Source organism: Ranitomeya imitator, chromosome 2 (assembly GCF_032444005.1).
Source record: "Ranitomeya imitator isolate aRanImi1 chromosome 2, aRanImi1.pri, whole genome shotgun sequence".
NCBI classification, from domain to species: domain Eukaryota; kingdom Metazoa; phylum Chordata; class Amphibia; order Anura; family Dendrobatidae; genus Ranitomeya; species Ranitomeya imitator.
In genome coordinates, this window is record NC_091283.1 from 299,221,658 (window position 1) to 299,293,746 (window position 72,089).

The 72,089-nt window shown below is 44.4% G+C and overlaps 2 protein-coding genes across 3 annotated transcripts; both read right to left on the reverse strand.

Moving 5' to 3' along the window:
- Positions 1-5,602: 5,602 nt before the first annotated feature.
- LOC138663336 (oocyte zinc finger protein XlCOF22-like) lies at positions 5,603-32,996 on the reverse strand. Of its 2 annotated transcripts, none has more exons than XM_069749511.1 (7): positions 32,847-32,994; positions 29,244-29,393; positions 28,935-29,114; positions 28,728-28,851; positions 28,553-28,644; positions 26,511-26,601; positions 5,603-14,453 (listed from the first exon to the last, which is right to left on the reverse strand). In XM_069749511.1, exons 2-7 carry the CDS (start codon positions 29,319-29,321, stop codon positions 13,099-13,101), a joined length of 1,920 nt encoding a protein of 639 aa, XP_069605612.1. In that variant the 5' UTR covers positions 29,322-29,393; positions 32,847-32,994; the 3' UTR covers positions 5,603-13,098. The 2 variants fall into 2 exon arrangements, with proteins under 2 accessions (XP_069605612.1, XP_069605611.1); XM_069749510.1 differs by having other exon boundaries at positions 12,678-14,453; positions 32,782-32,996.
- A 19,183-nt stretch (positions 32,997-52,179) lies between these two features.
- On the reverse strand, positions 52,180-53,658 carry LOC138667865 (zinc finger protein 84-like; the record flags this gene model as incomplete). Its single annotated transcript, XM_069755947.1, has 1 exon — positions 52,180-53,658. A coding segment is annotated over one exon (1,479 nt), but the record flags the coding sequence as incomplete, so codon positions are not given.
- Between the last annotated feature and the right edge of the window lie 18,431 nt (positions 53,659-72,089).

Here is a 72,089-nt window from a genome sequence, read left to right on the forward strand (position 1 = left end):
AGTTGTTTCAGACTTGCTTAATTATTATATAGTAATAACATTTCCATATGTAATTAAATATTATTAAATATTTTTTTAAACATTTTACTTTTTTCATTCAGAAGCATAAAAACCTCTTATACTAAAGAAATACCGACATGTCTAATTTGTCATTTAGGCCTATTGGCCCTTGCGCGTTAGTGTTCAGAATCCACCGGGCTTCTTTCTGCAATAGTAGTCTATTTTGATCTCCTCCCTGCGAGGGATATTTCACTATACCAGCAAAAAGCAATAAATTAGGATTAGCATTGTGCTTTTCTCTCATGTGTTGAATCAATCTCTGACAGCCTTTTCCTGTAGCAATTGAGTTATAGTGTTCAGTGAACCTTTTTATCAGCGGTCTTATAGTTTTCCCGATGTAGAAATACCGGCACGGGCAGAAGAGAACATACACGACAAATTTGCTCTTACAGGATATAAAATCCTGAATTTTATGTGTAATAGAGCCAATTTGAATGGGATTGTGTGTAACATGGAGATGACAAAACCTGCAGTTTCCGCATTTATGATTACCTACTGGCGCATTATTAGTTAACCAATTTTGTTTAGTGGCTAAGATTTTATTGTGTACTAATAAATCAGATAAATTATGTGCTCGTTTATATACAAATTTTGGAGCATGACTATTAATAGACATCAGATCTTTATCTGTTTGTAAAACATGCCAATTTTTACGTATAGAGGCATGAATAGCTTGGTCCAAATTGGTATGTTTAAAACAAAAAGAAAAAGGAAAAGATGGGGGGAATTTTTCAGCACCAATTATTCCTTTTGATAAAGAATGTTTTACTCCACTCCTTTTACTCAGAAAATCTTTTTGGGAGAATTCTTTAATGCGTTTTTCTGCTTCTATTAATGTTTGTTTCGGATAACCTCTATCAATGAAACGAGATTTTAATTCATCAATCTGCTCCTCAAATATTTTGTTATTACTATTAATTTTACGCAATCTAACCATTTGGCTGTATGGCAATCCTCTTTTTGTATGGGCTGGATGATCACTATCAAAATGGAGCATATTATTTGTTGCGGTTTCTTTTCTGAACACTTTAGTTACTATTTCGCTGTCCACAATCTCTATTTTTACATCCAAGTATTCTAAACTGTCTGCTCCAAAACAAGAGGTAAACATCATATTTTCTGAATTAGAAACGTTAAGATATTTTACAAAATCATTAAATATTGTTTTATCCCCGTCCCAAATTATCATATCATCCACAAATCTGACATAGAAGCGGATATGCTTCAGAAAAGGGTTATTGATATTATTGATATAAGTATCTTCGAAGGCAGCCAAAAATAGATTTGCATAAGTGCATGAAGTGGGCATACCCATGGCAGTCCCCATCAATTGTTTATACCATTTATCCATGAACTTAAACGAATTATGGGACAAAATGAAATCCAGGCTTTCCAGAATAAAAGAAATTATATTAGAATTTAAATTTCTATTTTGTAAGATTTTTTGAATCGCCTGTATACCTTTTTCTTTTGGGATACGGGTATAGAGATTTACTACATCAATAGATGTCAATGAAAAAGTAGGTTGCCAATCTATTTCCCTTAGGGCCAGCACTAGATCTCCTGAGTCTTTTATATATGAAGGAATGGATTGAAGTAATGGTTTTAACAACCAATCAATATATTGTGATAGGGGTTCTGTAACAGAATTTATCCCTGAAATTATAGGGCGGCCTGGAGGTTCTTTCATGCACTTATGAACCTTCGGTATACTATACCAATAGGGAAATTGCGGGTATTCAAGGAGGAGACTTTCAGCTCGCTTCTTTGGTAATATTCCCTTTTCCACATATTTTCTTAGTAAAGATCTCAACTTAGTTTTATAGTTTTGGGTGGGATTTTGTGACAACACACAATAAGTGTTTTCGTCATGTAATTGTGAGAGGGCTTCAGATATATAGTATTGCTTATCCATTATTACTATATTGCCACCTTTATCCGCTCTCCTGATAACGATATCATCCCACTTTTGCAATTCTTTTAAAGCAAGAAGTTCTTTATTACTTAGATTTTTACTGGGAGCTTGATATAGAATAGCTTCTACATCTTTAATTACTAGTTCTTGAAAGAGATCGATAAAGTTACCAGGAGACACGGGAGGGACAAACCGTGACTGATTACCACCCTTAAAGGGTTTTGTCTGAGGACTGATGGTATTTTTTATATTAGTAGATGGCAATAAAGAAGGATCATTTATACTCAGCAGCAAAATAGAATCGTCCATTTTAGCAGTGTTCTGAGATGATGGCACCATAAATCCCAGAGAGCCTATATCTTCATCCGACACCAAAGAGATGTCCTGCTGTAGCTTTAAATCAGAGCTATTAACTGTTTGTTGTTTGTCTTTATGAAAACATTTTTGTAGATGGAGTTTTCTCACATTTTTGAACAAGTCAATTTTAAAGCTTGTTAAATCAAAGTTTTCAGGGAGGCAAAAGTTCAATCCTTTAGATAGAAGAGAAATGTGGTCATCACTCAGAGTTCTTTTAGACAGATTTAATACTTGCAACTCGTCTTTTTCTTTTTCAACTATCTTTTCCATGAAACCTGTTTGCGTTTTTTCCTGATAGTTGCGCTTTCTTCTCCCTCGTCTGATTTTGCTTCTAAAGGGATTGCTGGAACTTTCTTTGCAGGAGTTACCAAACTCGTTTCACCTGCCTCTTCAGCTGCACTTGATTCGGAATCGGTCACCCAACCATCTTGTTTCTTTTTCTTATAACTCTTGTTACTTTTATAACTGCGGTTCCTATTAAAAAATGTAGGTTGCTTGTTCTTGTTTTTGTTCCACGTAAACACCTGTCCCATATCAAAGTCGTTTTTATCTCTAAGGAATTTTTCTTTCTTTAGCTGTTTAATTTCCATTTGTAATAGAGTTAGTTTTCTTTCTAATTTGTTAGTAAAGTTCTTATACTGATTTTCCGTTAATCTTAGTGACAATTCAGACTTAGCTTTTTCCAATTCCTGGCATAGTTGTGCATATTCCTTTTCATTCTGAGCAGTTACTAAGTGCAATAGGCTGCGAGAACATTGCAGATGTATTTTTTCCCATTCTTCCTGGAAAGAAGAGTCATGCTGGAATTGTGAGATTTCTTTAAAAACACGTAAGCCTCTAGGGACTCTATCACACTCTATGTATGATTTTAAAGACTTAATTGTCCAAAATAAACGCATCTCCTTTTCGGCAAGCGTGTAGATTTTAGTTTCCAAGGTTTTAGTGCTAATGATTTGAAGCTCGTCTTTTAGGTTGCAATCTGCAAAAAACTCCACCGCACCCTCACGACCTGCTAAAACACCATGTGATTCCAATCCTGCATTTTCGGCAGAGTCCATATTTTCGTCCATTATATCTGATAAAGTCTTTAGTATAGAAACTTTTGTATACTTTATCTCCTTGTGCTATTGTATACTCTGTGCTCTGTCCCGAAACGTAGAAGAGTACAACCAACACACAGAATGAGCAATGGACGGCACTAGAGAAGCACAAATCAATATGGACATACACTCCTTAAAGAACATCCGAGAAATACGCAGGTGGCACGAATGTTCTGGGTATATGGTGCTCAGCACTGATAGGCAATCCAGAGTAAATACGATGAAACAAGAAAACAGTGCGGCACTCACCCTTATTATATGAAGCTGTGAAATCGTGCTCTTTATTGGAGAAAAATGTATAAAACATCCATTAGGACATCAGGTCAGCGAGAGGGTGCGGAGGTGGAGTGTGGACGACGTCCATTTCGCACGGTATGTGCTTCAACGGGTCCAGTTCACTGATTACTATACGTCATTTCCTTATAAAGGGTTTCCGACGTGTGAATACAATGACAACAGTGCATATTCACCTACACATGAACTAAGTGAAATTGTGCAAATAATATACATAAATAAACAGTAATCAAATTGCAATATTGCAACACTAAAAGTTGTTTCAGACTTGCTTAATTATTATATAGTAATAACATTTCCATATTTAATTAAATATTATTAAATATTTTTTAAACATTTTACTTTTTTCATTCAGAAGCATAAAAACCTCTTATACTAAATAAATGCGGAAACTGCAGGTTTTGTCATCTCCATGTTACACACAATCCCATTCAAATTGGCTCTATTACACATAAAATTCAGGATTTTATATCCTGTAAGAGCAAATTTGTCGTGTATGTTCTCTTCTGCCCGTGCCGGTATTTCTACATCGGGAAAACTATAAGACCGCTGATAAAAAGGTTCACTGAACACTATAACTCAATTGCTACAGGGAAAGGCTGTCAGAGATTGATTCAACACATGAGAGAAAAGCACAACGCTAATCCTAATTTATTGCTTTTTGCTGGTATAGTGAAATATCCCTCGCAGGGAGGAGATCAAAATAGACTACTATTGCAGAAAGAAGCCCGGTGGATTCTGAACACTAACGCGCAAGGGCCAATAGGCTTAAATGACAAATTAGACATGTCGGTATTTCTTTAGTATAAGAGGTTTTTATGCTTCTGAATGAAAAAAGTAAAATGTTTAAAAAAATATTTAATAATATTTAATTACATATGGAAATGTTATTACTATATAATAATTAAGCAAGTCTGAAACAACTTTTAGTGTTGCAATATTGCAATTTGATTACTGTTTATTTATGTATATTATTTGCACAATTTCACTTAGTTCATGTGTAGGTGAATATGCACTGTTGTCATTGTATTCACACGTCGGAAACCCTTTATAAGGAAATGACGTATAGTAATCAGTGAACTGGACCCGTTGAAGCACATACCGTGCGAAACGGACGTCGTCCACACTCCACCTCCGCACCCTCTCGCTGACCTGATGTCCTAATGGATGTTTTATACATTTTTCTCCAATAAAGAGCACGATTTCACATCTTCATTTAATAAGGGTGAGTGCCGCACTGTTTTCTTTTCTTGTTTCATCGTAAATACTACACTCTTGCCTCCTCCAGCAGCGACCCAGGGACCCTGCTCCACGGCGGCCGGTAAGGTGCGTCCGCATTATAAAACACACCCCCATTTCCCCCAGAAATTTTTGGGGAAAAAAGTATGTATTATAATCTGAAAAATACAGTAGTTATGTCATATGAATCCTGCGTCCAATTAGCACAGGCGTCACTGTTCTCACCTTTGGACAAATTGAACAACGAGACATAATCAAAGGGAAGTCGCAGCCCAGGCTTCCTGTTGATGTTCCAACACGTCCGAAGGTGGAGAAAGTAAAGCCGGAGCTGATTGGGAGCAGGGCTTGTGTAATGCAACAACCTCATGAGCCCCGGGAATGCGAGTGCAGACACTGCTGGAACAGCATCAGCACGGAAGGCAAGTATGAATTTTTTTTATTTTAACAAAGCCAGACATGATGAATGACAAAGGATTGCCATAGTAGCGCACAATCCCTTTAAGAAAATACAATCTTCAGTTAAAACATTTCCAACATTCTGAACATGTGTTGTCGCAGGTCTCGACCTACTCTCTGATGAGTCCACCGTAGAGATGACGTCACGGCACCGGAGAGATAAGACACAATGCACCAGGGCTGTATCTGAAATATCTCTAATTTTAATAAGCTTACACACACTTTTTATGCATTCTTGTGTTGGAAGCGGATTCTCCATATTATGGGCTAAGCGTCGGAGTGTATTACTCCCTTGCCTCCCTATGGTTTCGCAAACATATTTTTACACAGTACATTATTCGTTATTTTACCAAGGACATTCCCTGCTACAATCTGCAATAACAGCTAAAATGAAGAATAGTGAATAACGTGTTTATCTGACCTTTAATAACACTTACACAAAATGGAGGCAAGCAGGATAAAATGGATCCTGCTATAACAAATTCCCCCATTTTATTCACTATTCTTAATAAACTGTACTGGCCGTAGGATTTGTTAGTATATATCATCATCAGCTGTGTGAGTGCAGAATTTCCCAGTACATACAGAGATACACTTAAAAACTATTTTGAACACTATATATGCAATAAGCACAATCGCAGCAATATGCAATAAGCTTTGTAAAATGCCAACTACCCAGCCCCTGATCCCCTTAAACCAATTGGCTAGGTTGAGGAAAGAGAAAGTATCGGACCACCAGCTGTCCTTAGTGCAATCATTATTTTTGTCATATTGGTCTCCGAGTCTTTGAACACCTTCTAACTTTAGCTTCATCTTTATAGTACTATTTGGATCTATATAATGACAACAAGCGGGTCCAATAATCTGACACATACCACCTTGTGCTGCTGTTAGTGTAATACTATAGTATGCTGGTTGGTTACTATAATGAGTTGATTTTGGACAGCAATGGTGGTATTCAGTATATCCAATATATCCCAAATTTGGTCATCTAGTCTGTGGCCCTAACCAATTTATCCATTTGTGTAATCATAGGGTAAATAAAAATAGAACTGACAATTTTATTGGCTATACCCATTTGCACTATGTGTGGTCTTCCTGAAGGGCCGGATGAGTTATCTGCAGCTTTTATATAACGTATGTTTAGGTATTGCCTGTGTATCTAATTGCTTGTTTGGAATTACAAAGGTGGCCGGAGTCAACAAAACCCAGAGTGCAGGTGCCCGTTACCCCTACTGGTAGCCATTTATATGCATTGTTTCCACATACCCAGAACATACCATCAGGCAAATCCCATAGGGCTGAATGTTGCAGCACCAATTTATGAACTAAGTCTATAAATGCAGACACATTCTGAAACATGCACCAAGGTGGAGACTGTCCTAGAGGACTACAATAACCTACATCAGGATTCCCACAAGTGGGGGTTCCTGGCACATATCCCGAGGACTCATTACAAGGTATATTACCTGGAACACTAGCGCAGATATCTTTAGAACCTTGTAAAAACAGACTAGAAAATTTCCATGACGTATTATGTATCATTCTTTCTAACAGTATTGGTTTGAAAGCATCAGTAGAGTATGAAGTCACATCAAAACTAATTTGCAAACCATATGTTGGAACTTGCCCTAAATCAGTTAGTCCAGTCTTATTCCTAGGTACCCAGGCCCCACCCTTATAGGCCAAATATTGTAGATGTGTACTACTTCCTGAGAGATTACCTTGCCACCAAGGGTATCCTACCCATCCTACAATCGGTATACCGACGGTAGTGCTCCATAACTTAACATTGTTTGTGGCGTTGTTGGCAAGTGTGTCAGAACAAACAGTCCAGGCAAACAGTTCCTCAGGTGACACAAGGATAGCTAGGAAGGGAATACTTGTGGCTGATGTCGGTGAATGCGTACAGATCCAACAGTCTGATAAGGGCTGGGAATTTCTCAACAAGTCATCTGTCAGTTTTCTGTGATGTTGCACAAACTTATTGTTCAAGGATGTTGGAGAATTCAGACTGTCCCATGCGATTACGCATGATATCATGGAAATCGAAACCAGCCAAAACATTGTCTCTTTTATCGGCTATTGGGTTCTTTAACTCGCTTGCAGTGTGATGCGTGGATCCAACTAGGTTTTCCTTCGAGCTTGACAGCTGTGGCTGTGGTCAGGAGCAATTGGTATGGTCCGTCAAATCTTGGTTCCAGGCTCTTCCGGACGTGCCGCTTTATCACTACCCAGTCTCCTGGCTCCAAGGGATGGTATCCAGGAACCTTGTCTGGGTCTGGAAGAGAACTGAAGACAGTTAAATGCACTTTAGCAAGGTGTCCATGTAAGGCCTGCAAATAGCTAGTCAAGTCCTGGTACTTGAGCTGCAACTGTTGTGGAAAGAAACATCCAAGATTGGGGCCCCTGCCAAACAGAATCTCATACGGTGACAGTCCTGTCTTCCTGTTTGGGGTATATCTTTCTGAAAACAAAGCCAGAGGAAGGCATTCTGTCCATGGTTTATCAGTCTCTGCCATTGCCTTCTGGATTTTAAGCTTAAGAGTTCCATTTAGTCTCTCCACTTTTCCACTGCCCTGTGGATGGTATGGAGTATGCAATGCTTGACTTACCCCCAGTGCTGCCATTACCTCTAACATGATCTCTCCAGTAAAATGGGAACCCCGATCGCTTTCAATGACTTCAGGAACTCCATACCTGCATATGATCTCAGCCATCAGTTTCTTTGCCGTTGTCTTAGCCGTAGCTTTGGCAACTGGGTAGGCTTCTGGCCAACCTGAAAATAAATCAATGCAGACCAACACATACTCATACGTCCCTACCCTAGTCAACTAAATATAATCAATCTGCAGTCTCTGGAATGGGTAAAGGGGCCGGAGAGTGTGTTTGGAGTTTTCACTGTCCTACCCTGATTATGTGTGGCACATATCATGCAGCTCTGTACCTGCCTTTCTGCGCAGGTGGAAAACCCGGGGGCAATCCATTGTTTCTGTAGGGTGTCACACATGGCCGTCTTCGAGTGGTGCACATTCCCGTGTGCCATCATTGGGTACAGTGCCTGTGGTAGGCAGACCTTTTCACCACTTCCCCATAGTCCAGTGACTTTATCAGAGCAGGCTCCTATCTTTTGCCACCTATCCTTCTCCTCCTTACTTGCCTGTTCTTGTAACCGGGCTAAGATGTCTTTTGACACAAGTGGAGATGGTGGGGTGTCCAGGTGACGTACTTTAGAGGCTACAGGAGTGCTTGCTGCTTTCTTGGCAGCCTGGTCTGCCAGTGCGTTACCCTTCGTCTGTCCATCAGTGCCTTTGGTATGTGCCTTTACCTTTATGATGCCTGCTTGGGTGGGAAGCTGTAGTGTATTCATGCCTCAGCATGTTTAATAGGATGGCCATTTGCTGTCAGGAAAGCTATGGCTCTCCAGATAGGCCCATAATCGTGCGCAATGCCAAAGGCATACCTGGAATCAGTGTAGATATTTACAGTCTTACCTTCTGCTAGTTTGCATGCTTCTGTAAGCGCCTTGAGCTCTGCTTCTTGTGCAGACATATGAGCTGGCATTGACTCTGCCTTGATTACCTCATGTTCTGAGACCACAGCATATCCGGTACAGAAGCGTCATTGGTCATCTTGGTGACGGGATCCATCGACAAAAAGCTCAAAATCAGCATTAGGTATGGGCACACTAGAGACAGTAGGGAGACCAGCTGTTTCCTGAGACATCAATTCTAGACAATCATGTGGTTTGGAAACCTGATCTTGTTCCTCTGGATCCATTCTAGAAAGAAAAAGAGTGTCCTTTTCCATGTCACCTACCCCTCCCCCATTTGGATCCATAGGAACTGGGAGAAGAGTAGTGGGGTTTAGGACAGTGCACCTTTTCAAAGTCACATTAGTAGGCATGAGAATAGCACACTGAAGTCGCAGCTGTCTGGCCATGGACAGGTGGCTAGGTTGTACTTGGTTAAGGATACTATGTATATCATGTGGGGTATGGACCGTCAGTGGGTGATCCAAAACAATCTCTGAAGACTTGTGTAGCAACAGCTGGACAGACAACACAGCCCGAACACAAGAGGGACTTCCTCTTGCCACTGTATCCTGGCGGCTGCTGTAATAAGCAGCAGGTCTCTGTTTGTCTCAATGAAGCTGAGTCAGCACACCCGTAGCATGTCCTGCATTTTCATGAAGATAGAGGTTAAAGGGAAAGGCATAATTGGGGATGCCCAAAGCTGGAGAGGAAACAATGCATAATTTCAGAGAGTACAAACAGTCAAGTGCCTCTGGTGTAAGGCAGAAGGGGACAGGTTGCATACAGTCATATAGAGGCTGCATTAAGATGGAGGCAGAACGAATCCATGGACGACAGTAGGAAGTTAGTCCTAGAAACACACGGGTCCCTACAAATTCCGTGGTGGCTGCATGTCCATGATAGCCTGTTTTCGCTCAGGGGTGAAGTGCTTTTTCCCTGGAGAGAGACAATGTCCTAAAAACACAACAGTACTTAAGCAAAACTGTAATTTTTGTTTCGATACTTTGCACTCCTGTTCATAAAGAAAAAAGAGTAAAGAGATCGTGGCCATCTTACAAAGAGAACGAGAAGGAGCACACAGCAATAGGTCATCAACATACTGAATGAAAACTGCTCCTTTAACATGCCAGCCTTGTAGGACTTGTGCGATGCACTGTGAGAAAATAGTAGAATTCTGGGCTCCTTGTGGTAGGACAGTCCAAGTATACTGCTTGTTGCGGAAGGTAAAAGCAAAAAGATACTGACAATCTGGGTGCAATGGAACACTGAAAAAGGCATTTGCTAAGTCAATCACTGAAAAACAAATACTATTAACAGGTATGTGTGCCAACAAGGTGTGTGGGTCAGGAACCAAGGGAGCAAGCAGTTCTGTGGCGGCATTGACTGCTCTGAGGTCATGGACCATTCTATAATTCACCGGCTCCCCAGGCCTAACCTTCTTCTTTACTGGATACAGGGGAGTGTTGCAAACGGACTGTGTAGGCACAACAGTCCCGGATTCCAGCAATTTTGGTAACTGTGCGTCTATTGCAGCCTCCTGAGCAGCACTCAGAGGGTACTGACGCAATAGGGGCAGTGCTGCCCCTGATTTCAATTTGACTATTATGGGAGGAACTGAGTTTTCCCACATCAGTTTTGTCTTTTGCCCACAGATCAGTGGGGAGTTGATCCAGGGCAGGTGCAGTGGGCGGATCACTTTCTGCAGTACTTGCAGCTGCATCCAGGGCCATGATCTTGTAGAGGGTACTGGGTTTAAGTTGAGGGCTCATAGTCACTGTTCCGTCATCATGGTAAGTAATAACCGCCTGTAGTTTCCATAAAACGTCAACACCTTGCAAATTACATTCTCCCCTGGGGGCTACCATTAACTGAGTCAGAATGGTCTTCCCACAAATGGAGAGTGGAATGGGTTCTGTCAGTCCCAAGGTCTGGGTTGGTGCATTGAAAGGTGTGGCCATGACAAAGTCGGTGGTGTCACGGAAGGGTAATGGACAGTTTGAAAGCGTGATAACTGAGTTGTCAGCTCCCGTGTCAACCTGAAAGTCAGCTGTAGTTCCTCCTGGCAGGCTCACCTGTACTGTACAGTCGGGGGTGGGAGATAGAGTGACTAGAGGACACAGTTGCAGGCTGCCAATTACCTATTCGTCGGTCTGGGGGGTACCAGGGGTGGGAACCTTATCTGGCTATGGGTTTGTGCGACAATCTTTCCTAAAATGTCCTGGTTTCTTACATCCGTAACACAATATAGGACCCGTAGTGGGTCCTTCACTTCTCTGTGAGGGTCCACTCCTCTGAAAGTGAACCTTAATCTTTTGCTTCTGCGAGTCCAAACTGACTGCATGTGCAATCTTAGCAAGATCGCCTGGGGGGGCAGGATCTCCAATCTGGTCTACTTGCCATCACCTTCTCTCTCACATACTTATCAATCCCTTGCATATATGCATGACTTAACAAACGTGTCGCAGTTCTATCATCTTCACCATAACCCATATCAGACCATCGTTGTTGCAACCTGTAGAAATAATCAATGGGGAGCTCCTTCGGGTCCTGTACACAGACTTCCAAATGCACCGATACTTCCTCCTGTCTCATCTTACAGGCTTTTTCTAGTGCCTCAAAGTCAGACCCTGACCTGGCATTGTTAGGTTCTCCGCCTTGGGGACCATTTCCCCCTGGGTACATTTTAAATGTCTCAGCTGTCAGTCGGGTAGAAGGTGCTTCCCCCAGGGCTGAACGCACTAACTGTTGCATGTCCTGTCTGGTTGCCTGGTAAGTGTGCTGTATCACCCCACACTGTCTGGCAAAAGTCATAGGTCGTTGGTTAATGTCTGGCAGCTGTGCAGTCAAAGACATTTGTTCTGTGGGAGACCATGGCTGATACCTACTAGCAACATGGTAAGTCGGAGTTCCACTATCAGCTGCGCCGTCCTCTACTTTAGATCGTGTACCACTTGAGACTGGTTTTCATGAAGTCATGCCATTTACCTGAATCTAATTCCCCTGAGGGGTGGAAGCCTCCTGCCTTCAAGAGCACACTAACCTGTTTCTGGGATTACTTTCCCTGGACTAATTATCTAGCACTATGGAACCCTGTACTTGGTTCCCAATTCTATTGCTAGTATACGTGCAGGCTGAAAACTTATCAGACGGACCTTTCCTTCGCACCTAGAGTAGGCTATGTCATCCTGCGTTAGTCCTATACATGCAGGCTGAAAACTATCAGACGGACCTTTCCTCCTCACCTAGAGCAGGCTATGTCCTCCTGCCTTAGTCCTAAACTATAGGTTTACTGTGCTCACAGGTTAATGTATTAGCTTGCTTCCAAGATTGATAACACAGGTATATGAACAAACAATAAACACTCCACAAGCACACCACACAAAGATCATGGGGTCAATCATTTTAGTCTAACAGTGGAGTCATCAGTAACCACACAATGAGGGTCAATATCTGGGTTCAAGGGTACCTGAGTCGGGCAAGCCCGTGATTTCACCTGATCCTGGTCGATTAGAAGGGGAAAACCCGTCCACAAGTGGAATGACGTAGGCAGAATATAATCAGTATTCTCACCCCAGCGCTGATGCCACTAGTCCCGGAAAGTCCCCTGGTCCATTACTGGAGTCGGCCGGGTCTCAGATGAAGCACTCAGGTCCCTGTTCGGGCACCAGAATTGTTGTCGCAGGTCTCGGCCTACTCTCTGATGAGTCCACCGTAGAGATGACGTCACGGCACCGGAGAGATAAGACACAATGCACCAGGGCTGTATCTGAAATATCTCTAATTTTAATAAGCTTACACACACTTTTTATGCATTCTTGTGTTGGAAGCGGATTCTCCATATTATGGGCTAAGCGTCGGAGTGTATTACTCCCTTGCCTCCCTATGGTTTCGCAAACATATTTTTACACAGTACATTATTCGTTATTTTACCAAGGGCATTCCCTGCTACAATCTGCAATAACAGCTAAAATGAAGAATAGTGAATAACAATGTGTTTATCTGACCTTTAATAACACTTACACAAAATGGAGGCAAGCAGGATAAAATGGATCCTGCTATAACAACATGAAAAAGGCTTCTCCCCTGCTCGACTTCTCTGATGTTTTTTTAAGAGTTGAATTCCATTTAAAACATTTCCCACATTAAGGACCTGAAAAAGCCTTCTCTGGGTGAGTTCTCTGGTGGTGATCAAGATGCGCTTTTCGAGTAAAACATTTCCCACATTCTGAACAGGAAAAAGGCTTCTCTCCTGTGTGACTTCTCTGGTGCTTAACCAAATCTGATTTCTGGTTAAAATATTTCCCACATTCTGAACATGAAAAAGGCTTCTCCCCTGTGTGTGTTCTCTGGTGCTTAACCAAATCTGATTTCTGGTTAAAATATTTCCCACATTCTGAACATGAAAAAGGCTTCTCCCCTGTGTGAGTTCTCTGGTGCTTAACCAAATCTGATTTCTGGTTAAAACATTTCCCACATTCTGAACAGGAAAAAGGCTTTTCTCCTGTGTGGCTTCTCTGGTGCTTAACCAAATCTGATTTCTGGTTGAAACATTTCCCACATTCTGAACAGGAAAAAGGCTTCTCCCCTGTGTGAGTTCTCTGGTGCTTAACCAAATATGATTTCTGGATAAAATATTTCCCACATTCTAAACAGGAAAAAGGTTTCTCCCCTGTGTGGGTTCTCTGGTGCCTAACCAAATCTGATTTCTGGATAAAACATTTTCCACATTCTGAACAGGAAAACGGCTTCTCCCCTGTGTGGGTTCTCTGGTGCGTAACCAAACTTAATTTACAATTAAAACATTTCCCACATTCTGAACAGGAAAATGGCTTCTCTCCTGTGTGAGTTCTTTGGTGTGTAACAAGATTCTCTTTTTGGTTAAAACATTTCCCACATTCGGAACAGGAAAAAGGCTTCTCCCCTGTGTGCGTTCTCTGGTGACAAACAAGTTTTGATTTCTGTGTAAAATATTTCCCACATTCTGAACATGAAAATGGCTTCTCCCCTGTGTGAGTTCTCTGGTGCCTAACCAAATCTGATTTCTGGTTGAAACATTTCCCACATTCTGAACAGGAAAAAGGCTTCTCCCCTGTGTGAGTTCTCTGGTGCTTAACAAAAACTGATATCCAGTTAAAACATTTCCCACACTTGGAACAAGAAAATCTATTCTCTGCTGTGTGAATTTTTTTATGTTTAAGAAAAGTCTTTTCGAGAGGAAAACTATTTCCGTATTCTGAACATGATAATGGATTCTTTGAATTATAAGTCATTTGTTTTTTAATGTTTATTTTGTGACTATGATTTGCTTTAGTAGTTGGTAATGAATCAGAAGACAAAACCTGTTTCAAAGGATCAGACGACAGATCTTTGCTGTGAAGGGATGATGGTATATCTGGAAGAATGGCATTCACTCTAATTGTATCCTGTTGGATCTCAAGATCATCTGATTTAAAAATTGAAGATGTCAGCTGTCCTTCTGATTTCTTGGTACAGTCATCTACCAAGAAAAAAACAATTATTATTTTAGAATAAAATATCCTCAAATTTTATATTTTTTAACATTTCTACTTAAACTGTCAGGAAAAATGGCAAGTTCTGTAAAAAATTTTGAATTATTCACCAAGACAATGACAGTTCACAGTCTAATAGAAAACAGCATGAACAAAAGAAGCATGGTGTTCAACTGTTTGTTTATTCTGACTCACAAATACGGAATACACAATAAACGAAGAAAATAATGGATGGCACGCACCAATGCGATTATTTCTTGCTTTATTAGACACTGTGTGGCTCAGGCACGGGAGACATGTGCAAGGTACGGACTAGAGCGCAAAACAGCTGTAGTCCGTACCTTGCACATGTCTCCCGTGCCTCAGCCGCCCAGAATCTAATAAAGCAAGAAATCATGGGGTGCATTAAAAACAGGATCATGGGGTGCATTAAAAGAGGTCTGGATACACATGATGAGAGCATTATACTGCCTCTGTACAAATCCCTAGTTAGACCGCACATGGAGTACTGTGTCCAGTTTTGGGCACCGGTGCTCAGGAAGGATATAATGGAACTAGAGAGAGTACAAAGGAGGGCAACAAAATTAATAAAGGGGATGGGAGAACTACAATACCCAGATAGATTAGCGAAATTAGGATTATTTAGTCTAGAAAAAAGACGACTGAGGGGCGATCTAATAACCATGTATAAGTATATAAGGGGACAATACAAATATCTCGCTGAGGATCTGTTTGTACCAAGGAAGGTGACGGGCACAAGGGGGCATTCTTTGCGTCTGGAGGAGAGAAGGTTTTTCCACCAACATAGAAGAGGATTCTTTACTGTTAGGGCAGTGAGAATCTGGAATTGCTTGCCTGAGGAGGTGGTGATGGCGAACTCAGTCGAGGGGTTCAAGAGAGGCCTGGATGTCTTCCTGGAGCAGAACAATATTGTATCGTACAATTATTAGGTTCTGTAGAAGGACGTAAATCTGGGGATTTATTATGATGGAATATAAGCTGAACTGGATGGACAAATGTCTTTTTTCGGCCTTACTATATCACTATGTTACTATGAAATAACCGCATTGGTGAGTGCCATCCATTATTTTCTTTGCTTATTGTGGATTCCCTGCATGCTTTTTTTTTCCATATGGATTGAGCACCTACAGCGATGTTTTTGGAGGCTATCTGGCGTTCATGATTTAGTGTAACCTCATTTCATCTCTTTGAGGTAAATGTGACGCAGTGGTGCCAAACTCTTTCCTGCTGTTGACAAATATGGAATAAAAAGCCACCAAAATGTTATGTAGGTGAAAAAAGTACCAAAAATAAGTTCCACTCATCTTACAAAAAACAAGTCCCCACTCAGGTCCATCACTTATCAATGGAAAATAGAGGTTTCCACATTATTTAGTGGCTCAACGGCTCTTGATAAGCAACATTGCTTCCATAAACCAATCCAGCAATATCCACTCTCCCAAAGTCAGATTTACCCCTCACTTCTGAGCCTTGCAGTGGACACAAACCATATTTAGCATCTATGTATTTGGCATTGCTGCAGTGACAAGAACCCACTTAATTTACGGTGTGTGTCCTGAAGCACAATCTGGGCACTACGTGCTGAGTAATAAAATTGCATATTTGCAATTTTTACTCTCTAACATCCATTGAGTGCTAATCACCTGGAATTGCCTGTGGACTCAAAATAGTTACTACTCCTATAGACCAATTAATTGAGGGTTACACTGTCCAAAATGCAGTCACTTTTGGAGGATTTTTACTACTCTGGCTTTCTGACATTTTGTCATTTTAGAGCTAATGGTGTGTCCTATCTCCTCTGGAACCTGCTATTAAGATGTCTGTTTCTGTCAACAGGCGCTGCCTTATTCATTCTGCCGGCGGCGCTGGTAATGGAGGAGATATCAGAACCAGAAGCTATGGGCGGCACCGGTTCTGTCCAGCCACTAAGGATCTCTCTGCTTCCGAAAAGCATCAAATAGTGCAATGCCTTGGACAAGGTATGAAAACATTAGATATTTCACAAAAACTTAAGAGTGATCATCATACTGTGAAGAGATTTGTGACTGAAACAGAGCATACAGTTCATGCAGATAAAGGTATAATGAGGAAGGTTTCTGCCAGACAAATTTATTGGATTAAGAGAGCAGCTGCCAAAATACCATTACAAAGCAGCAAACAGATATTTGAAGCTGCTGGTGCCTCTGGAGTCCCTCAAACCTCAAGGTGTAGGATCCTTCAAACGGTTGCTGTGGTGCATAAATCTACGATTCGGCCACCCCTAAAGAGTGTTCACAAGCAGAAACGGTTGCAGTGGGCCCAGACATACATGAAGACTAATTTTCAAACAGTCTTGTTTACTGATGAGTGTCGAGCAATCCTGGATGGTCCAGATGGATGGAGTAGTGGATGGTTGGTGGATGGCTACCATGTCCCAACAAGGCTGTGACGTCAGCAAAGAAGTGGAGGAGTCATGTTTTGGGCCGGAATCATGGGGATACAGCTGGTAGGGCCCTTTAAGGTTCCTGAAGGTGTGAAAATGACCTCTGCAAAGTATATAGAGTTTCTGACTGACAACTTTCTTCCATGGTATAAGAAGCAGAAACGTGCCTTCAGGAGCAAAATCATCTTCATGTATGACAATGTACCATCTCATGCTGCAACATGTATGACAATGTACCATCTCATGCTGCAAAGAATACCTCTGAGTCATTGGCTGCTATGGGCATAAAAGGAGATAAACTTATGGTGCGGCCAACATCTTCCCCTGACCTCAACCCTATAGAGAACCTTTGGAGTATCATCAAGCAAAAGATCTATGAAGGTGGGAGGCAGTTCAAATCAAAACAGCAACTCTGGGAGGCTATTCTAACTTCATGCAAAGAAATACAAGCAGAAACTCTCCAAAAACTCACAAGTTCAATGGATGCAAGAATTGTGAAGGTGATGTCAAAGAAGGGGTCCTATGTTAACATGTAACTTGACCTGTTAGGATGTTATGGAGTTAAATAGTGAATGTGACCTCCTAATGCTGCAAATTCCACAAATGAGAATTTTCAGTTCTTTAAAACATATAAAATGTATAGAAATTCTACTGTGCCTAATTATTTGGAACAGTGCATTTTTAGTTTTTATTCAGTTTGGAGATTTTACTGTTATCATTGGGAGGTTTCTTCAATAAAATCCGATGTATAATCTAAAGAGTGATGACTTTTCTTAGACGGACTGTCATTGCACCGACCATTTAGAAAATCCGAGAAAAATATAATTTGCGTAATAATTTGGTACACAGTGTATTTGTTTCCTGTTATGACCCCGGCCCGTTTACGGACTATTCTTGTGTGTTTTGATTTTGTATTTTCTCTGACTTCATTGTCGTGACCTGACTACCATACTATTCTTCTTACTATCTTACACTACAGAAAAGCAAGTAACAGCGTGGTGCAACCTAGAGGTCTCTGTGCAAGTCCAGATGTAGAGGGGTTAAAGAAGTTAAAGAGTGATGGCCAAAACATTGACTATAGACAATAACACATCTACTGAACTAATCAAGCTGAATAGCCTTCTTAAGTATAAAAAAAATTGAGTAACTAATGGTGAAACCTAATTTGGTAATTAGAGTCTGAGGTTCTGTGGCTCTTGGCAATCTAAACTATCGTTAGGGACAATATTTTATATCACATGATAACTATTTATTAGGCTATGTGCACACGATGCGGATTTGTAGCGTTTCTGCAGCGTTCTTTTTCGCGCTGAAATGCTCCAAAAACTAAATGGATTACGTAAGCAATGTTAATCAATTACATTCCTGAAGTGTTGTGCACATGATCCAGAAATTTCAATCCTTATTTGCAGCCTTTTATTTTCCGCAGCATGTCAATTCTTTTTGCGGATCTGCAGCTTTTCTGCACCCATTGACTTCCATTGAGTCAGTCAAATCGGCAGCAAAAACGCAGGTGTAAAAAGGTTTGCGGATTTGCTGCGGATTTTCTGTGGAAAATGCTGCGAATTGTCAATGGGAAATGATAGTAAGTGATAGATAGTCTTAGTGATAGAAAGCAGAGAGTGGTTATAAATGGTATATTCTCTAATTGGGTCGCTGTGACCAGTGGGGTACCGCATGGGTTGATGTTGGGACCTATTCTCTTCAACATATTTATTAACGATCTGGTAGAAGGTTTACACAGTAAAATATCAATATTTGTGGATGATACAAAACTATGTAAAGCAGTCAATACAAAAGATAGTATTCTGCTACAGATGGATCTGGATAAGTTGGAAACTTGGGCCGAGAGGTGGCAGATGCGGTTTAACAATGATAAATGTAAGGTTATACACATGGGAAGAAGGAATCAGTATCACCATTACACACTGAATGGGAAACCACTGGGTAAATCTGACATGGAGAGGGACTTGGGGTACCTAGTTAATGATAAAATTACCTGGAGCAGCCAGTGCCAGGCAGCGGCTGTCAAGGCAAACAGGATCATGGGGTGTATTAACCCCTTACCGGCATCGGACGTACTATACCGTCCGATGCCGGCTCCCCTGCTTTGATGCAGGGCTCCGCGGAGAGCCCGCACCAAAGCCGGGACATGTCAGCTGTTTTGAACAGCTGACATGTGCCCGTAATAGGCGCGGGCAGAATCGCGATCTGCCCGCACCTATTAACTAGTTAAATGCCGCTGTCAAACGCAGACAGCGGCATTTAACTACCGCTTCCGGCCGGGCGGCCGGAAATGACGTCATCGCCGACCCCCGTCACATGTCCGGGGGTCGGCGATGCGTCTCCATTGTAGCCATAGAGGTCCTTGAGACCTCTATGGTTACTGATTGCCCGTCGCTGTGAGCGCCACCCTGTGGTCGGCGCTCACAGCACACGTGCAATTCTGCTACATAGCAGCGATCAGCAGATCGCTGCTATGTAGCAGAGCCGATCGTGCTGTGCCTGCTTCTAGCCTCCCATGGAGGCTATTGAAGCATGGCAAAAGTTAAAAAAAAAAAGTTTAAAAAAATGTGAAAAAAATAAAAAAAACATAAAAGTTTAAATCACCCCCCTTTCGCCCCAATCAAAATAAATCAATAAAAAAAATATCAAATCTACGCATATTTGGTATCGCCGCGCTCAGAATTGCCCGATCTATCAAATAAAAAAAGTATTAACCTGATCACTAAACAGCGTAGCGGGAAAAAAACTCGAAACGCCAGAATTACGTTTTTTTGGTCGCCGCGACATTGCATTAAAATGCAATAACGGGCGATCAAAAGAACGTATCTGCACCGAAATGCTATCATTAAAAACGTCATCTCGGCACGCAAAAAATAAGCCCTCAACCGACCCCAGATCACGAAAAATGGAGACGCTACGAGTATCGGAAAATGGCGCAATTTTTTTTTTTTTTCTTTTAGCAAGGTTTGGAATTTTTTTTCACCACTTAGATAAAAAATAACCTAGTCATGTTTGGTGTCTATGAACTCGTAATGACCTGGAGAATCATAATGGCAGGTCATTTTTAGCATTTAGTGAACCTAGCAAAAAAGCCAAACAAAAAACCAATGTGGGATTGCACTTTTTTTGCAATTTCACCGCACTTGGAATTTTTTTCCCGTTTTCTAGTACACGACATGCTAAAACCAATGATGTCGTTCAAAAGTACAACTCGTCCCGCAAAAAATAAGCCCTCACATGGCCAAATTGACGGAAAAATAAAAAAGTTATGGCTCTGGGAAGGAGGGGAGCGAAAAACGAACACGGAAAAACGAAAAATCCCCTGGTCATGAAGGGGTTAAAAGACGTCTGATACACATGATGAGAGCATTATACTGCCACTGTACAAATCCCTGGTTAGACCGCACATGAGTACTGTGTACAGTTTTGGGCACCGATGGTCAGGAAGGATATAATGGAACTAGAGCAAGTACAAAGGAGGGCAACACAATTAATAAAGGGGATGGGGGAACTACAATACCCAGAGAGATTATCAAAATTAGGATTACTTAGTCTAGAAAAAAGAAAGACTGAGGGGAGATCTAATAGCCATGTATAAGGATATACAGTGGGTACGGAAAGTATTCAGACTCCTTTAAATTTTTCACTCTTTGTTTCATTACAGCCATCTGGTAAATTTAAAAGTAGTTTTTTTCTCATTAATGTACACTCTGCACCCCATGTTGGCTGAAAAAAAACAAATGTAGAAATTTTTGAAAATGTAAAGAAAAACTGAAATATCACATGGTCATAAGTATTCAGAACCTTTGCTCAGTATTGAGTAGAAGCACCTTTTTGAGCTAGTGCAGCCATGAATCTTCTTGGGAATGATGCAACAAGTTTTTCACACATGAATTTGGGGATCCTCTGCCATTCTTCCTTGCAGATCCTTCCAGTTCCGTCAGGTTGGATGGTGAGCATTGGTGGACAGCTATTTTCAGGTCTCTCCAGAGATGCTCAATTGGGGTTTAGGTCAGGGCTCTGGCTGGGCCAGTCAAGAATGGTCAAAGAGTTCTTCTGAAGCCACTCCTTTGTTATTTTAGCTGTGTGCTTAGGGTCATTGTCTTGTTGGAAGGTGGACCTTCAGCCACGTCTACGGTCCAGAGAACCCTGGAAGAGGTTTTCATCCAAGATATCTCTATACTTTGCCGCATTCATGTTTCTTTCAATGGCAGTGATCCTGTCCCTGCAACTGAAAAACACCCCCATAGCATGACGCTCCGCTGTTGGGATTGTATTGGGCAGATGATGAGCAGTGCCTGGTTTTCTCCACACATACCGCTTAGAATTATCACCAAAAGGTCTATCTTCATCTCATCAGACCAGAGAATCTTATTTCTCATAGTCTGGGAGTCCTTCATGTGTTTTTTAGCAAACTCTATGCAGGCTTTCATATGTCTTGAACTGAGGAGATGCTTCCGTCGGGCCACTCTGCCATAAAGGCCCGATTGGTGGAGGGCTGCAGTGATAGTTGACTTTGTGTCACTTTCTCCCTTCTGCATCTCTGAAGCTCAGCCACAGTGATCTTGGGGTTGCTCTTTACCTCTCTCACCAAGGCTCTTCTCCCACGATTGCTCAGTTTGGCTGGACGGCTAGGTCGGGGAAGACTTCTGGTGGTCCCAAACTTCTTCCATTTAAGGACTATGGAAGCCACTGTGCTCTTAGGAACCTTGAGTACTGCAGAAATTCTTTTGTAACGTTGGCCAGATCTGTGCCTTGCCACAATTCTGTCTCTGAGCTCCTTGGCCAGTTCCTTTGACCTCATGATTCTCATTTAGTCTGACATGCACTGTGAGCTGCGGGGTCTTACATAGACAGGTGTGTGCCTTTCCAAATCAAGTCCTATCAGCTTAACTAAACGCAGCTGGACTCCAATGAAGGAGTAGAACCATCTCAAGGAGGATCACAAGAAATGGACTGCATCTGACTTAAAGGGAACCTGTCACCTGAATTGGGCTGGACAGCTTTGCGGTCATACGGGCGTGGTTTTTGGGTGTTGGATTCACCCTTTCCCTACCCACTGGTTGCATGCTGGCCGCAATATAGGGTTGAAGTTCATGCTGTGTCCTCCGAAATACACGCCTGCGCAAGGCAAGATTGCCTTAATCCCCTAATCCCGACACCCGCGTCTCCTGCAATCAAAAATAATAAACCAACAAATACTCCCTGTCCGCCATGGTCCATTTAATACCGAGTGTCCCACGGCGATCTCATGTGTAGAACGGTCACATCGGGAGATGTGACCGCTCTATCCGGCCTCCAGTGATATACTGACAGAAGATAATCGCTCCCGCAGTGTATCACTGAGCCCCCGTGAGAGTTCCCTGGAGTTCATCAGCTGATCAGCTCTGGTGTTGTATCTTACGGCACCACTGCATGGGAAAGTTCTCACACAGCGGTAGTGCTCAATCTGTGCATGCTCTGCCCCCGGCGGCCATTTTCCCACAGGCCACCACATCGCATTAATGGATGTACGGGGGGGGGGGGACGGGCTTTCACAAAATGCCAGCGGAGCCCCCCGCACCACAGAGCACTGCAGTCATTTTAACCCGCAGCGGCGCACATCGGAAATCTCCCTCACCCCAGCCTGCAGCATCGCTCCACTCTTGCCTCCTCCAGCAGCGATCCTGCTCCACCGGGCCAGTAGAGTAACTATTGTGTCTTATAATCCGAAAAATATAGTATTCACTTACCGTATATTTGTTTTGTGTCTATGAACATTATAAATTTGGTTTTCAATGGAGAATGAAAAAGAAGAGGTTGAGCAAGGAAATGACATCACTTTTTTTAATAATATATCTTTATATAGCTTACAAAATGCATATAACTCCACATAGAAAACGCGTGGATTATACACAGCGTTTATCTGCCAAGGGATGCAGAAACCTTGCATAAATTTCTGCAAGCAAATCCGCAACGTGCGCACATAACCTTATAGTACAGAGCTGAGGTGCTGTAAAATTAGATCTTGGCATTTGGAAGATGCAATGGAGACCTTTTTAACCCCTTTCTGACATTAGATGTACTATCCCGTCGAGGTGGGCCCGTATGCCCACCGACGGGATAGTACGTCACAGCGATCGGCCGCACTCCCGGGGGGAGCGCGGCCGATCGCGGCCAGGTGTCAGCTGACTATCGCAGCTGACATCCGGCACTATGTGCCAGGAACGGTCACGGACCGCCCCCGGCACATTAACCCCTGGCACACAGCGATCAAACATGATCGCAGTGTTCCGGCGGTATAGGGAAGCATCGCGCTGGGAGCGGGCTTCCTTGAGACCCTTGGAGCAACGCGATGTGATCGCGTTGCTCCGAGGGTCTCCTACCTTCTTCTCCCTGCAGGCCCTGAATCCAAAATGGCCGCGGGGCTGCATCCGATCCCTGCAGGGAAGTGGCTTACCAGCGCCTGCTCAGAGAAGGTGCCGGGAAGCCTCCAGGAGTGCACGTCAGATTGCTGATCTGACACAGTGCACAGCAAAGCGATGTTATAGTGTAAGAAAAAAAGAAATATTCAAATGTGTAAAAAAATATATATATATGTATTGTTCCCATAAATACATTTCTTTATCTAAATAAAAATAAAACAATGAAAATACACATATTTAGTATCGCTGCGTCCGTAACGACCCGACCTCTAAAACTGTCCCACTAGTAAACCCCTTCAGTGAACATCGTAAAAAAAAGGCAGACTAACAACGCTTTATTATCATACCACTTAACAAAAAGTGGAATAAAGTGGAATAAAAAGCGATCAAAATATGTCACGTGCCCGAAAACGTTGCCAATAAAAACGTCAACTCATCCTGCAAAAAACAAGACCTCACATGACTCTGTGAACCAAAATATGGAAAAATTATAGCTCTCAAAATGTGGTAACGCAAAAAATATTTTTTGCAATAAAAAGCATCTTTTAGTGTGTGACGGCTGACAATCATAAAAATCCGCTAGAAAACCTGCTATAAACGTAAATCAAACCCCCCTTCATCACCCCCTTACTTAGGGAAAAAAATTTAAAATAATGTATTTATTTCCATTTTCCCATTAGGGTTAGGGCTAGGGTTAGGGCTAGGGATAGAGTTGAGACTAGGGTTTGGATTACATTTACGGTTGGGATTAGGGTTGTGTTTGGGATTAGGGTTAGGGGTGTGGTTAGGGTAGGGATTAGGGTTAGAGGTGTGTTGGGGTTAGGGGTGTGGTTGGGATTAGGGTTAGGGGTGTGTTTGGGTTAGGGTTTCAGGTAGAATTGGGGGTTTCCACTGTTTAGGCACATCAGGGGCTCTCCAAACGCAACATGGTGTCCCATCTCAATTCCAGTCAATTTTGCATTGAAAACGGCGCTCCTTCCCTTCCGAGCTCTGCCATGCGCCCAAAGAGTGGTTTACCCCCACATATGGGGTATCAGCGTACTCAGGACAAATTGCACAACAACTTTTGAGGTCCAATTTTCTTTTTACCCTTGGGAAAATAAAAAATTGGGTGCGAAAATATCATTTTTGTGAAAAAATATGATTTTTTTTATTTTTACGGCTCTGCAAGATAAACTTCTGTGAAGCACTTGGTGGGTCAAAGTGCTCACCACACATCTAGATAAGTTCCTTAGGGGGTCTAGTTTCCAAAATGGTGTCACTTGTGGGGGGTTTCAATGTTTAGGCACATCAAGGGCTTTCCAAACACAACATGGCGTCCCATCTCAATTCCAGTCAATTTTGCATTGAAAAAGTCTAATGGCGCTCCTTCCCTTCCGAGCTCTGCCATGCGCCCAAACAGTGGTTTACCCCCACATATGGGGTATCGGCGTACTCAGGGCAAATTGTACAACAACTTTTGGGGTCCATTTTCTTCTGTTACGCTTGATAAAACTAATTGGAGCTGAAGTAAATTTTTTGTGAAAAAAAGTTAAATGTTCATTTTTTTTTAAAAACTCCATTTTTGGAGGAAAAAAATTGCGTAGACAGTTTTAAAAGAAATTGAAAAGTCAGGATAAAGGGAATCTCTGATGTTATTGTTCAGAAATTCACACTTGGCCCTCACTGCACATTCAATGCTGTCAATCATAAAAGTGAAGTTTGGCCAGAAAGACTGGTCCTGGTCTTGTAGGGAACATATGAGCACATTCAGCAGCACAGAAGGGGGAGAAGGTAGATTCATCCAATAAGATATCAGGGTTCTAGGAAGCCAACAGCATCATTACCCTCAGCTTTCTCTTAGAGGACCATCATAATATTTTTCTTTTAGTGATTTTCTAACTTGTCAGTTCATTCTACGTACACTGTCATTTGGCTTTGTAGTTTACAGATCTCGGCAGGAAATAGTTAGTGTCATCTAATCCCAGGGGGTTGGTGGATCCTGCAGGTTGTAAGTTCTATAAAAAAGGGCTTTCAATGTCCAAAGCCATTTCAACGGGTTTGGGTGGAGGAGAATGTTGTGCTCTACAGGTAAAATGGTGATCACACGATTGCAATACGGCCGGACTACAAGATCGATAAAGCAGCTGTGGCACCCCAGGAGTTCAGGTACCACAGTGGTGCTGCCTTCCTCTCGGGGAGGGTAGTGCCATGCCTGGAGACAAGTGGGATCCCTTTGGCAGGTAAATCTTACACACAACACATTCTAACTCCAGGCCAGATGGGGAGCTCAAAACCCTGTTTGAGGGGAACTTCCCTGAATTCCATCCTGGTCTGAAGGAGTTAGTCAGTCTGTGTAAGACAAGAGACAGGAAAGGAGCTCAGAGAAGTGATTAGGAGTTCAAGGAGGCGGCGATTGGGCCTTCTGTGAGCCAGAGCGCAGAAACCGGGCAGCGGGAGCCTGAGAGCGCGGATAACTGCAAGGTTCACAGTAGAACCGGAGGGCATAGTACGTAAATTGCCCATACTAAACCTGAGGTACAGCTGCAGTTAGAGCCTGGAGTTACCGTGTCAGAGACCCCAAGGGAACAGCTCAAGTTGCCTACCGTTCAGGTACTGTCCCAGGACAGGAGAGAGAAAGGGGTATCTTGCCAGCAAGCTACAGGTAGCAAGAGACCAAAAAAACAAAGCATAGTGGAAGGCTCCCAACCTGACCTGCCAAGGGGATTTCTACTTGTTTTCAGGCTGCCTGGACTCCTTCTGCACCTGTTGCCAGTAACCTGGACTGAGGCTGAATACTACTTCAGTAAACCAGGTAAAGACGGCAATCCTGTGTCCTCAGTTATTTACCAGCAACCCACCATCCTTGCCATACACCTTGGGAGCCCTGGGGACCCCGCTTCACCTGTGGGAAGCGCCACCATCTTTCTGCAACATCACCCCAGAGGACCCCTTTAAGCAACGTCGGTCCCCTCTGACCGAGAACAACAGCTGGCGTCACGAATAGACTTAATTCCAAAATACCCCTTAAAGACCTTTCCCCTTTAATTGAGTGCCAAGGGCCACGGACCGGGTCGCAGCCACTGTGACATCCCATTTAAGTGCGACTATACCCGGTACCGAGTACTCCAGGCCCTGGCGTGCGACTCACAGCCACAGCCGGTGACTGAGAAGAATCTGTGACTTCTCTGCATTTAGTGGTTACTACTCACCTGGGTAGTCACATGTTGGAATCTCCTCTTTACACCACTCATCACCCCTAACATTTGTCTCTGTAGTATTAATATGGGTCAGATCTTCACCCTGAAACAAATACTGTAAAAGTCACAGAGAGATGGAGAAGTCCCATCTATGATCAGCTCTAATCCTGCCATCTCCACCGTTCTCATTACACAAGTATAAAACATATAATACTGGGGGATAAAACAAGACTGAGCAGGGTAATTCCATGTCAAGTGACCCCAATCTGAATATTTTTTTTACCTCATGTCTTTAGATTTTTATTTTATTTATTTTTTTAAGCGCCATTTTAGTGAATTACAAAAAAAATTTTTTACATTTTTATCTCCATTAAATTTTATAGATTTCTAAAGTTTTAAGAAAGTCTGAATTTTGGGCTTGTATAATGTTACATGAACATCTTTGCCTGTATACTGGTGTTTTTTTTGTTTAGAATAGTGGAGGTCTTTCCTCTTATGGTGTTTTTTTAGATTAGGACTGCCAATATGTAAGGACCCTTGACGTGGGTTGGCAGCTTAAATATTGTGGACATAATATCGACCAATACCTTACATACATTGTTATGTTTTTGGTGCACTGTATATTTTTTCCAGGGTGCAGCTGGGCCGTAGATTGCTCTGTACACTGTGGCCTCTGTTCACACAGGATGCATTATGGTAAGCCCGCTATATGGCGTCATTAATAGGCTTCGAGCCATATAGTATGCATTCCTGTGTGAACACGCCACATACAGCGGCCAATTCCTGATTGTAGGGTGACTGCATTATCGGTATTATTGCACCTGTGTATTTGCTATCTTAACTTGGGTCCACTGCACCCTGGTTAGTGCAATTGTTGGAGGCCTTGAACAGGTAAGCATCTTTGCCTGTATTCTGGTGTTGCTTGTATAATGTTACATCATATCTTGTATTACAAATAAGATAAAGATATTGTAGAGGACATTTTGTTTAGAACGGTGCAGGGTTTAATTTGATATATCATAAGATTAGCCAAATTCAAAATTTTGATGCGCAATTTTGAAAAAAAAAAAAAAAAAAATGATGTGTGGCCCGCAATGGTCTCCCAGCTTGGTGCATTAGCACCAGGTCTAGCAATCAGCTATGAAGAGTAACTTTTGTGAGTAGCCCCTCATAGAAGAGTAGATCGGAGCGGGAGTAAGGTAGGAACCCCTGCATCTTGTTATTCTGCCCCAGTGTGATTTGTGTGGGCAAGCAATGGGGGCTCTGGGTGTCACTACTGTGAGTGTTGCGAGTGCTGGATGTGGCTCGCAAGCCTTCCCGTTACTGGGGATTGGGGAGATGTGACTGGATTGGTGGAGAGCAGTTTGAGCGGGAAGATTTGCGTGTTTATAAAGCTCATCTCACGGTGCAGTCAGCTGTTCGTCGTATGAAGGATCAGTAGAACTATCCCTTCTAATGTCTAAAAAACATGAGTTTTATTTGGAAAACCTAGACCCTACACTATTAGATCCCGGGCCAAACAGATCTGAATTTAAGATTTTTGAATGGACGCTGTTCATATAAGGGTATTCTTTGTTTTTTTTTTTATTTAAGTATGGTCCCATTGAGAGCCCAACTTGAATTTTGGTCCAGATGTGGCCAGGAGCATAGGAGGCACATGTGGGTTTTCTGCTCATTATATTTCTTATTGATGTTTTGAAAATGCGTTTTGAAAGTTTGCGTTTGATTCCGCAAGCGTAAAATATTAACAAAGATGCTCGTGACATATCTGTTGGAATCCTCTACTGTTCTAAGTTGAAGGGTGTTTTTCCCAGAAATTCACATTTTTTCCACAACTTTAAAAATTAATTAAAAAAAACTACAATTTATAGATTTTTTCTTCCTCACATTTTCCATCCCCTAACACAGTATTACCAAAGAACAAATTCTCAAAAGAATTAAAAATCTAGTGGTAATATTCATTGGTTCATTTGACTTGGAATAATCCAGAACCAGACCTTCACCGCCATCTACACATCATAGGGGAGATCTCATGACACCTTCTCTCCATCTACCTGATGATCCTGAGGAGCACTGGGATCTTCTTGCTTACAGTCCTGTGGAAGAAGAGGACATCGCTCTGGTGTTGTCCTCTTACTGGATAGATCTGGAGGAAACACATACAGGGACTGAATTCATTCTTCACATACAGATAATTATAAGCCGTGTATATTTAGTCCTGTCTATTACCTGGTGATGTGAGGTGCTGGGGAACCTCCATAATGACGTCCTTGTACAGATCTTTGTGTCCTTCTAAATACTCCCACTCCTCCATGGAGAAATAGACAGCGACATCCTGACACCTTATAGGAACCTGACACATACAATGATACCATCATCCCCCCGATCCCTTCATAGCGTTACTGTATAATGTCCCAGTATTCCCAGCAGTGTCACCTCTCCAGTCAGCAGCTCAATCATCTTGTAGGTGAGTTCTAGGATCTTCTGGTCATTGATGTCCTCTTGTATCAGGGGGTGAGGTGGAGGCCCTGTGATTGGGCTGAGGGGACTTCTCCATTCCTCAGACACAGGGGCCTGACAGCGCTCACTAGAGGTCTTCTTCACTACTTTGTAATCCTGGTTATGGAAAGACACATTAATAAATCTCACTACAGACATTTCCAGAGTCCTCACCTCTCCATTTCTGTCCATCTGTTATTCCCATAGATAAGAATGATGTAATGTGACGTCATCAGAATCTCTCACCTCTCCAGTAAGACAGAAGAGGATCTCTAGGGTGAGGTGTAATATCCTCTCCACCATCTTGTCTCTGTCCATATCCATCCTTGATGGGCAAATCAGGAAAATTCTCTTATACAGAAGATCTTCACTGAGAGGATCCGATATTGTAGAAACCTGAATGAGAAGATGAGCCGATGTAACATCATAAAGAATTCTGTGTAATAATACAATTACTGGAGATAATAAGGGAAACATATGAGGAGATTTATTATTTTACAGTATTTAGTTTTGCTCTTTACATTTACTAATAAAACCTATATATTTAGGCCACAGACAACAAGCAGTTTCTTCCTCGGAGTCGGCAGCTGAATACGTTCTTCATAGACTCATTCTCGTCTCATTTACCGACACTGGAATCGGCATTAGCAATACTGCAGGAGATATTCATTACAAGTGACAGGAGAAATAACTACTTCATGATGAGGACGACATCTTCATCTTCTACTACGGCTCTAGAAACAGATTTGGCCAGAGTTAGTCACTGACTCCATCACCACCGGCCGTCTATATGAAGGTTTCCCGTCTTCCCCGCACTGTAATCTTTTATCACGTAAGATCTCAGGTCTGATTCACACACAGAAGTTTGAGGCTTTTATAAGAGACTAGATGGTGGCCCGATTCTAACGCATCGGGTATTCTAGAATATGTATGTAGTTTATTTATGAAGTCTTCAGAATAATGCAATTTATACAAAGGATTTGGCCGGCCACGACCAATTAGCGAAGCGTGGTTCAAACTCAGCGCCAATTTGCGGGAGGACTGCGCCTGTCGCTGATTGTTCGCGACTGGGTGTGAACAATCAGTGAAGGCAGGGCCGGCTCCAGGTTTTTGAGGGCCCCGGGAGAAAGAGTCTCAGTGGGCCCTCCTCTTTAATACATACCACAATACATGATGCACAGATACAGCAGAAAAATATAGCACAGCCAAGTAGCGTATAACACAGCCCATGTAGTATATAACACAGCCACGCAGTATATAGCACAGCCCACGTAGTATATAACAGCCACGTAGTATATTGCCCAGCCATGTAGTATATAGCACAGCCCACGAAGTAAATAGCAGACACGTAGTATATTGCCCAGCCACGTAGTATATAGCAGAACCACGTAGTATATTGTCCAGCCACGTAGTATATTGCCCAGCCACGTAGTATATTGTCCAGCCACGTTGTATGTTGCCCAGCCACGTAGTATATAGCACAGCCACGTAGTATATAGCACAGCCACGTAGCATATAGCACAGCCCACGGAGTATATAGCACAGCCACGTAGTATATAACACAGCCCACGGAGTATATAGCACAGCCCACGCAGTATATAACACAGCCCACTGAGTATATAGCACAGCCCACGGAATAGCACAGCCCACGGAGTATATAGCACAGCCACGTAGTATATAGCACAGCCCACGGAGTGCATAACAGCCCACATAGCATATAACACAGCCACGTAGTATATAACAGCCCACGCACGCAGTATATAACACAGGCCACGTAGTGTATAACACAGGCCATGTAGTGTATAATACAGGCCACGTAGTGTAATAATGGAGACAACTTTACAGAACAGTTCTTCCACCATGGTGCCACCGTCCCCTCCTACATGTACATGTCCCGCCGGCTCCCGGGCTGGGGTCTCGCACAGACCGGCACCTGTCAGCAGCAGCAGTCAGGCCGTACAGCACCGGCAGCACTGGACACCCTGCTCGCCGTGGGGACTGAGGCGCCTCACCTTGGCCGCTCTGCTCCTCATCCTCCTCCCACGTTACGTTCCCCCTTCCCAGGCTCACAGCCTCGGCTCCTGTGGGGATTCGTGCCACCATCCCGCCGCCCTCTTGTTTTTCCTTGTCTCACTCTCGCGAGATGATGACATAGCGTCATCATCTCGCGAGATCGCAATGCATGGAGCGGTCACTGGGGCGTCGCGAGGAACGGGAAAGGCAGGCGCGAGCGCATCGTCGGACGAAGGAGGGTGAGAAGAATAGCAGGTTTTTTAATTTTTTTAACATTAGATCTTTTTACTATTGATGCCGCATAGGCAGCATCAATAGTAAAAAGTTGAGGACACACAGAGTTAATAGCAGCGGTTACGGAGTGCGTTATCCATTGCATAACGCAGTCCGTTAAAGCCAGCATTAACCCTGTGTGAGTGGTGACTGGAAGGGAGCATGCGGGCGCCGGGCACTGACTGCGGGGAGTAAGGAGCGGCCATTTTTTTCTGAACTGTGCCCATCGCTGATTGGTCGTGGCTGTTTTGCTGCGACCAATCAGCGACTTGGATTTCCATGACAGACAGAGGCCGCGACCAATGTATATCCGTAACAGAAAGACAGACAGAAATATGGAAGTGACCCTTAGACAATTATATAGTAGACTAGATGGTGGCCCGATTCTAACGCATCGGGTATTCTAGAATATGCAGGTCCACGTAGTATATTGCACAGACCACGTAGTATATTGCACAGCCACGTAGTATATTGCCCAGCCACGTAGTATATTGCACAGTCACGTAGTATATTGGCCAGTGACGTAGTATATTGGCCAGGGACGTAGTATGTTGCCTAGCCACGTAGTATATTGCGCAGTGACATAGTATATTGCCCAGTGACGTAGCATACAGCACAGAGCCACGCAGTATATTGCACAACGATGTAGTATACAGCACAGAGCCACGTAGTATATTGCCCAGCAACATAGTATATTGCCTAGCCACGTATGTCACAGGTTAAAAAATAAAAAATAAACATAGTCACCTTCCGATCCGAGGGCCCCTTGTAGTTCTAACATACTCACCATACTTGTAGTTCTGTGGCCTGTGCGAGGTACAGGCGGCAGCTTCCGGTCCCAGCCTGCTCGCGCAGGCGCGCAGGGCCTGTGATGACGTCGACGTCGCGGTCACATGACCGTGACGTCACGGCAGGTCCTTCTGCCAGACCATCTGTGCCAACGGAACGTGGCGGTTGCATCGCGAGGTGCGGGAAAGGCGGCGTAGGCGAGTATATAATCGTTTTTTATTTTTTTAAATTATTTTTAACATGAGATGTTTTTACTATTGGCGCTGCATAGGCCGCGTCAATAGTAAAAAACTTGATCACACAGGGTTAATAGCAGCGGTAACAGAGTGCGTTACCAGCGGCATAACGCGGTCCGTTACCACCGACATTAACCCTGTGTGAGCGGAGGGGTGTATGCAGGCGCCGGGCAGTCAGTACGGGGAGTAATGAGCGGCCATTTTTTCCTGACTGTGGCCGTCGCTGATTGATCTCGGCAGCCATGACAGGCAGCTGCTGAGACCAATCAGCGAACGAATAACCGTGACATAAGGACAGACAGACAAAAGTGACCCTTAGACAATTATATATATAGATTTTTTTTTGTAAGAACCAAGACAGGAGATATTAGATACCAACGTCTCCATGTAGTTTCTTTTTCTCAGGATATTATGGTTTTCTTTGGTACTTTCCCCCCATTAGAAGGGACACCTGTGGATATTGGGGTCTTTACCTGCTACAGTCCTGGTGGAATTTACTGGGTAAAGTGGACTTTGGACAAATATCACCATCAATTACCCTCAGACTGAAGGAACATCGCTCCTCTATTCGGATCTATGGATCCAGGATGAAATCCACTGCGGCCCCTGCAAGAAAAGAAGGAGAAAGAGCAGAAGTTGGGGGAGACCACCGAGGCCTGAGATTTCTACGGCTGCTCTGTGCGCACAGGACCTGTGATGAGGTCACAGGAGGGGAGGAGTCAGGGGTCACATGATCAGGGGGCCTCAGTGTATGCAGGACTCTGCTGTGCTGGTTGTCATGGTGCTGGATGAGGGGAAGATTATGTGTGGGGTCAGGAGGGGTTTACAGTGTGGATGTATCTGAGCTGTGTCTGTGCGAGGTGTACGGAGCGGAGCCGTGTGTGTACGAGGTGTACGGAGCGGAGCCGTGTGTGTACGAGGTGTACGGAGCGGAGCCGTGTGTGTACGGAGCGGAGCCGTGTGTGTACGAGGTGTACGGAGCGGAGCCGTGTGTGTGCGAGGTGTACGGAGCGGAGCCGTGTGTGTACGAGGTGTACGAAGCGGAGCCGTGTGTATACGAGGTGTACGGAGCGGAGCCGTGTGTGTACGAGGTGTACGGAGCGGAGCCGTGTGTACGAGGTGTACGGAGCGGAGCCGTGTGTGTACGAGGTGTACGGAGGGGAGCCGTGTGTACGAGGTGTACAGAGCGGAGCCGTGTGTGTACGAGGTGTACGAAGCGGAGCCGTGTGTGTACGGAGCGGAGCCGTGTGTGTACGAGGTGTACGAAGCGGAGCCGTGTGTGTACGAGGTGTACGGAGCGGAGCCGTGTGTGTACGAGGTGTACAGAGCGAAGCAGAGTGAGCAATGTGTATGGAGCGGAGTTGTGTGTCTGTACGGAGCAGAGCCGCGTCTGTACGAGGTGTACGGAGCAGAGCCGCGTGTCTACGAGGTGTACAGAGCAGAGCCGCATGTACGAGGTGTACGGATCAGAGCCGTGTGTGTACGAGGTGTATGGAGCGGAGCAGTGTGTGTACGAGTTGTACGGAGCGGACCCACGTGTGTACGAGGTGTATAGAGCGGAGCCGTGCGTGTACGTGGTGTATGGCGCGGAGCCATGTGTACGATGTGTATGGAGCACAGCCGTGTGTTTACGAGGTGTATGCAGCAGAGCCGTGTGTGTACGAGGTGTATGGAGCAGATCCGTGCGTGTACGAGGTGTATGGAGCAGAGCCATGTGTGTACGAGGTGTACGGAGCAGAGCCGTGTGTACGAGGTGTATGGAGCAGATCCGTGCGTGTACGAGGTGTATGCAGCAGAGCCTTGTGTGTACGAGGTGTATGGAGCAGAGCCGTGTGTACGAGGTGTATGGAGCAGAGCCGTGTGTGTACAAGGTGTACGGAGCAGAGCCGTGCGTTTGTGCGTAGTGCCTACGACATTACTGTGTATGGCAGGCAGTCCCGGCATGGTTACTGGCTGTCTAGCAGCTGTGAAACATGCGGGGTCAGGACTCAATTGAAGGGGGAGCCTGGGTTGTAGAAGTTGTTGTGGTAACGGGGGCTGTGACAATGCTGTTGAGTTTTCTGTATATGTGTGATAAAGTGATGTTATATTTTATCCCTATGGCTGGCATTTTATGTTCGGTTCTCCTACAGGCTATGCCTATGGCCGTCCCTGGTAATACGGGAGGTCCGTCCACTAGGGGACCCATACACCATACAGTAGATGGGGACACAGTTTGCACTGCACTGGGTATTATATAGTTAATACTGTTGAGATTAGCCCATTGTTTGGGAGTGGGAGGGGTTAGAAGATGTTTTATAGAGAATGTTTTCCGTCAGTCAGAGTGTAGCAAGTTAGGCTACTTTCACACTAGTTCGTCGGAACGGGCCATCGCAAACCATCGGCCCAACGTACCGACGGACAGTGTGATTGATTAGCAAAACGTGGGCAGCGGAAGCAGTTTTACAACGCATCTGCTGCCCATTGTGAGTCCTGGAGAGGAGAGGGCGGAGTTTCGGCCACGCATGCGTGGCCGAAAATGGCGGACCCGACGCACAAAAAAAACGTTACATTGAATGTGTTTTCTGCGTCGCGGCCGCCAAAAACACGACGCATCCGTCGCACGACGGATGCGACGTGTGGCAATGCGTCGCTAATGCAAGTCTATGGAGAAAAAAAACGCATCTTGCGGGCAACTTTGCAGGATGCGTTTTTTCTCCAAAACGACGCATTGCGACGTCCGTCACACGACGCTAGTGTGAAAATAGCCTTATCCAGTAGATGTATGGCGATTTTCAGGATGACCTTCAGGTCCTGGATAAATTGCCGGAACTCCTCCGTCTGCTTGTTCTCACATGCCATCACGGTGGTTGCCGTCTTACTCGGTCTCCAGGCTGGACAGACTACTGCTGCTTTCTGTGTGAGTGGGATAGTTGTGTGCTAGGAGGGTATAAATAATAAGGGACTGCTGGTGTGAACATACAAGCCTTAATATATACATTTATTAGAAAAAATATTTACAACAAACACCTAAAGAAAACCTTAGTTCCCAAATTAAGTGATGGACTAACCGATAACCATGGCTGGTCCAAACAACGAAAGCAATTGTTACCCTCCACCTCTCGTGTCTCCCTTTTTCCTCTTAGTTTGTAAGCTTGCGATCCCCTTGTATCTGGTGAGCAGGACCCTCACTCCCCTTGTATCTTGTGAGCAGGGTCCTCACTCCTCTTGTATCTGGTGAGCAGGGTCCTCACTCCTCTTGGTATCTGGCGAGCAGGGCCCTCACTCCTCTTGTATCTGGCGAGCAGGGCCCTCACTCCTCTTGTATCTGGCGAGCAGGGCCCTCATTCCCCTTGTATCTTGTGAGCAGGGCCCTCACTCCTCTTGCATCTGGCAAGATCGACCAGACAAGGCAAGTCTTCATTGTTCAACCACCACAACCCCTTTGTATACCTGACCAATGCCCAAACCCCATAACCTCACTATCCAACATCACTGAATGGGGCTTAATTGTCTCCTCTCCAAATCGCACCTCACCACCTCTGCGCTCGACCCCATCCTATCCCACCTCCTCCCCAACCTCACCCCCACACTTATCCCATCCCTAACCCACCTCTTCAACCTATCACTATCTTCTGGCACCTTCCCTTTTGCTTTCAAACATGCCACAATCAGCACGTCCCCTCTGAACTTTCCTCCCACCTCTCATCTAACTTGCGCTTTGACAATCTACAATCTGGTTTCTGCCCCATCACTCAACTGAGACCGCCCTGACCAAAATCACTAACGACCTACTTACCGCCAAAGCTAATGGACAATACTCTGTACTCCTCCTTCTAGTCCTGTCCTCTGCTTTCGACACAGTTGACCACTGCCTCCTATTACAGATCCTCTCCTCCTTTGGCATCAAAGACCTCGCCCTATCCTGGATCTCCTCGTACCTTTCCAACCGCACATTCAGCGTCTCCCACTCCCACACTACCTCCTTATCCCACCCTCTCTCTGTTGGAGTCCCCCAAGGCTCTGTTCTAGGACCCCTACTCTTCTCAATCTATACACTTGGCTTGGGACAACTCATAAAGTCCCATGGATTCCAGTACCACCTCTATGCTGATGACACTCAGATCTACCTCTCTGGCCCAGACGTCACCGCTCTGCTGTCCAGAATCCCAGAGTGCCTATCAGCCATATCCTCCTCCTTCTCCTCTTGCTTCCTCAAACTCAATGTGGACAAATCTGAACTCATCATCTTTCCTCCATCCCATAGATCTTCCTTACCTGACCTATCTATCGCAATCAATGATATCATGCTTTCCCCCATACCGGAAGTCCGCTGCCTCGGAGTAACCTTTGACTCTGCCCTGTCCTTCAAACCGCACATCCAAGGTCTCTCCACCTCCTGTCGCCTCCAGCTCAAAAATATCTCCAGAATCCGTCCTTTCCTCAACCGTCAATCTACTAAAATGCTTGTGCACGCCCTCATCATCTCCCGCCTTGACTATTGCAACATCCTTTTCTGTCTCCCTGCTAACACCCTTGCACCTCTCCAGTCCATCCTTAACTCTGCTGCCCGACTAATTCATCTCTCTCCTTGCTACTCCTCTTCTTCCTCCCTCTGCAAATCTCTTCACTGGCTCCCATTCCCTCAGCGTATCCAGTTCAAATTACTAATACTGACCTACAAAGCCATCCATAACCTGTCTCCTCCATATATCTCTGAACTAATCTCACGATATCTTCCCTCACGTAATTTCCGTTCCTCGCAAGACCACCTTCTCTCCTCCACACTTATTCGCTCCTCAACCAACCGCCTCGAAGACTTCTCCCGAATATCCTTCATCCTCTGGAATTCTTTGCCCCAACACGTCCGACTATCAACCACATTCGGATCCTTCAGACGGCACCTGAAAACCCATCTCTTCAGGAAAGCCTACAGCCTGCACTGACCCCGCTGCCTCCTCATCACTACCAAAGCTACCGCCTCACCAACACCGGAGCTCCTGCAACCCTCAACCTACTGTCGCCTTCCCGATAATCCTGTAGAATGTAAGCCCGCAAGGGCAGATTCCTTGTCCCTCTGCATCAGTCTGTCATTGTTATTTTGTTTACTGTAAGTGATATCTGTAACTTGTATGTAACCCCTTCTCATGTACAGCACCATGGAATCAATGGTGCTATATAAATGAATAATAATAATAATTGCATGCTCTTCAATGTTCAGTAGTAAATACTGCATGTATGTGCTAACACCAAGAAATTAATTAGCTGGTTAAAATCAAAATACATCTCCCTGCCCAAGAATGCAGTCCTTGAGAATCTGCTCGGGACCTGATAAAAGGTCATCGAGGGCCGTAAATGGCCCTGGGGCCTGAGGTTCCCCACCTGAGTTAGTAGGAAATCGAACACTTAAAAGCTTTAACCAACTATAAGCGTTTGGATTGCCTCACTGCAACAGGGATTTTTATTTTTAGAATTGGAGTATGTTCAAACGTAGATTGTCCACGAGGTGGAACTGGAGATGCGCACTTGTTACACATGTTCTGGAGCGCAGGAGATTAGGCTCCTACAGGAAAAACACATTAGCTTAAATAAAAAGGATATTTAGCATACAAATCCAAGCAAACTCCAAAATATGCATATTTGGATAATTGGGAGAATCCATAGATCTCAAATCCATCCCCGATGACTGTAGGTCTTTTGCAAACATTGTATCAAGCTGGCAAACTCATCTAGAGTACTCCTGAGAGATAACATATGGCAATTTCTGGCTTCAGGAACACTTGTGGTATGATCATTACAGGTTAAATGATATAAGTAGGGCCAGTACACATGCAAACTAATATAACTATTGGAGATTTCGGGATCTCCACTGCATAGGAAAGCATGTAATTGCGGGGGCTCCAGGCTTTCACAAAATGTCAGCAGAGCCCCCCGCACCGCTGAACACCCACAGCGATGCACCGCACATCTGAACACCCCCTCATCCCAGCCTGCGGCCTGCAGCAATACTACACTCTTGCCTCCTCCAGCAGCGACCCAGGGACCCTGCTCCACGGCGGCCGGTAAGGTACGTCCGCATTATAAAACACCCCCCCATTTCCCCCAGAAATTTGGGGGGGAAAAAGTGCGTCTTATAATCTGAAAAATACGGTAGTTATGTCATATGAATCCTGCGTCCAATTAGCACAGGCGTCACTGTTCTCACCTTTGGACAAATTGAACAACAAGACTTAATCTAAGGGGAGTCACAGCCCAGGCTTCCTGTTGATGTTCCAACACGTCCGAAGACGGAGAAAGTAAAGCCGGAGCTGATTGGGAGCAGGGCTTGTGTAATGCAACAACCTCATGAGCCCCGGGAATGCGAGTGCAGACACCGCTGGAACAGCATGAGCACGGAAGGCAAGTATGAATTTTTTTTATTTTAACAAAGCCAGACATGATGAATGACAAAGGATTGCCATAGTAGCGCACAATCCCTTTAAGAAAATACAATCTTCAGTTAAAACATTTCCAACATTCTGAACATGTGTTGTCGCAGGTCTCGACCTACTCTCTGATGAGTCCACCGTAGAGATGACGTCACGGCACCGGAGAGATAAGACACAATGCACCGGGGCTGTATCTGAAGTATCTCTAGTTTTATTAAGCTTACACACACTTTTTATGCATTCTTGTGTTGGAAGCGGATTCTCCATATTATGGGCTAAGCGTCGGAGTGTATTACTCCCTTGCCTCCCTATGGTTTCGCAAACATATTTTTACACAGTACATTATTCGTTTTTTTACCAAGGACATTCCCTGCTACAATCTGCAGAAACAGCTAAAATGAAGAATAGTGAATAACGTGTTTATCTGACCTTTAATAACACTTACACAAAATGGAGGCAAGCAGGATAAAATGGATCCTGCTATAACAAATTCCCCCATTTTATTCACTATTCTTAATAAACTGTACTGGCCGTAGGATTTGTTAGTATATATCATCATCAGCTGTGTGAGTGCAGAATTTCCCAGTGAATACAGAGATACACTTAAAAACTATTTTGAACACTATATATGCAATAAGCACAATCGCAGCAATATGCAATAAGCTTTGTAAAATGCCAACTACCCAGCCCCTGATCCCCTTAAACCAATTGGCTGGGTTGAGGAAAGAGAAAGTATCGGACCACCAGCTGTCCTTAGTGCAATCATTATCTTTGTCATATTGGTCTCCGAGTCTTTGAACATCTTTTAACTTTAGCTTCATCTTTATAGTACTATTTGGATCTATATAATGACAACAAGCGGGTCCAATAACCTGACACATACCACCTTGTGCTGCTGTTAGTGTAATACTATAGTATGCTGGTAGGTTACTATAATGAGTTGATTTTGGACAGCAATGGTGGTATTCAGTATATCCAATATATCCCAAATTTGGTCATCTAGTCTGTGGCCCTAACCAATTTATCCCACATTTGTGTAATCATAGGGTAAATAAAAATAGAACTGACAATTTTATTGGCTATACCCATTTGCACTATGTGTGGTCTCCCTGAAGGGCGGGATGAGTTATCTGAGCTTTTATATAACGTATGTTTAGGTATTGCCTGTGTACCTAATTGCTTGTTTGGAATTACAAAGGTGGCCGGAGTCAAGAAACCCACAGTGCAGGTGCCCGTTACCCCTACTGGTAGCCATTTATATGCATTGTTGCCACATACCCAGAACATACCATCAGGCAAATCCCATAGGGCTGAATGTTGCAGCAACAATTTATGAACTAAGTCTATAAATGCAGACACATTCTGAAACATGCACCAAGGTGGACACTGTCCTAGAGGACTACAATAACCTACATCAGGATTCCCACAAGTGGGGGTTCCTGGCACATATCCAGAGGACTCATTACAAGGTATATTACCTGGAACACTAGCGCAGATATCTTTAGAACCTTGTAAAAACAGACTAGAAAATTTCCATGACGTATTATGTATCATTCTTTCTAACAGTATTGGTTTGAAAGCATCAGTAGAGTATGAAGTCACATCAAAACTAATTTGCAAACCATATGTTGGAACTTGCCCTAAATCAGTTAGTCCAGTCTTATTCCTAGGTACCCAGGCCCCACCCTTATAGGCCAAATATTGTAGATGTGTACTACTTCCTGAGAGATTACCTTGCCACCAAGGGTATCCTACCCATCCTACAATCGGTATACCGACGGTAGTGCTCCATAACTTAACATTGTTTGTGGCGTTGTTGGCAAGTGTGTCAGAACAAACAGTCCAGGCAAACAGTTCCTCAGGTGACACAAGGATAGCTAGGAAGGGAATACTTGTGGTTGATGTCGGTAAATGCGTACAGATCCAACAGTCTGATAAGGGCTGGGAATTTCTCAACAAGTCATCTATCAGTTTTCTGTGATGTTGCACAAACTTATTGTTCAAGGATGTTGGAGAATTCAGACTGTCCCATGCGATTACGCATAATATCATGGAAATCGAAACCAGCCAAAACATTGTCTCTTTTATCGGCTATTGGGTTCTTTAACTCGCTTGCAGTGTGATGCGTGGATGCAACTAGGTTTTCCTTCGAGCTTGACAGCTGTGGCTGTGGTCAGGAGCACTTGGTATGGTCCGTCAAATCTTGGTTCCAGGCTCTTCCGGACGTGCCGCTTTATCACTACCCAGTCTCCTGGCTCCAAGGGATGGTATCCAGGAACCTTGTCTGGGTCTGGAAGAGAACTGAAGACAGTTAAATGCACTTTAGCAAGGTGTCCATGTAAGGCCTGCAAATAGCTAGTCAAGTCTTGGTACTTGAGCTGCAACTGTTGTGGAAAGAAACATCCAAGATTGGGGCCCCTGCCAAACAGAATCTCATACGGTGACAGTCCTGTCTTCCTGTTTGGGGTATATCTTACTGAAAACAAAGCCAGAGGAAGGCATTCTGTCCATGGTTTATCAGTCTCTGCCATTGCCTTCTGGATTTTAAGCTTAAGAGTTCCATTTAGTCTCTCCACTTTTCCACTGCTCTGTGGATGGTATGGAGTATGCAATGCTTGACTTACCCCCAGTGCTGCCATTACCTCTGACATGATCTCTCCAGTAAAATGGGAACCCCGATCGCTTTCAATGACTTCAGGAACTCCATACCTGCATATGATCTCAGCCATCAGTTTCTTTGCCGTTGTCTTAGCCGTAGCTTTGGCAACTGGGTAGGCTTCTGGCCAACCTGAAAATAAATCAATGCAGACCAACACATACTCATACGTCCCTACCCTAGACAACTAAATATAATCAATCTGCAGTCTCTGGAATGGGTAAAGGGGCCGGAGAGTGTGTTTGGAGTTTTCACTGTCCTACCCTGATTATGTGTGGCACATATCATGCAGCTCTGTACCTGCCTTTCTGCGCAGGTGGAAAACCCGGGGGCAATCCATTGTTTCTGTAGGGTGTCACACATGGCCGTCTTCGAGTGGTGCACATTCCCGTGTGCCATCATTGGGTACAGTGCCTGTGGTAGGCAGACCTTTTCACCCCTCCCCCATAGTCCAGTGACTTTATCAGAGCAGGCTCCTATCTTTTGCCACCTATCCTTCTCCTCCTTACTTGCCTGTTCTTGTAACCGGGCTAAGATGTCTTTTGACACAAGTGGAGATGGTGGGGTGTCCAGGTGACGTACTTTAGAGGCTACAGGAGTGCTTGCTGCTTTCTTGGCAGTCTGGTCTGCCAGTGCGTTACCCTTCGTCTGTCCATCAGTGCCTTTGGTATGTGCCTTTACCTTTATGATGCCTGCTTGGTGGGAAGCTGTAGTGCATTCATAAGTTGCTAGACTGCCTCAGCATGTTTAATGGGATGGCCATTTGCTGTCAGGAAAGCTCTGGCTCTCCAGATTGGCCCTTAATTGTGTGCAATGCCAAAGGCATACCTGGAATCAGTGTAGATATTTACAGTCTTACCTTCTGCTGCTTTGCATGCTTCTGTAAGCGCCTTGAGCTCTGCTTCTTGTGCAGACATATGAGCTGGCATTGACTCTGCCTTGATTACCTCATGTTCTGAGACCACAGCATATCCGGTACAGAAGCGTCCTTGGTCATCTTGGTGACGGGATCCATCTTCAAAAAGCTCAAAATCAGCATTAGGTATGGGCACACTAGAGACAGTAGGGAGACCAGCTGTTTCCTGAGACATCAATTCTAGACAATCATGTGGTTTGGAAACCTGATCTTGTTCCTCTGGATCCATTCTAGAAAGAAAAAGAGTGTCCTTTTCCATGTCACCTACCCCTCCCCCATTTGGATCCATAGGAACTGGGAGAAGAGTAGTGGGGTTTAGGACAGTGCACCTTTTCAAAGTCACATTAGTAGGCATGAGAATAGCACACTGAAGTCGCAGCTGTCTGGCCATGGACAGGTGGCTAGGTTGTACTTGGTTAAGGATACTATGTACATCATGTGGGGTATGGACCGTCAGTGGGTGATCCAAAACAATCTCTGAAGACTTGTGTAGCAACAGCTGGACAGACAACACAGCCCGAACACAAGAGGGACATCCTCTTGCCACTGTATCCAGGTGGCCGCTGTAATAAGCAACAGGTCTCTGTTTGTCTCCATGAAGCTGAGTCAGCACACCCGTAGCATGTCCTGCATTTTCATGAAGATAGAGGTTAAAGGGAAAGGCATAATTGGGGATGCCCAAAGCTGGAGAGGAAACAATGCATAATTTCAGAGAGTACAAACAGTCAAGTGCCTCTGGTGTAAGGCAGAAGGGGACAGGTTGCATACAGTCATATAGAGGTTGCATTAAGATGGAGGCAGAACGAATCATGGACGACAGTAGGAAGTTAGTCCTAGAAACACACGGAGGCCCTGCAAATTCCGTTGTGGCTGCATGTCCATGATAGCCTGTTTTCGCTCAGGGGTGAGGTGCTTTTTCCCTGGAGAGAGACAATGTCCTAAAAACACAACAGTACTTAAGCAAAACTGTAATTTTTTTTTGGATACTTTGCACCCCTGTTCATAAAGAAAAAAGAGTAAAGAGATCGTGGCCATCTTACAAAGAGATCGAGAAGGAGCACACAGCAATAGGTCATCAACATACTGAATGAGAACTACTCCTTTGACATGCCAGCCTTGTAGGACTTGTGCGATGCACTGTGAGAAAATAGTAGGAGAATTCTGGGCTCCTTGTGGTAGGACAGTCCAAGTATACTGCTTGTTGCGGAAGGTAAAAGCAAAAAGATTCTGACAATCTGGGTGCAATGGAACACTGAAAAAGGCATTTGCTAAGTCAATCACTAAAAAACAAATACTATTAACAGGTATGTGTGCCAACAATGTGTGTGGGTTAGGAACCAAGGGAGCAAGCAGTTCTGTGGCGGCATTGACTGCTCTGAGGTCATGGACCATTCTATAATTCACCGGCTCCCCAGGCCTAACCTTCTTCTTTACTGGATACAGGGGAGTGTTGCAAACGGACTGTGTAGGCACAACAGCCCCTGATTCCAGCAATTTTTGTAACTGTGCGTCTATTGCAGCCTCCTGAGCAGCACTCAGAGGGTACTGACGCAATAGGGGCAGTGCTGCCCCTGGTTTCAATTTGACTATTATGGGAGGAACTGAGTTTTCCCACATCAGTTTTGTCTTTTGCCCACAGATCAGTGGGGAGTTGATCCAGGGCAGGTGCAGTGGGCGGATCACTTTCTGCAGTACTTGCAGCTGCATCCAGGGCCATGATCTTGCAGAGGGTACTGGGTTTAAGTTGAGGGGTCATAGTCACTGTTCCGTCATCATGGTAAGTAATAACCGCCTGTAGTTTCCATAAAACGTCAGCACCTAGCAAATTACATTGTCCCCTGGGGGCTACCATTAACTGAGTCAGAATGGTCTTCCCACAAATGGAGAGTGGAATGGGTTCTGTCAGTCCCAAGGTCTGGGTCGGCGCATTGAAAGGTGTGGCCATGACAAAGTCGGTGGTGTCACGGAAGGGTAATGGACAGTCTGAAAGCGTGATAACTGAGTTGTCAGCTCCCGTGTCAACCTGAAAGTCTGCTGTAGTTCCTCCTGGCAGGCTCACCTGTACTGTACAGTCGGGGGTGGGAGGTAGAGTGACTAGAGGACAATTACCTTTTCGTCGGTCTGGGGGGTACCAGGGGTGGGAACCTTATCTGGGTATGGGTTTGTGTGACAATCTTTCCTAAAATGTCCTGGTTTCTTACATCCGTAACACAATCTAGGACCCGTAGTGGGTCCTTCACTTCTCTGTGAGGGTCCACTCCTCTGAAAGTGAACTTTAGTCTTTTGCTTCTGCGAGTGCAAACTGACTCCATGTGCAATTTTAGCAAGATCGCCTGGGGGGCAGGATCTCCAATCTGGTCTACTTGCCATCACCTTCTCTCTCACATACTTATCAATCCCTTGCATATATGCATGACTTAACAAACGTGTCGCAGTTCTATCATCTTCACCATAACCCATATCAGACCATCGTTGTTGCAACCTGTAGAAATAATCAATGGGGAGCTCCTTCGGGTCCTGTACAGTCTTCCAAATGCACCGATACTTCCTCCTGTCTCATCTTACAGGCTTTTTCTAGTGCCTCAAAGTCAGACCCTGACTTGGCATTGTTAGGTTCTCCGCCTTGGGGACCATTTCCCCCTTGGTACATTTTAAATGTCTCAGCTGTCAGTCGGGTAGAAGGTGCTTCCCCCAGGGCTGAACGCACTAACTGTTGCATGTCCTGTCTGGTTGCCTGGTAAGTGTGCTGTATCACCCCACACTGTCTGGCAAAAGTCATAGGTCGTTGGTTAATGTCTGGCAGCTGTGCAGTCAAAGACATTTGTTCTGTGGGAGACCATGGCTGATACCTACTAGCAACATGGTAAGTCGGAGTTCCACTATCAGCTGTGCCGTCCTCTACTTTGGATCGTGTACCACTTGAGACTGGTTTTCATGAAGTCATGCCATTTACCTGAATCTAATTCCCCTGAGGGGTGGAAGCCTCCTGCCTTCAAGAGCACACTAACCTGTTTCTGGGATTACTTTCCCTGGACTAATTCTCTAGCACTATGGAACCCTGTACTTGGTTCCCAATTCTATTGCTAGTATACGTGCAGGCTGAAAACTTATCAGACGGACCTTTCCTTCTCACCTAGAGTAGGCTATGTCATCCTGCGTTAGTCCTATACATGCAGGCTGAAAACTATCAGACGGACCTTTCCTCCTCACCTAGAGTAGGCTATGTCCTCCTGCCTTAGTCCTAAACTATAGGTTTACTGTACTCACAGGTTACTGTATTAGCTTGCTTCCAAGATTGATAACACAGGTATATTAACAGACAAACAACAAACACTCCACAAGCACACCACACAAAGATCATGGGGTCAATCATTTTAGTCTAACAGTGGAGTCATCAGTAACCACACAATGAGGGTCAATATCTGGGTTCAAGGGTACCTGAGCCGGGCAAGCCCGTGATTTTACCTGATCCTGGTCGACTAGAAGAAGGGGAAAACCCGTCCACAAGTGGAATGACGTAGGCAGAATATAATCAGTATTCTCACCCCAGTGCTGTGTGATGCCACTAGTCCCGGGAAGTCCCCTGGTCCATTACTGGAGTCGGCCGGGTCTCAGATGAAGCACTCAGGTCCCTGTTCGGGCACCAGAATTGTTGTCGCAGGTCTCGACCTACTCTCTGATGAGTCCACCGTAGAGATGACGTCACGGCACCGGAGAGAAAAGACACAATGCACCAGGGCTGTATCTGAAATATCTCTAATTTTAATAAGCTTACACACACTTTTTATGCATTCTTGTGTTGGAAGCGGATTCTCCATATTATGGGCTAAGCGTCGGAGTGTATTACTCCCTTGCCTCCCTATGGTTTCGCAAACATATTTTTACACAGTACATTATTCGTTATTTTACCAAGGACATTCCCTGCTACAATCTGCAATAACAGCTAAAATGAAGAATAGTGAATAACAATGTGTTTATCTGACCTTTAACCCCTTTACCCCCAAGGGTGGTTTGCACGTTATGGACCGGGCCAATTTTTACAATTCTGACCACTGTCCCTTTATGAGGTTATAACTCTGGAACGCTTCAACGGATCCCGGTGATTCTGACATTGTTTTCTTGTAACATATTGTACTTCATGATAGTGGTAAAATTTCTTCGATATAACTTGTGTTTATTTGTAAAAAAAAAAATGGAAATTTGGCGAAAATTTTGAAAATTTCGCAATTTTCCAACTTTGAATTTTTATTCTGTTAAACCAGAGAGATATGTGACACAATATAGTTAATAAATAACATTTCCCACATGTCTACTTTACATCAGCACAATTTTGGAAACAACATTTTTTTTTCTACAAAGTTATAAGGGTTAAAATTTGACCAGCAATTTCTCATTTTTACAACAAAATTTAGAAAACCATTTTTTTAGGGACCACCTCACATTAGAAGTCATTTTGAGGGGTCTATATGGCCGAAAATACCCAAAAGTGACACCATTCTAAAAACTGCACCCCTCAATGTATGCAAAACCATATTCAAGAAGTTGATTAACCCTTCAGGTGTTTCACAGGAGCAGAAGCAACATGGAAGGAAAAAATTTACATTTTACTTTTTAGTCACAAAAATGATTTTTCAGCAATAATTTTTTTAATTTCCCAAGGGTAAAAAGATGAAATGGACCTCAAAAGTTGTTGTCCAATTTGTCCTGAGTACGCTGATACCCCAAATGTGAGGGGGAACCACTTTTTGGGCGCACGGCAGGGCTCAGAAGGAAAGGAGCGCCGTTTGACATTTTCAATCTAAAATTGGCTGGAATTGAGATCGGACGCCATGTCGCGTTTGGCGAGCCCCTGATGTGCCTAAACAGTCGAAAACCCCCACAAGTGACCCCATTTTGGAAACTAGACCCCCTAAGGAACTTATCTAGATGTGTCGTGAGCACTTTTATCCCCCAAGTGCTTCACGAAAGTTTATAACGCCCGGGCGTGAAAAAAAAATCCTACTTTTTCCCACAAAAATTATCATTTAGTCCCAAATTTTTAATTTTCCCAAGTGTAACAGGAGAAATTGGACCCCAAAAGTTGTTGTCCAATTTGTCCTGAGTACGCTGATACCCCACATGTGGGAGAAAACTACTGTTTGGGTACACTTCGGGGCTCAGAAGGGAAGTAGTGACGTTTTGAAAAGCAGACTTTGATGGAATGGTACGCGGACATCATGTTCCGTTTGCAGAGCCCCTGATGTGCCTGAACAGTAGAAATCCCCCACAAGTGACCCCATTTTGGAAACTAGACCTAATTGGGAACTTATCTAGGTGTGTGGTGAGAATTTCGAACCCCCAAGTGTTTCACTTAAATTTATAACGCCCGGGCGTGAAAATAAAATATCCTATTTTTTCCTACAAAAATGATAATTTAGTCCCCAATTTTTAATTTTCCCAAGTGTAACAGGAGAAATTGGATACCAAAAGTTGTTGTCCAATTTGTCCTGAGTACGCTGATACCCCACATGCGGGAAAAAAATACTGTTTGGGCACACGTCGGGGCTCGGAAGGGATGTGGTGACGTTTTGGAGAGCAGACTTTGATGGAATGGTCTGCAGGCGTCATGTTCCGTTTGCAGATCCCCTGATGAGCCCAAACAGTAAAAAAAAAAACACAAGTGAAATTTTGTAAACCAGACCCCCAATGAACTTACATAGATGTGCCCCCTTTTTGGAACTAATCTACTGTTTCCTGTAAAGTAAATTAGTAGTGCATGGAGGTGTGGTACAATTTGAAGCAATCCTTCATACACAGGCCAGGTTTTTCGGGGCAGGTGTCGCATTGATAAATGGTGTCCTTGCGTAGTCCCCTTTTGTAACACACTTGGCACCTTTTTTGCGACTTACCTCTTTTTCCAGTTTGCGGGACCTCCCCCGGGAAATGCTGACCTGGTACGATACGAGCACCTTCAGTTCCGGAAGTACTGGGGCCCTCTCCTTCCCTCGTGCCAAATAACAGGGCCTTAACCACTACCTCCTGGAACTGAAGGTACGACGTATCGCTGTGGCGTGCACATCATGACAGCAGGAAAGCGTTGAGCATTGCCATTTGTACGATGTGCACGGACAGCTTTTTGTACCACACCTTGGCCTTCCTCAAAGCACTGTACGGTTGGAGGAGTTGATCGGAGAGATCAACGCCCCCCATGTTTTTGTTGTATCCCAGTACACAGTCCGGTTTGCAGACCTGTGTAGAGGTACCCCGTACAGTGCTGAGGGCACTGCGATCACCGTGTATGGTGGTCAAGAGAAGGACATCCCTCTTGTCCTTGTACTTGACCACCAGCAGGTGGTCGCTACATTGGGCTCTGCTCTCACCTTTTCTGAGCATCTGCCCAAGTAGCGTCTTTGGGAGGCCTCTGGCTGCGGTACCTCGCGCAGAGAGGGATTTGTAGAGTGGGATGCTGGAATAAAAGTTATCAGTGTAGAGGTGATAACCTTTATCCAGCAGTGGGTGCACCAAATCCCACACTATTTTCCCACTCACTACCAGGACAGGGGGACACTCAGGCGGTTTAATCCTGCTGTCCTTCCCCTCGTAGACTCTAAAGCTGTAGGTGTACCCTGAGGTACTCTCACACAGCTTGCAGAGTTTGATTCTGTACCTGGCCCTCTTGCTGGGCAGGTATTGACGGAATCTGAGCCGCCCCTTAAAATTAACCAAGGACTCATCCACGCAGATGTCCCTTTTGGGCACGTACACTTCACCAAACTTTTTGTTGAAGTGTTCGATGACAGGCCGAACTTTGAACAGACGGTCAAAGTTGGGGTCATCTCGTGCGGGACACTCTGCATTATCGGAATAATGCAGGAACTTATGGATGGCCTCAAAACGCGTTCGGACCATGACCATTCGGAACACTGGAGTGTTGTATAAAATATCAACACTCCAATATTGCCGAATTTCTGGCTTCTTCAGGAGCCCCATATGAAGCATCAGGCCCCAAAACTGCATCATTTCAACTGCGTCTACAGGAGACCAGTTAGAATATGATGAACCGGTGTTTTGCTCCAAAAATTGACGAGCGTACAAATTAGTTTGCTCCACCATGAGGTTAACAAAATCCTCAGAGAAAAAGACTTTGAAAAAGTCTATTTCTGTGAGGCCGGTGGTGTCAAACCTGATTCCTGATTCTGCCACAAAATCAGGAATCAGTGGCTCGTAATTTTCGGGGGGCGAGGTCCATACGGGGTCCGAAGAGGGGCGCGCTGGTTCATCTTCAGGAGTGGGCCCTGCCTCATCTTCATGAATGATGGGCACTTCTTCTGTCCTGCGGCGTCTGCGTGGCGGTTCCGCAGGGCCGTAGGAGGAAGATGAGGAGGGGGAAGAGGATGGGGAAGAGGATGAAGAGGATGAGGAAGAATCAGAAAAATAAAGAAAAGTGGGATCCTCTCCCTCGCTATCAGTGTCGGAGGCAAGGAAAGCATATGCCTCCTCTGCTGAATAGCGCTGTTGGGACGAGCGGGAAATTTTTTTGTGAGTATGGTGCTTTTGTGTACTTTATTGGTAACTATGTGTACGTGTGGGGGGATAGTGTTTGGTGCAAACTATTCTGAAAAGAAAAAGCTAAAGGAAAAAAAAAGCAAATGGGGAGAAAAAAAATACCTGTGAAAGGAAAAGTCTAAAACAGCAGGCCCTAGCTCTGATAAGTGAACCGCGTGACTTATCAAATTTCGGCGCCTGCTGGGTGTACGAACGGGGATGTGGAAAAAACGCCAGGCACGAGAGCTCTGATAAGTGAACCGTGTCACTTATCAGAGTTCGGCGGCTGCTGGGTGTGCGAACGGGGATGTGAAAAGGGAAGGCACAGATTAGACGCGGCGGCTGGAGGAGCGCAAGGGGATGGGGGAAAAAAAAAAGAAAAGGGAAGGCACAGATTAGACGCGGCGGCTGGGGGAGCGCAAGGGGATGGGGGAAAAGAAAAGGCACGGATTAGACGCAGCGGCTGGAGGAGCGCACGGAAATGTGAAATAAAAAAAAAAAGAAAAGGGAAGGCACAGATTAGATGCGGCGGCTGGGGGAGCGCAAGGGGATGGAGGAAAAAAATAGAAAAGGCACAGATTAGACGCAGTGGCTGGAGGAGCGCACGGAGATGGGAAAAAAAAAAGAAAAGGGAAGGCACAGATTAGACGCGGTGGCTGGGGGAGCGCAAGGGGATGGAGGGAAAAAAAAAAGAAAAGGCATAGATTAGACGCGGCGGCTGGGGGAGCGCACGGAGATGGGAAAAAAAAGAAAAAGGAAGGCACAGATTAGACGCGGCGGCTGGAGGAGCGCAAGGGGATGGGGGGAAAAAAAAAAGAAAAGGCACAGATTAGACACGGCGGCTGGGGGAGCGCACGGAGATGGGAAAAAAAAAGAGAAGGCACAGATTAGACACGGCGGCTGGGGGAGCGCAAGGGGAAGGGGAAAAAAAAAAGAAAAGGCATGGATTAGATGCAGCAGCTGGAGGAGCGCACGGAGATGGGGAAAAAAAAAAGAAAAGGGAAGGCACAGATTAGACGCGGCGGCTGGGGGAGCGCAAGGGGATGGGGAAAAAAAAAAGGCACGGATTAGACGCAGCGGCTGGGGGAGCGCACGGAGATGGGGAAAAAAAAGTGAGCACGAGTGTTGATAGGTGAACTGCATCACCAATCAATGCTCGGCGGCTGCTAAATTTGGGCACGGATACGGCGCAAGGAAGGGGGATGGGAGAAGGGGGGATGGGAGAAGGGGGGATGAATAGAGATCGGGCCGGGATCGGGGTATCAACACTTACGGTTTGTAGTCTCTCTTCTTTCTTCTCTCTTCTTTCTTTCTTTTTTCTTGAGCAAGAATTGTGGTGTCACAGGCTACTGTGGCACCACAAGTCTCAGCACAGGAGGGGATATCGCAGCGTGACCGCTCTGAAGGAATCCTCACCAAGTGTGAGGATTCCTTCAGAGCAGTTACACAGGTCAGGGGCAGGTGAGACAGGTCACAGAGCGGTCACACCGCTGCTGTGACCTGTGATTGGTGGGATCGATGATCACATCGATCCCACCAATCAGAGGAGGCCCTGGTGACGCCGGTGTTGCTAGGCACCAGCCTATGATCGGAGCTCACAGCTCCGATCATAGGCAGGTCACCGGCAGGTCACCAGCAGGTGACAGGCAGGTGACCGGCCCTGTGATTGGCGCGATCGACGATCACATCGATCGCGCCAATCAGACTGAAAGGATCCGGAGACAGAGCGCGCAGGAAGGCAGGGCACAGAGCGGTAACACCGCCGCTGTGCTCTGCGATTGGCGCGATCGACGATCACATCGATCGCGCCAATCCTGGGGGGGTTTGTGCCCATGCCTAGCATTGCCAGGCACTGGCCTAGGATCGAGTACATGGGTACTCGATCCTAGGCTGGGACCTCACTGTTTTAGCCAAATTGATTGGCTGAAACAATGAGAAAGGCTGCGATTGGCTGCTCAGAATTGAGCAGCCAATCACAGCGATCGGGAGGCTGGGGGGGCGGCGACAGGCCCTAGGATGCCGACACCATCTTCCTACAGGTAAGATGGCGTCGGAATTTTAATGCGATCACTGCGACTTAAGTCGCAGTGTCGCATTAAAGGGCATGACGTACTATTCCGTCCTTGGGAAGTAGGGCCCACCCCACATGGACGGAATAGTACGTCATATGGCAGAAAGGGGTTAATAACACTTACACAAAATGGAGGCAAGCAGGATAAAATGGATCCTGCTATAACAACATGAAAAAGGCTTCTCCCCTGCTCGACTTCTCTGATGTTTTTTAAGAGTTGAATTCCGTTTAAAACATTTCCCACATTAAGGACCTGAAAAAGCCTTCTCTGGGTGAGTTCTCTGGTGGTGATCAAGATCAAGATGCGCTTTTCGAGTAAAACATTTCCCACATTCTGAACTTCTGACTTCTCTGGTGCTTAACCAAATCTGATTTCTGGTTAAAATATTTCCCACATTCTGAACATGAAAAAGGCTTCTCCCCTGTGTGAGTTCTCTGGTGCTTAACCAAATCTGATTTCTGGTTAAAATATTTCCCACATTCTGAATATGAAAAAGGCTTGTCCCCTGTGTGAGTTCTTTGATGTTTGAGAAGATTTGATTTATTTGTAAAACATTTCCCACATTCTGAACAGGAAAAAGGCTTTTCTCCTGTGTGACTTCTCTGGTGCTTAACCAAATCTGATTTCTGGTTAAAATATTTCCCACATTCTGAACATGAAAAAGGCTTGTCCCCTGTGTGAGTTCTTTGATGTGTGATAAGATTTGATTTATTTGAAAAACATTTCCCACATTCTGAACAGGAAAAAGGCCTCTCTCCTGTGTGATTTCTCTGGTGCTTAACCAATTCGGATTTTTGGTTAAAACATTTCCCACATTCTGAACATGAAAAAGGCTTCTCCCCTGTGTGAGTTCTCTGGTGCTTAACCAAATATGATTTCTGGATAAAATATTTCCCACATTCTAAACAGGAAAAAGGTTTCTCCCCTGTGTGGGTTCTCTGGTGCCTAACCAAATATGATTTCTGGATAAAATATTTCCCACATTCTATACAGGAAAACGGCTTCTCCCCTGTGTGGGTTCTCTGGTGCGTAACCAAACTTAATTTACAATTAAAACATTTCCCACATTCTGAACAGGAAAATGGCTGCTCTCCTGTGTGAGTTCTTTGGTGTGTAACAAGATTCTCTTTTTGGTTAAAACATTTCCCACATTCGGAACAGGAAAAAGGCTTCTCCCCTGTGTGCGTTCTCTGGTGACAAACAAGTTTTGATTTCTGTGTAAAATATTTCCCACATTCTGAACATGAAAATGGCTTCTCCCCTGTGTGAGTTTTCTGGTGCCTAACCAAATCTGATTTCTGGTTGAAACATTTCCCACATTCTGAACAGGAAAAAGGCTTCTCCCCTGTGTGAGTTCTCTGGTGCTTAACCAAATATGATTTCTGGATAAAATATTTCCCACATTCTAAACAGGAAAAAGGTTTCTCCCCTGTGTGGGTTCTCTGGTGCCTAACCAAATCTGATTTCTGGATAAAACATTTTCCACATTCTGAACAGGAAAACGGCTTCTCCCCTGTGTGGGTTCTCTGGTGCGTAACCAAACTTAATTTACAATTAAAACATTTCCCACATTCTGAACAGGAAAATGGCTTCTCTCCTGTGTGAGTTCTTTGGTGTGTAACAAGATTCTCTTTTTGGTTAAAACATTTCCCACATTCGGAACAGGAAAAAGGCTTCTCCCCTGTGTGAGTTCTCTGGTGCTTAACAAAAACTGATATCCAGTTAAAACATTTCCCACACTTGGAACAAGAAAATCTATTCTCTGCTGTGTGAATTTTTTATGTTTAAGAAAAGTCTTTTCGAGAGGAAAACTATTTCCGTATTCTGAACATGATAATGGATTCTTTGAATTATAAGTCATTTGTTTTTTAATGTTTATTTTGTGACTATGATTTGCTTTAGTAGTTGGTAATGAATCAGAAGACAAGACCTGTTTCAAAGGATCAGATGACAGATCTTTGCTGTGAAGGGATGATGGTATATCTGGAAGAATGGCATTCACTCTAATTGTATCCTGTTGGATCTCAAGATCATCTGATTTAAAAATTGAAGATGTCAGCTGTCCCTCTGATTTCTTGGTACAGTCATCTACCAAGAAAAAAACAATTATTATTTTAGAATAAAATATCCTCAAATTTTATATTTTTTTTAACATTTCTACTTAAACTGTCAGGAAAAATGGCACGTTCTGTAAAAAATTTTGAATTATTCACCAAGACAATGACAGTTCACAGTCTAATAGAAAACAGCATGAACAAAAGAAGCATGGTGTTCAACTGTTTGTTCATTCTGACTCACAAATACGGAATACACAATAAACGAAGAAAATAATGGATGGCACGCACCAATGCGATTATTTCTTGCTTTATTAGATACTGTGTGGCTCAGGCACGGGAGACATGTGCAAGGTACGGACTAGAGCGCAAAACAGCTGTAGTCCGTACCTTGCACATGTCTCCCGTGCCTCAGCCGCCCAGAATCTAATAAAGCAAGAAATAACCGCAATGGTGAGGGCCATCCATTATTTTCTTTGCTTATTATGGATTCCCTGCATGCTTTTTTTCCCATATGGATTGAGCACCTACAGCGGTGTTTTTGGAGGCTATCTGGCGTTCATGATTTAGTGTAACCTCATTTCATCTCTTTGAGGTAAAGGTGACACAGTGGTGCCAAACTCTTTCCTGCTGTTGACAAATATGGAATAAAAAGCCACCAAAATGTTATGTAGGTGAAAAAAGTACCAAAAATAAGTTCCACTCATCTTACAAAAAACAAGTCCCCACTCAGGTCCATCACTTACCAATGGAAAAAAAGAGGTTTCCACATTATTTAGTGGCTCAAAGGCTCTTGAAAAGCAACATTGCTTCCATAAACCAATCCAGCAATATCCACTCTCCCAAAGTCAGATTTCCCCCTCACTTCTGAGCCTTGCAGTGGACACAAACCATATTTAGCATCTATGTATTTGACATTGCTGCAGTGACAAGAACCCACTTAATTTACGGTGTGTGTCCTGAAGCACAATCTGGGCACTACGTGCTGAGTAATAAAATTGCATATTTGCAATTTTTACTCTCTAACATCCATTGAGTGCTAATCACCTGGAATTGCCTGTGGATTCAAAATAGTTACTACTCCTATAGACCAATTCATTGAGGGTTACACTGTCCAAAATGTAGTCACTTTTGGAGGATTTTTACTACTCTGGCTTTCTGACATTTTGTCATTTTAGAGGAAATAGTGTGTCCTATCTCCTCTGGAACCTGCTATTAAGATGTCTATTTCTGTCAACAGGCGCTGCCTTATTCATGCTGCCGTTGGCGCTGGTAATGGAGGAGATATCAGAACCAGAAGCTATGGGCGGCACCGGTTCTGTCCAGCCACTAAGAATCTCTCTGCTTCCGAAAAGCATCAAATAGTGCAATGCCTTGGACAAGGTATGAAAACATTAGATATTTCACGAAAACTTAAGAGTGATCATCATACTGTGAAGAGATTTGTGACTGAAACAGAGCACACAGTTAATGCAGATAAAGGTATAATGAGGAAGGTTTCTGCCAGACAAATTCATTGGATTAAGAGAGCAGCTGCCAAAATACCATTACAAAGCAGCAAACAGATATTTGAAGCTGCTCGTGCCTCTGGAGTCCCTCAAACCTCAAGGTGTAGGATCCTTCAAAGGGTTGCTGTGGTGCATAAACCTACGATTCGGCCACCCCTAAAGAGTGTTCACAAGCAGAAACGGTTGCAGTGGGCCCAGACATACATGAAGACTAATTTTCAAACAGTCTTGTTTACTGATGAGTGTCGAGCAATCCTGGATGGTCCAGATGGATGGAGTAGTGGATGGTTGGTGGATGGCTACCATGTCCCAACAAGGCTGTGACGTCAGCAAAGAAGTGGAGGAGTCATGTTTTGGGCCGGAATCATGGGGATACAGCTGGCAGGGCCCTTTAAGGTTCCTGAAGGTGTGAAAATGACCTCTGCAAAGTATATAGAGTTTCTGACTGACAACTTTCTTCCATGGTATAAGAAGCACAAACGTGCCTTCAGGAGCAAAATCATCTTCATGTATGACAATGTACCATCTCATGCTGCAAAGAATACCTCTGAGTCATTGGCTGCTATGGGCATAAAAGGAGATAAACTTATGGTGCGGCCAACATCTTCCCCTGACCTCAAACCTATAGAGAACCTTTGGAGTATCATCAAGCAAAAGATCTATGAAGGTGGGAGGCAGTTCAAATCAAAACAGCAACTCTGGGAGACTATTCTGACTTCATGCAAATAAATACAAGCAGAAACTCTCCAAAAACTCAAGTTCAATGGATGCAAGAATTGTGAAGGTGATGTCAAAGAAGGGGTCCTATGTTAACATGTAACTTGACCTGTTAGGATGTTATGGAGTTAAATAGTGAATGTGACCTCCTAATGCTGCAAATTCCACAAATGAGAATTTTCAGTTCTTTAAAACATATCAAATGTTTAGAAATTCTACTGTGCCTTATAATTTGGAAAAGTGCATTTTGAGTTTTTATTCAGTTTGGAGATTTTACAGTTATCATTGGGAGGTTTCTTCAATAAAATTCGATGTATAATCTAAAGAGTGATGACTTTTCTTAGACGGACTGTCATTGCACCGACCATTTAGGAAAATCCGAGAAAAATATAATTTGCGTAATAATTTGGTACACGGTGTATTTGTTTCCTGTTATGACCCCGGCCCATTTACTGACTATTCTTGTGTCTTTTGATTTTGTATTTTCTCTGACTTCATGGTCGTGACCTGACTACCATACTATTCTTCTTACTATCTTACACTACAGAAAAGCAAGTAACAGCGTGGTGCAACCTAGAGGTCTCTGTGCAAGTCCAGATGTAGAGGGGTTAAAGAAGTTAAAGAGTGATGGCCAAAACATTGACTATAGACAATAACACATCTACTGAAATAATCAAGCTGAATAGCCTTCTTTGGTATAAAAAAAAATTGAGTAACTAATGGTGAAACCTAATTAGGTAATTAGAGTCTGAGGTTCTATGGCTCTTGGCAATCTAAACTATCGTTAGGGACAATATTTTATATCACATGATAACTATTTATTAGGCTATGTGCACACGATGCGGATTTGTAGCGTTTCTGCAGCGTTCTTTTTCGCGCTGAAATGCTCCAAAAACTAAATGGATTACGTAAGCAATGTTAATCAATTACATTCCTGAAGTGTTGTGCACATGATCCAGAAATTTCCATCCTTATTTGCAGCCTTTTATTTTCCGCAGCATGTCAATTCTTTTTGCGGATCTGCAGCTTTTCTGCACCCATTGACTTCCAATGAGTCAGTCAAATCGGCAGCAAAAACGCAGGTGTAAAAAGGTTTGCGGATTTGCTGCGGATTTTCTGTGAAAAATGCTGCGAATTGTCAATGGGAAATGATAGAAAGTGATAGATAGTCTTAGTGATAGAAAGCAGAGAGTGGTTATAAATGGTATATTCTCTAACTGGGTCGCTGTGACCAGTGGGGTACCGCATGGGTTGATGTTGGGACCTATTCTCTTCAACATATTTATTAACTATCTGGTAGAAGGTTTACACAGTAAAATATCAATATTTGATGATACAAAACTATGTAAAGCAGTCAATACAAAAGATAGTATTTTGCTACAGATGGATCTGGATAAGTTGGAAACTTGGGCCGAGAGGTGGCAGATGCGGTTTAACAATGATAAATGTAAGGTTATACACATGGGAAGAAGGAATCAATATCACCATTACACACTGAATGGGAAACCACTGGGTAAATCTGACATGGAGAGGGACTTGGGGTTCCTAGTTAATGATAAATTTACCTGGAGCAGCCAGTGCCAGGCAGTGGCTGCCAAGGCAAACAGGATTATGGGGTGTATTAAAAGACGTCTGATACACATGATGAGAGCATTATACTGCCTCTGTACAAATCCCTGGTTAGACCGCACATGAGTACTGTGTACAGTTTTGGGCACCGATGGTCAGGAAGGATATAATGGAACTAGAGCGAGTACAAAGGAGGGCAACACAATTAATAAAGGGGATGGGGGAACTATAATACCCAGATAGATTATCAAAATTAGGATTACTTAGTCTAGAAAAAAGAAAGACTGAGGGGAGATCTAATAGCCATGTATAATGATATACAGTGGGTACGGAAAGTATTCAGACTCCTTTAAATTTTTCACTCTTTGTTTCATTACAGCCATCTGGTAAATTAAAAAAAAAAGTAGTTTTTTTCTCATTAATGTACACTCTGCACCCCATGTTGGCTGAAAAAAAAAACAGAAATGTAGAAATTTTTGAAAATGTAAAGAAAAACTGAAATATCACATGGTCATAAGTATTCAGAACCTTTGCTCAGTATTGAGTAGAAGCACCTTTTTGAGCTAGTGCAGCCATGAGTCTTCTTGGGAATGATGCAACAAGTTTTTCACACCTGAATTGGGGGATCCTCTGCCATTCTTCCTTGCAGATCCTTCCAGTTCCGTCAGGTTGGATGGTGAGCATTGGTGGTCAGCTATTTTCAGGTCTCTCCAGAGATGCTCAATTGGGGTTTAGGTCAGGGCTCTGGCTGGGCCAGTCAAGAATGGTCAAAGAGTTGTTCTGAAGCCACTCCTTTGTTATTTTAGCTGTGTGCTTAGGGTCATTGTCTTGTTGGAAGGTGGACCTTCAGCCACGTCTGAGGTCCAGAGAGCCCTGGAAGAGGTTTTCATCCAAGATATCTCTATACTTTGCCGCATTCATGTTTCTTTCAATGACAGTCATCCTGTCCCTGCAACTGAAAAACACCCCCATAGCATGACGCTCCGCTGTTGGGATTGTATTGGGCAGATGATGAGCAGTGCCTGGTTTTCTCCACACATACCGCTTAGAATTATCACCAAAGAGGTCTATCTTCATCTCATCAGACCAGAGAATTTTATTTCTCATAGTCTGGGAGTCCTTCATGTGTTTTTTTAGCAAACTCTATGCAGGCTTTCATATGTCTTGAACTGAGGAGAGGCTTCCGTCGGGCCACTCTGCCATAAAGGCCCGATTGGTGGAGGGCTGCAGTGATAGTTGACTTTGTGTAACTTTCTCCCATCTCCCTTCTGCATCTCTGAAGCTCAGCCACAGTGATCTTGGGGTTGCTCTTTACCTCTCTCACCAAGGCTCTTCTCCCACGATTGCTCAGTTTGGCTGGACGGCTAGGTCGGGGAAGACTTCTGGTGGTCCCAAACTTCTTCCATTTAAGGACTATGGAAGCTACTGTGCTCTTAGGAACCTTGAGTACTGCAGAAATTCTTTTGTAACGTTGGCCAGATCTGTGCCTTGCCACAATTCTGTCTCTGAGCTCCTTGGCCAGTTCCTTTGACCTCATGATTTTCATTTAGTCTGACATGCACTGTGAGGTGTGGGGTCTTACATAGACAGGTGTGTGCCTTTCCAAATCAAGTCCTATCAGTTTAACTAAACGCAGCTGGACTCCAATAAAGGAGTAGAACCATCTCAAGGAGGATCACAAGAAATGGACTGCATCTGACTTAAAGGGAACCTGTCACCTGAATTGGGCTGGACAGCTTTGTGCTCATACGGGCGTGGTTTTTGGGTGTTGGATTCACCCTTTCCTTACCCGCTGGCTGCTGTTATGAACAGGTGATTCAGAACCACAATGGACCTAGTGGTTAAGAGCACACAAAGTGACCTGATAGTTACTAACATAGGACGAGCTCTGAGACATGGGAACTCTGCTGACCGCAATCCCTAATCCTATCAAACCACACTAGAGGTAGCCGTGGATTGCGCCTAACGCTCCCTATGCAACTCGGCACAGCCTGAGAAACTAGCTAGCCCTGAAGATAGAAAAATAAGCCTACCTTGCCTCAGAGAAATTCCCCAAAGGAAAAGGCAGCCCCCCACATATAATGACTGTGAGTAAAGATGAAAATACAAACACAGAGATGAAAGAGATTTTAGCAAAGTGAGGCCCGACTTACTGAATAGACCGAGGATAGTAAAGATAGCTTTGCGGTCAGCACAAAAACCTACAAACAACCACGCATAGGGGCAAAAAGACCCTCCGCACCGACTAACGGTACGGAGGTGCTCCCTCTGCGTCTCAGAGCTTCCAGCGAGCAAGAAAAACCAATATAGCAAGCTGGACAGAAAATATAGCAAACAAAAGTAACACAAGCAAAACTTAGCTTATGCAGGGCAGACAGGCCTCAAGAACGATCCAGGAGAAAGCAAGACCAATACTGGAACATTGACTGGAGGCCAGGAACAAAGAACTAGGTGGAGTTAAATAGAGCAGCACCTAACGACTTAACCTCGTCACCTGAGGAAGGAAACTCAGAAGCCGCAGCCCCACTCACATATACCAGAGGAAGCTCATAGACAGAACCAGCCGAAGTACCACTCATGACCACAGGAGGGAGCTTGACCACAGAATTCACAACAGGCTGCATGCTGGCCGCAATATAGGGTTGAAGTTCATGCTGCGTCCTCCGAAGTACACGCCTGCGCAAGGTAAGATTGCCTTAATCCCCTAATCCCGACACCCGCGTCTCCTGCAATCAAAAATAATAAACCAACAAATACTCCCTGTCCGCCATGGTCCATTTAATACGGAGTGTCCCACGGCGATCTCATGTGTAGAATGGTCACATCGGCAGATGTGACCGCTCTATCTGGCCTCCAGCGATATACTGACAGAAGATAATCGCTCCCGCAGTGTATCACTGAGCCCCCGTGAGAGTTCCCTGGAGTTCATCAGCTGATCAGCTTCGGTGCTCTATCTTACGGCACCACTGCATGGGAAAGTTCTCACACAGCGGTAGTACTCAATCTGTACATGCTCTGCCCCCGGCGGCCATTTTCCCACAGGCCTCCACATCGCATTAATGGATGAACGGGGGGGGGGCGGGCTTTCACAAAATGCCAGCGGAGCCCCCCGCACCACAGAGCACTGCAGTCATTTTTACCCGCAGCGGCGCACATCGGAAATCTCCCTCACCCCAGCCTGCAGCAACGCTCCACTCTTGCCTCCTCCAGCAGCGATCCTGCTCCACCGGGCCAGTAGGATAACTAGTGTGTCTTATAATCCGAAAAATATAGTATTCACTTACCGTATATTTGTTTTGTGTCTATGAACATTATAAACTTGGTTTTCAATGGAGAATGAAAAAGAAGAGGTTGAGCAAGGAAATGACATCACTTTTTTTAATAATATATCTTTATATAGCTTACAAAATGCATATAACTCCACATAGAAAACGCGTGGATTATACACAGCGTTTATCTGCCAAGGGATGCAGAAACCTTGCATAAATTTCTGCAAGCAAATCCGCAACGTGCGCACATAACCTTATAGTACAGAGCTGAGGTGCTGTAAAATTAGATCTTGGCATTTGGAAGATGCAATGGAGACCTTTTTAACCCCTTTCTGACATTAGATGTACTATCCCATCGAGGTGGGCCCATATGCCCACCGATGGGATACTACGTCACAGCGATCGGCCGCGCGGCCAGGTGTCAGCTGACTATCGCAGCTGACATCCGGCACTATGTGCCAGGAACGGTCACGGACCGCCCCCGGCACATTAACCCCCGGCACACAGCGATCAAACATGATCGCAGTGTTTCGGCAGTATAGGGAAGCATCGCGCTGGGAGGGGGCTTTCTGCGGGCTTCCTTGAGACCCTCGGAGCAACGTGATGTGATCGCGTTGCTCTGAGGGTCTCCTACCTTCTTCTCCCTGCAGGCCCTGAATCCAAAATGGCAGCGGGGCTGCATCCGATCCCTGCAGGGAAGTGGCTTACCAGCGCCTGCTCAGAGAAGGTGTCGGGAAGCCTCCAGGAGTGCACGTCAGATCGCTGATTTGACACAGTGCACAGCAAAGCGATGTTATAGTGTAAGAAAAAAAGAAATATTCAAATGTGTAAAAAAATATATATATACAATATATTGTTCCCATAAATATATTTCTTTATCTAAATAAAAATAAAACAATGAAAATACACATATTTAGTATCGCTGCGTCCGTAACGACCCGACCTCTAAAACTGTCCCACTAGTAAACCCCTTCAGTGAACATCGTAAAAAAAAAGGCAGACAAACAACGCTTTATCATACCACTGAACAAAAAGTGGAATAAAGTGGAATAAAAAGCGATCAAAATATGTCACGTGCCCGAAAACGTTGCCAATAAAGTCAACTCGTCCCGCAAAAAACAAGACCTCACATGACTCTGTGGACCAAAATATGGAAAAATTATAGCTCTCAAAATGTGGTAATGCAAAAAATATTTTTTGCAATAAAAAGCGTCTTTTAGTGTGTGACGGCTGCCAATCATAAAAATCCGCTAGAAAACACGTTATAAACGTAAATCAAACCCCCCTTCATCACCTCCTTAGTTAGGGAAAAAAATTTAAAAAATTTATTTATTTCCATTTTCCCATTAGGGTTAGGGCTAGGGTTAGGGTTGGGGCTATGGTTAGGGCTAGGGATAGAGTTGGGACTAGGGTTTGGATTACATTTACGGTTGGGATTAGGGTTAGGGGTGTGGCAAGGTTAGGGGTGTGGTTATTGTTATTGTTGGGACTAGGGTTAGGGGTGTGGTTAGAGTAGGGATTAGGGTTAGAGGTGTGTTGGGGTTAGGGGTGTGTTTGGGTTAGGGTTTCAGTTAGAATTGGGGGTTTCCACTGTTTAGGCACATCAGGGGCTTTCCAAACGCAACATGGTGTCCCATCTCAATTCCAGTCAATTTTGCATTGAAAAAGTCAAATGGCGCTCCTGCACTTTCGAGCTCTGCCATGCGCCCAAACAGTGGTTTACCCCCACATATGGGGTATCGACGTACTCAGGGCAAATTGTACAACAACTTTTGGGGTCCAATTTCTTCTGTTACCCTTGATAAAATTAATTGGAGCTGAAGTAAATTTTTTGTGAAAAAAAGTTAAATGTTCATTTTTTTTAAAAACTCCATTTTTGGAGGAAAAAAAGTGCATAGACAGTTTTAAAAGAAATTGAAAAGTCAGGATAAAGGGAATCTCTGATGTTATTGTTCAGAAATTCACACTTGGCCCTCACTGCACATTCAATGCTGTCAATCATAAAAGTGAAGTTTGGCCAGAAAGACTGGTCCTGGTCTTGTAGGGATCATATGAGCACATTCAGCAGCACAGAAGGGGGAGAAGAAAGATTCATCCAATAAGATATCAGGGTTCTAGGAAGCCAACAGCATCATTACCCTCAGCTTTCTCTTAGAGGACCATCATAATATTTTTCTTTTAGTGATTTTCTAACTTGCCAGTTCATTCTACGTACACTGTCATTTGGCTTTGTAGTTTACAGATCTCGGCAAGAAGGAGTTAGTGTCATCTAATCCCAGGGGGTTGGTGGATCCTCCAGTTTGTAAGTTCTATGGAAAAGGGCTTTCAATGTCCAAAGCCATTTGAACAGTTTTGGGTGGAGGAGAATGTTGTGGTCTACAGGTAAAATGGTGATCACACGATTGCAATATGGCCGGACTACAAGATCGATAAAGCATCTGTGGCACCCCAGGAGTTCAGGTACCACAGTGGTGCTGTCTTCCTCTCGGGGAGAGTAGTGCCTTGCCTGGAGACAAGTGTGATCCCTTTGGCAGGTAAATCTTACACACAACACATTCTAACTCCAGGCCAGATGGGGGAGCTCAAAACCCTGTTTGAGGGGAACTTCCCTGAATTCCATCCTTGTCTGAAGAAGTTAGTCAGTCTGTGTAAGACAAGAGACAGGAAAGGAGCTCAGAGAAGTGATTAGGAGCTCAAGGAGGCGGAGATTGGGCCTTCTGTGAGCCAGAGCGCAGAAACCGGGCAGAGGGGGCCTGAGAGTGCATAGTACGTAAATTGCCCATACTAAACCTGAGGTACAGCTGCAGTGGTACTGTCCCAGGACAGGAGAGAGAAAGGGGCATCTTGCCAGCAAGCTACAGGTAGCAAAAGACCAGAAAACCAAAGCATAGTGCAAGGCTACCAACCTGACCTGCCAAGGGGATTTCTACTTGTTTTCAGGCTGCCTGGACTCCTTCTGCACCTGTTGCCAGTAACCTGGACTGAGGCTGAATACTACTTCAGTAAACCAGGTAAAGATGGCAATCCTGTGTCCTCAGTTATTTACCAGCAACCCACCATCCTTGCCATACACCTTGGGAGCCCTGGGGACCCCACTTCATCTGTGGGAAGCGCCACCATCTTTCTGCAACATCACCCCAGAGGACTCCTTTAAGCAACGTCGGTCCCCTCTGACCGAGAACAACAGCTGGCGTCACAAATAGACTTAATTCCAAAATACCCCTTAAAGACCTTTCCCCTTTAATTGAGTGCCAACGGCTACGGACCGGGTCGCAGCCACTGTGACATCCCATTTAAGTGCAACAGTACCCGGTACCGAGTACTCCAGGCCCTGGCGTGTGACTCACAGCCACAGCCGGTGACTGAGAAGAATCTGTGACTTCTCTGCATTTAGTGGTTACTACTCACCTGGGTAGTCACATGTAGGAATCTCCTCTTTACACCACTCATCACCCCTAACATTTGTCTCTGTAGTATTAATATGGGTCAGATCTTCACCCTGAAACAAATATTGTAAAGGTCACAGACAGATGGAGAAGTCACATCTATGACCAGCTCTAATCCTGCCATCTCCACCGTTCTCATTACACAAGTATAAAACATATAATACTGGGGGATAAAACAAGACTGAGCAGGGTAATTCCATGTCAAGTGACCCCAATCTGAATATTTTTTTTACCTCATGTCTTTAGATTTTTATTTTATTTATTTTTTTAAGCGCCATTTTAGTGAATTACAAAAAAAAAAGTTTTACATTTTTGTCTCCATTAAATTTTATAGATTTCTAAAGTTTTAAGAAAGTCTGAATTTTGGGCTTGTATAATGTTACATGAACAATGAACAGGTAAGCATCTTTGCCTGTATACTGGTGTTTTTTTGTTTAGAATAGTGGAGGTCTTTCCTCTTATGATGTTTTTTTAGATTAGGACTGCCAATATGTAAGGACCCTTGACGTGGGTTGGCAGCTTAAATATTGTGGCCATAATATCGACCAATACCTTACATACATTGGTATGTTTTTGGTGCACTGTATATTTTTTCCAGGGTGCGGCTGGGCCCTAGATGGCTCTGTACACTGTGGCCTCTGTTCACACAGGATGCATTATGGTAAGCCCGCTATATGGCGTCATTAATAGGCTTCGAGCCATATACTTTGCATTCCTGTGTGAACACGCCACATACAGCGGCCAATTCCTGATTGTAGCGTGACTGCATTATCGGTATTATTGCACCTGTGTATTTGCTATCTTAACTTGGGTCCGCTGCACCCTGGTTAGTGCAATTGTTGGAGGCCTTGAACAGGTAAGCATCTTTGCCTGTATACTGGTGTTGCTTGTATAATGTTACATTTTTCATCATATCTTGTATTACAAATAAGATAAAGATATTGGAGAGGACATTTTGTTTAGAACGGTGCAGGGTTTAATTTGATATATCATAAGATTAGCCAAATTCAAAATTTTGATGTGCAATTTTGAAAAAAAAAAAAAAAATGATGTGTGGCCTGCAATGGTCTCCCAGCTTGGTGCATTAGCACCAGGTCTAGCAATCAGCTATGAAGAGTAACTTTTGTGAGTAGCCCCTCATAGTAGTGCAGATCGGAGCGGGGGTAAGGTAGGAACCCCGGCATCTTGTTATACTGCCCCAGTGTGATTTGTGTGGGCAAGCAATGGGGGCTCTGGGTGTCACTACTGTGAGTGTTGCGAGTGCTGGATGTGGCTCGCAAGCCTTCCCGTTACTGGGGATTGGGGAGATGTGATTGGATTGGTGGAGAGCAGTTTGAGCGGGAAGATTTGCGTGTTTATAAAGCTCATCTCACGGTGCAGTCAGCTGTTCGTTGTGTGAAGGAACAGTAGAACTATCCCTTCTAATGTCTAAAAAACATGAGTTTTATTTGGAAAACCTAGACCCTACACTATTAGATCCCGGGCCAAACAGATCTGAAGTCAAGATTTTTGAATGGACGCTGTTGATATAACGGTATTATTGGCAGTAGGGGGGCGTGGCCTAGGCAGCAATGGAGTAAGGTGTGCTGCCAGTGAGCTCTGAGGAGGCATCCTCAAAATCGGCACACATCTACTCCATAAAGCGTCATTTTTTGCCTTTTGACATTGGATTCAGTCTCTACAGACTAAGAGGTTCTTTTTGAGACCCTTATTGCCAACATCTGTTGGATTTTGGTCACTTTGGGGCCCAGCCGCATGGTTGAGGCCTTACATCTGGCCTGACCGCAAAGCCTTCCTTCAGGCCCTTATTGCTGGGCTAAGAAAGTCTGGGCTGTGACCTATCTACAACCCAAGCAGCAGAGACCCCCTGCCTGGTCTCTCATCACAGTGCCGCAGGGACTGAGGTAATACTCTGGTCCTCCACCTGGACCCTTCCACCGCGGCCGGTGCCAGATTCCGGACCGGCGGGCTTTCCCCTTCTGCAGAGCGGGTGAGCCGCGAGTGGAGCGCACAAAGACATACGGTCACAGCCGGTGAGCAACAGTGAGCGCTGCCGCTGCGGCTCACACATCCAGCGGGCACGCTTCTCCCCTTTCATCGTGCCGGGAGGTGAGCCTGCCGCAAAACGCCTTTCCGGCGCGCCGCTGCAGAGGAACCGCGGCTACATTCGGCAGCAGAGACGCCGCAACGATACCACCCTCCTCCCCCCCGGCCAGCGGGGAGCAAGACCGAGCAACAGACAAGAGGCGGGGGATCCCTCCGGACCGAGCGGCAGCGGAGCCACAAGCCGAGCAGCGAGGACGCCACATCTGACAAGCGGCGGCTGCCAGGAGCCCGCCGGAAGACGCACAGGAGCAGTTCCCAGGAGGACGGCGCCGTGAGACTGCCGTGAGTAATCCCCCGGCGGCCCCCCTGCGCTGAGGCAAGCGTCCCGGGACCAGCACTCGGATAGCCCATACCCGAGGCACGGCCACAGCGGCGCGGCTGCAGCTGTTAACCCTAGGATTGCAGGAACAGCGGTCTGCAGTCAGCACTATTGATTTCCTCAGCCGGCTTCCTATTTTACAGCCCCCGGAGCTCTGAATAAGGGTCACGTTCTAATTACCCTCTCCTCCATTCCACATTGCCCCCCCCCCCCCGTTCTTTTGTGGGCAGCAACATTCCTGTCACTGGAGCACACAAGGGGCTCATCTGCCTCACTTCACAATCATCCCTGTGGGAGACTAGCTGCGGATCATTGTAGCTGCCGCTATTTGACAACCAGCGGTTCCGCCCAAATTAGCCCCTATCTTTGGGGTCACTGAAGATCTCTATACTCCTCCATAGTCGCTATCCGCTGTTATCAGAACTGACCCCCACCCCACCATCACCATCTAACCCCCTGAAAACCTCACTGCGACACCCTTTTCTGACAACTTCTAAAAGATCCCTCCCTCCATCGGGGCCTTACTACAATACCCTACCTTCTCCCACTCCTGCCTGTACAACGTAGGATGTAGCTATCACTAAGAGGAGCCGGAGGAGATTTGGGAGTTCCCTATTTTTCACTGACTTGCAGCAACTTACCCACAATGGTCAAATCTACACAAAAATCAACTAGATCGAACTCTAGATCCGTTATCTCTACTCCCCAAGCAGATATAGAAAAATTCCTAAAAAAACGAAACAACCCAGCTATTACTGCCAATCCTCCCCAATCACAAGAGAGAGATATGGAGACTCCTACAGAATCTGAATGTGAAAGAGACGGAGATACAGATTATCAAGCTGGAGGAGATCAAGTCACCAGATCATTTATCAGGAGAATCCTAAGGGAAGCCCTGGGTCCTATAGGCAAAGACCTTTCAACTATTAAACAAGATCTTAACCAACTGGGCCATAGAATAGAAGTGGTAGAAACCTCCCAAGTAGAATTAATTCATAGTACTAACTCCTCCCTGAGCTGCCACGTGCAGCAAGAAGAGCACATAAATCGAATTTATAACATACTAGAGGACCACGAAAATAGGGAGAGAAGAAATAACCTCAGGCTAAAAGGTGTCCCGGAATCGACCCTCCCAGAAGAACTGATTCCTACTGCCATTGAAATCTTCCGTTCAATCCTCAACCCATCAGACCCTCTTGAGATTGACCTAGTAAGAGTTCATAGAGCTTTAAGACCCAAACCGAAACCTGACGAAGCTCCACGAGATGTACTATGCCGCTTTCTCGATTATAGAACCAAAGACCTGTTGCTAAAAAGAGCCCGGGAGGTGGAGTCAATCACGCATGATGGGTCTCCAATCCAAATTTTTCAGGATCTCTCAGCCTCCACTTTATATAAAAGACGTCTCCTGAAACCCCTCACCTCTGTTCTTCAGCAGAGACACTACCCATACCGCTGGCTATTCCCCTTTGGTATTTCCATATCGGCTAAGGACCGGAAATTTGTGATCAAATCTACGGCTGATATTAAAAAGGTCTGCAAGGAACTGGAGAGCCAACTCGATCAACCGCCTATCTTGGAGACTGTTCATGAAACCTATAGATTGGGGCCCCTGCCTGTACCTGCTCCCTGGCAGGATTCCTCGGCCTCAAAATCTGCACGTTCAAAACGCCGCTCCTCCAAGAATACATCACCAAGAGACAAAGACCATGACCCTGACTAAGTGAGACTAGGAGCAAAGAGTAGAAAATTCAAAAGAAAGAAGATTTTTCCTGTTACCTTCTTGTTATATTACATATGTTCTCCTCTTTGAATTCATACAATTTTTGCTCTCGAGCTTATTGAGCTTACTGTTTTCTTTGCTGTTCCCCTTGGTCAGCAAAGACTTATATTCACATATCGTTCTTGCTGAATTTTTTTTTGGAGTATAAAAACTCCATCATGTTGTTGTTTATATGACTCCCTTCTCTGACCTCCTTCTCCATGTCCCCTATCTAAGATATGAAAAGTTTCATATCGCCTAACGTAATCTCTTCCTATCTACCATGTTCTGACCATTTTGTTTTCTTATGTTCTCATGATTATAACTGTTTTTCCTTTTCATCCACCCTCATCCCTAGATACCCCTTCTCTCCTCATGATCCACGGGACGAGCCATCCCTCTGCTTGATCTGTTCTAAACTACACGCATCATGGCGGTGAACCGTAAGTCCTTCCAAATTATTTCACACAACGTACACGGACTGAACTCACCAATCCCCAGGTCACAAACTCTAAATTCTTTAAAAATACCTAAATATGACATCCTACTTCTACAAGAGACCCATTTTACTAAAGACAAAATCCCTACATTTGAAAAATGCTTTTTTGACAGGTGGTACCACGCCACATCCCCTCAAAAGGGATCAAGGGGAGTATCAATAGCATTCGCTAGAGATATCCCTTTCCTCCTTGTGGAATGCCTATCTGATCGTGAGGGCCGGTATATTTTTATCAAAGGCCTCATAGCTGGCAAAATGGTCACTGTAGGCAACATATACGCCCCTAATAAACATCACCTAAAATGGTTGCGCAAAACCCTAACTAAATTACGGACTTTCCAAGAAGGCGCAGTAATACTAGGAGGCGACCTTAATGTAGCACTAGAACCCACTCTAGACACCTCAACCAAGAAAAGCTCCATTTCGTTAAAAGATCTAGCCCGTCTCAAATCACTATTGCATTCCCTTGAACTGATCGATGCATGGCGCTATTTACACCCAACAGATATTGACTACACTTTTTACTCACACCCTCACAACTCCTATCATCGCCTGGATTACATTTTAATCTCTAGACCCCTCCTCCATTCTACCATAAGCACGAATATAATTCCCGCTATCCACTCTGACCACTCTATAGTTCTAATTAATCTAGAATTCCATAAACCATACTTTAACTCTAGGACATGGAGGCTTAATGAATCACTACTACAACGTGAAGACATTAAAAAACGTATCCGTGAATCGCTCCAAGAATATTTTAAACTTAACACTACCCCTGACATTGACCCTCCACTACTGTGGGAAGCCCATAAGGCCACGATTCGTGGTGTATTCATTTCAATTGCTTCGTTCTTAAATAGACAGAAAAAAGCAGAAATCCTAGCCCTATATAATGACATTGTGGCCTTGGATGCTTGCCATAAGAAAGAACTATCAAGTGATGTACTTTCACAACTCACGAAAAAACGCCAATCTTTAAAAGATCTATTAAACACTCGCACTTCCAAATATTACCTTTCTTGGAAGAACAAAATTTTTGCCCATGGAGATAAAGTATCCAAGCTCATGATCTCGTTGATCAAAAAACGCCAAGCTCGAACCTTTATTCACCAAATTAAATCCATTGAAGGTCAAACTAAGCAACAGTATAACCAGATCACTGATACATTCTTGACCTTCTTTAAAGATCTCTATCAACTCCGCAAGAGTGACTCAACAGAAGACAAAAATCAAAGGCAAACCAAAACCCGAGCTTTTCTATCCTCCTTACACCTTCCCAAACTTTCTGCTCTTCAACAGGAGTGCCTGCTCAGACCCTTTGACCTCTCTGAACTTCAGTCCACCCTGTCTGGTAGGGCAAAAGGGAAGTCCCCAGGCCCGGACGGTCTCCCCAAAATATATTACAAATCCTTCTTTGACATTTTGGGCCCCCACCTAATAAATGTGTGCAATGCAGTTCTGGATGGCAAATCTTTCCCTTCCCAATCGCTTGAAGCCCATATTTCCCTTCTTCATAAAGAAGGGAAAGACCCAGAAAGTTGTGGAAGCTACAGACCTATCTCCTTGCTTAATGTTGACCTGAAAATGTATGCCAGTCTTATTGCGAGGAGATTAGCGGAACTACTACCACAATTTATCTCACCCAACCAAACGGGTTTTGTGACAGGCCGGGAGGGGAGGGACAACACCTCCAGAATTCTACATCTAATACAATACGCAAAAATGCACAAGATTCCTCCTATCAGCATTTGATTTGGTGCGGCGACTTTAATTTTACTTTGAACCCCGCTCTTGACTGCACTGCAGCAAAGAGATCAGATATATCTAAGAGGGACAGACGAAAAATAATTAAGTTAATGGGCGATTATGGACTAGTCGATGTATGGAGAGAGACTAATGGTCCCATAAAAGGATATACCTTTTTATCCACGGTACACAAAACCTACTCAAGGATAGACTTGCACATAACAACAGCAAACACCTTGCCTGGGGTTCTGTTCTCTCGCCATGTCCCATCCTCCTGGTCGGATCACGACGCGGTACTCTCAGAGTTTACGTTTAATGTAAGCGCATCTAAACTGTTCAGGTGGCGGTTAAATAGCTCTCTATTGACAGACCCAGAAATAGCGGCAACTATTAACAATGACCTTAAACTATACTTTCAAACAAACGTTAGTGAAGAGTCATCCCCGGGTAACATATGGATGGCACATAAGAAATTTATCACAGGAACCATCATTAAACTGGCATCAACCAGGAAAAAAAACAGATCGGAATTACAAACCAAACTAGAAAATAAACTATTTAACTTAGAACAAGCCAACCAACAATCTTCCTCACGGTACCTAATCAAACAGATACGAGACGTTAAACACCAATTGAATACTGTCCTCACACATAAAACAGAACGTGCCCTAACATGGACAAAGGCCTCCTTTTACAGGCTGGCAAACAAGCCTAGCAAACTATTAGCACGGCAACTGCGCCAAAAAGAGTTATTGAACACCATCCACTCAATTAAAAAAAGTAACGGCCATGTCACAGCCCACCCTGAAGAAATTTACAAAGAATTCCATAGCTTTTACCAAAATCTATATTCTCCACCTAAGGCCCCCCCCCTCGCATTCACTTCAAAACTTTTTACAACATCTATCGCTCCCTAAACTTAATGAATCATCCTCCCAAATAATGCAGGCTGAAATAACAAACGAAGATGTACAATTAACAATCCAAAAACTGAAAACTGATAAAGCCCCCGGACCCGATGGTCTTTCAGCGCCATATTATAAAAAGTTTAAAGAAATTCTCACGCCACACATTACAAAAATCTGCAATGCACTTCTAAACGGCAACCAAATGCCCCCCGAATTTTATATTGCCCACGTTGCAGTGATTCCCAAACCCAAAAAAGATCATCAGTTAACGAAAAATTACCGGCCTATCTCACTACTTAA

Bases quoted from the DNA above. Each gene is read 5' to 3' on its own strand.
- LOC138663336 (XM_069749511.1), bottom strand. From the start codon at position 29,321: ATGGATATGGACAGAGACAAGATGGTGGAGAGGATATTACACCTCACC. The intron at 29,115-29,243 runs GTGAGAGATTCT...TTCCATAACCAG, and splicing joins TCTTCTGTCTTACTGGAGAG to GATTACAAAGTAGTGAAGAA. The intron at 28,645-28,727 runs GTAATAGACAGG...TGTTTCCTCCAG, and splicing joins CCAGCACCTCACATCACCAG to ATCTATCCAGTAAGAGGACA.